We start from the raw sequence: 72089 nt of genomic DNA, 5'->3' as shown, positions 1-72089 counted from the left end.
ATCCCGACCCTTAACCGGGTCAAAAACCACTTGAAACGGGGTAAAAACGGGTAAAATAGCCTTAAGGACCCAAAACAGAAACTTCAGGACCGAAGCCTCTCATCCGAGGCCTCGGATCCGAAGCCTCTCATCAGGACCGAAGCTGAAGCCTCTCAGGAGACCGAATCCGAAGCCATCAGACAGCAGCCTCGCATGCGAGGGTCCGAAGTCTCGGCCCCCATCCGAGAGGTCTCGCAGACGGCCCCTTTTTACCGGTTTTTCGACTACGACTTCGTTTTAACTCCGTTTTTCATTATTTTAACGTGGGATTTTCACCCAAAACTTTATTTTATAAACTAAGGCCCCAAAATATATAAATCTCCAGGGTTTTTATAAAAATATATTAAAAGAATTAGTGGTTGAACTAATTATTGAGGGAATATTTGCTTTTCCTTAATTTATGGCAAAAGCAAACCACCACCACCTCACTCTATGATTAGCCACTCTTTCCCACTACCCCTTGTCACCTTAGTGGACCTTTACACCCAATCTCCAGCTCTTCCCACGTTCTAAGAGCTGGAGAATTGGTCATCTCTCCTCATTCTCATTAGCTTCTTTCATTCTACACTTAGCAACCAAAGAACACTCTCCAAAATTCTCTCATCTTTTCTCTCAACTTCAAGAACTTCAAGGCTTTCTCCAGGGATTTCTTTCTTCAATTAGTAAGTATCTTCATCATTCATATAATTATTACACTCCATTCTACTCAAATCATTGATATCTTACACAAATTCCATCTTATTCGGTGTTAGATTCTCGAATCATCAAGACATCTTCTTAGTGTTCTTGGGTTGAACACTTCCTCTCTCTTACTTTCATCTACTGAAACCACATAGGGTGAGTTCATACCCCTACATTTACATGTTTTTCTTAAGTTTTAAGGGGGGAATACAAGTAAAATCATCAAGAACACAATTAAACTTTTTCTATCAGATTACATCAGAAAAGATGAACTTCGATCACAGACTGTTTTGGTCAACTTAAATATTTTAGTTTTCAAAACTGTTCCAGGTGCAAGTAGTTCAAACTCTTAGCTTTAAAATGGCTACTTGCACATCTCCATATGATTTTTCTACAAGTTATGGTGATTTTTACAAAACTGCCTATCATTTCAGAGGCAAACCCGGACCAGTCTGTGATTATGAACATTTTCACCTCTGTTAGAGATCACTAAAAATCATGATAAAATTTGCGAACAAACTAGACTCGTATTCTAAACTCTCAGAATTTGCGGATTTGGATTTAGAGCTTTGATGATTTTTCTATAAATTTTCTAAGAACAGTAACAGAAACTGTATACAACAAAAAGTTGCTGTCAATTTCATCTCACCTTGTAACATGTTGAGCAAGGTGTATATCTTTATGTGGATATATGTTATTGCAATATATGACATTTTATCTTAATATTTAGACACACATCAGTTTACAAATGGATTTGGACATATAAAATATAAATAATAACAAGTGATTATAATCAAAGTACAACCGATACATTCAAACGTTTAATAAACTATTTTGAATATAGTTTGCATACATTACTACGTACTACCCTTGGTTGATAAACTATAATAGGTATAGTTTATGATACATTACATAACACATACATTTAAAAAGGGTACATTTATACAAAGGATATTTTCATTAAGCAAGGTACGGCCATACGGTACCAAGTTTTCATAACACGTAATTCCGTTAATGACTTTTTGAAACATTACATAACACATACATTTAAAAAGGGTACATTTATACAAAGGATATTTTCTTTAAGCAAGGTACGGCCATACGGTACCAAGTTTTCATAACACGTAATTCCGTTAATGACTTTGTGAGACATTTACTTCAAATTACCATTAAGTCCTGTATTGTAACCAGAGTCTCCTTGAGGGAGAGCGTGATAGTTGTGTATAGATCTATATTGGGTTTGACAAACCCACACCTAAACTGCATGCAACAGTTAGACCGATAGGTCTGGGGTGACAAATGTCATAACATTTCCGACGCCTGAAGAACGTCGTTTCAGGCCAACTAGGTCATAGCATGGTTATAATAACTCACATGTGGTATTAACAAACATAGAATTTACGGGGATTTCACTAAAATCAAACGAGTTTATGTCGATTTAAACTTGCATTGTTTTACTATAAGGAACGAACACTACTTGTACATTTCGGTCTTTGGGTTTTAAGACTACATTTACACATTAAGGAAAATATTGGATTTTCTGGAACGAACACTACTTTTACAAGAAAAGGCTTTAATAAACTCACATAAAGTATTAATGAATATTGGAATTTACGGGAACTTCATTAAAATTAAATGAGTTTACGTCGATTTAAACTTACATTATTTATTATAAGTAAGAAAAGTTACTTATATATTTCGGTCTGTGGATTTAAGACTACATATACATTTTAAGGAAAATATTGGATTTTTCTAAAACAAATACTACTTTTACAAACGAAAGGCTTTTAATAATACCAAACAAAAGCTTATGAACTCACCAACCTTTGTGTTGACACTTTTTCAAACAACTTGTATTTTCAGGAAATCATTAAACAAGTAACCAAGTGCTTTTGAGGATGGGACTTTAAGGCGTCTACTATTTCATATTTTGTCAACATATTGTAATTGATTCGTAAACATGTAATTCATACAATGATGTAACTTTTTCAATTATATATATGTTGGTTGTGTTTGCTTGAATTACTATTACAATTGTTGTTATGATACTATACATGAAGTCCTCCACCCCCGGACATTTCCGCCATCCTTGGTTTGGGGGTGTGACAGATTGGTATCAGAGCACAGTTTATAGTGAATTAAGTATATCAAACCACATAAGATATACAAACTATAAACACAATTGGGACTAATAGTCTCTGATTTGTGCATTTTTCAAATAAATATACTTTTAGAAAATGAATGGTTTCTTATTAAAAGTATAAATACATGCATACATGCTCACATAGTGTCATAACTAGAAGAACATAAAGTAAAAGAAGAGGAGTTGTACATTATGGGTATGCCTTGGTATATGTAAATCAAGTCTGGGAAGGATATAGCCTGATCAACTATATCTGTCCGAGGAGTGACTTGCATATATTGGGGGATAGTCATAATGGGCAATAAATCTAACAACCTAACTACACCCTACAGGGAATACTTTAAGAATCGAATCTAAACACCTAAAAATACTATAGGAGTATTTGGTGATACTATAACCAACTTATGTGAAAACTAAAGACCTCTATTAGTAGGCCTATGATAACTGAGTGCATACGCCAAGGTTATACATAATTAAAGATATTATAGACTCAGAATCTATGACTATTGCTCTACTTCCTGTTCCTTGTTTGGTTGTGGACTTAGAGTAGAGTCATTTATTCGAAAGTCTATTCTATCTCAAATTATGTATAACTGATATGCACTACGTGATTATAGACGTAATTAATAAGGATCACCCCTATAAGTAATTATAGGATTAGGCGTCTATTAATTATCTCTTCTACCCCTATTCTCGCACGAGCAACATGATGTGTAAATTTTAACGCCCGTACAAAACCTACTTCTACCCACTACCATAACTCCGTCTCCAAGACGTTAACAGAAACACCAAGAATAGTTCACTAAAGTGCGAAATTATACATGTGTATATAAATTGTAAGGATATTTACTAAAAGGTTTATCAATGAAATAGGCATGCATTTTATTTCATTAAATCTCACTACTTGGTATTACAAACAATTTACAACTGGTAACTCTAAGATTCTTTAGGTGTACCTCGAAGTTATGTGTAATTAAGGAATGATTGACCTAGAAATGGTGAGTCCGCCTTAGGACCTGTTCCTTGTTTGGTTGTGGACTTAGGGTAGACTCATTAGGATCAACAGTCTAATAAAATTTTAATTACACATAACTGGGGGCATGTCAAGTGAATCTTAGGGGTGGATCAGACATGGAACAAATCACAAGATTATAATCAAGTTATTCCTACTAAATTCATAAGTCTATTTATATAGACCTCTGGTATAGAGTCGTCGGCGTAGTCGTGTCGGCAATCTAGAATATGGCTAAATACATAATACAAACTATAATACCCAAATTATACAAAATTTTCTGCATTAAAAATCAATAGACAAATACATAAAATGAAACTAAAAAGGGTATCAAACTATCAAGAGAAAAACACATACAATGTAGATTAAAATCCACTAATTATAACAAAATGGCTAAGGATTGTTAAGTCCTCTCTTCTTATAAATAGCTTTGAAGCAAGCTTGCCTAAGCTTCTTTGTTCTTTCTGTCAATTCCATACCTGACAATTTCTCCATCATCTTCTTGTGCCTTTCTAACGTCTCTATCTCCTCCTTTAATCCCAACTCCTATTTTTTTTTAAAAGGTAGATGCAATATATTTTTCATGTGAGTTCACAAAATTTACAATGAGTTAAGTTTATATAAATATAAATCAGGAAATCGTAGTAAATCAATTGATTTGATGTGGCATATGCCTAGGACCTATGTTTAGTTATAAAGAAACTAACAATTAAAATTTTAGAAAATACCAAAACTACTTTGGTTACCAAGTGCATGAGTAATGTATAGAAGGTTATTATCATAATTTACCTTGGCATTTTCAATGAGGGATTGAAGGCTCTTAAGTTTTCTATGAGGCCATCTGTTTATGTTTAGCTCTCTGCACCTTTTCTTCAACACTGTTAAACTTATCCCTAGTTCCTTTGCTGCTATGATTATCGGCATCTCAAAGTACTTCTCTATCTCTTCAAACTCCAATGGTCTCAATCTCTTTGCCACCTTCCGGCCACCGTGATCAGTGGTGGCAGCACTAGAACTACATGTAGCCTCACCACCGGATTTACAGTCTTCACTGAAACTAACCAATGGTAAATTACCATCCTCCCAACAATCCCATAAGCTTATATCTTCAATGGGATCAAGATCGTGAAACTCATTTCTAGAAATGATGTTTTGATCTTTGTTAAGTACTGTGGAAACGTTCTGATCGAGCACTTCATGCAATTTTTCCGACAACTCGTAATCATGATGGTTGAGCATGTCACCACTGCAAAAATCCAAAAAAACTCAAGATAATCAAATCCAACACGATGAAAGACTCTTTTTGATCACTACAAATCCAAACCATGTTTTGATCAATGTCGACAAAATCACTTTTCTGTGCGTAAGATGGTGTAATGAGTGACGTTTATATATACCTGAAAAGATCTTGATGATCAAAGTACTGAAACCAATCGAGGTCATCTATGGGGTTTTGATGATCTGCAGGTGGATCCATTTGTGAGGGAGAAGTTAAAAGTCGCGGTAAGAATGTGATGATTTATATAAGTAAAGTGGGAGAAGTAATTAATAGCAAATTGTTGGGAATGCAACAAAACAAGTTAAGCACTTCTGAAAAATTGATAAATGATTTCGGTAACACTCGCGGAATATAAACTAGTGAAAATTACAAATGAAATGGAATATATATAGTCTATGATGTTATGGTTATTGTGTATCTAACAAATGAAGAGAAAATGAATATATATATATATATATTCTTTGAGCCGTAACCTTCTTCTTCAATTCACACACATATACGGATATGTTGCTGCAAATTATGACTTGTGTGCCTCATGCATTTAATGCATCACATGCCTACTGCATATTCTTGACTTTGAAGCTACGTACCAGTTTCCAATTTCCCCAGTAGCACAGTTTTCATTAGAAAGTACTCCAAGTCTTCACACATGAACCAGTTAGAAAGTACTCCAAGTCTTCACACATGAACCAGTTAGAAAGTACTCCAAGTCTTCACACATGCAAATTATGACTTGTGTGTCGCTATAGGTATGTCCTTGGCTCTTGTTAAAAACCTATAGCGACAACAAGTCATCGTAATAGATTAAACCTGTGGTAACGACAAGTCGTCGCTATAGGTAACTAATAAAACTTTATTTTTTTTAACCCCGAGAATATGATTGACAAAATCTATCCGACGAGACCCTCGTGATACCTCTTGACGAAATTGAAATCAACGAGAGTCTCCACTTCGTGGAAGAACCGGTAGAAATCATGGATCGAGAGATCAAAAGAACAAAGCAAAGTCGTATTCCCATTGTGAAGGTCCGCTGGAACGCTAAACGAGGACCCGAATTCACCTGGGAACGCGAGGATCAGATGAAACAAAAGTATCCACATCTCTTCCCAAACTCTTGAAATCCCAGTCAAAATGAAAATTTCGGGACGAAATTCCTTCTAACGGAGGGATGATGTGACAACCGTCAAATTTCGGTCAAGTCAAAGTCAAACAAAGTCAACAAGTCAAACCGGTCAACTCCAATAACCCTTGTATGTTAGGGTTTACGTTATGTAATCATTATACAATTCGCTATTTTAATGAGAAATCATCATTTGGAAAGTTCATGTGTTTGATTTTCCTTAGCCTTAACAGTGCTAAACAACGAACCAAAATGATAAAACATTATTGCACACTCATCGGGAGTGTGTACGACACTAAAACACGGTTTAACGGGGTTTACGAACCTTGCGTTATGAAGCCGGACACTCAAATTAATCACAAACGAAACCTCTCTAAATTGTTTTCACTCTATCTCTTTCTATTTGAAATCTTTCCCAAATCTCTCCCAAATCTCTCTTAAAAGTTCCCATAACTTTTTGGAATCATTCGGGTCATCCCGACCCTTAACCGGGTCAAAAACCACTTGAAACGGGGTAAAAACGGGTAAAATAGCCTTAAGGACCCAAAACAGAAACTTCAGGACCGAAGCCTCTCATCCGAGGCCTCGGATCCGAAGCCTCTCATCAGGACCGAAGCTGAAGCCTCTCAGGAGACCGAATCCGAAGCCATCAGACAGCAGCCTCGCATGCGAGGGTCCGAAGTCTCGGCCCCCATCCGAGAGGTCTCGCAGACGGCCCCTTTTTACCGGTTTTTCGACTACGACTTCGTTTTAACTCCGTTTTTCATTATTTTAACGTCACCCAAAACTTTATTTTATAAACTAAGGCCCCAAAATATATAAATCTCCAGGGTTTTTATAAAAATATATTAAAAGAATTAGTGGTTGAACTAATTATTGAGGGAATATTTGCTTTTCCTTAATTTATGGCAAAAGCAAACCACCCCCACCTCACTCTATGATTAGCCACTCTTTCCCACTACCCCTTGTCACCTTAGTGGACCTTTACACCCAATCTCCAGCTCTTCCCACGTTCTAAGAGCTGGAGAATTGGTCATCTCTGCTCATTCTCATTAACTTCTTTCATTCTACACTTAGCAACCAAAGAACACTCTCCAAAATTCTCTCATCTTTTCTCTCAACTTCAAGAACTTCAAGGCTTTCTCCAGGGATTTCTTTCTTCAATTAGTAAGTATCTTCATCATTCATATAATTATTACACTCCATTCTACTCAAATCATTGATATCTTACACAAATTCCATCTTATTCGGTGTTAGATTCTCGAATCATCACGACATCTTCTTAGTGTTCTTGGGTTGAACACTTCCTCTCTCTTACTTTCATCTACTGAAACCACATAGGGTGAGTTCATACCCCTACATTTACATGTTTTTCTTAAGTTTTAAGGGGGGAATACAAGTAAAATCATCAAGAACACAATTAAACGTTTTCTATCAGATTACATCAGAAACGATGAACTTCGATCACGGACTGTTTTGGTCAACTTAAATATTTTAGTTTTCAAAACTGTTCCAGGTGCAAGTAGTTCAAACTCTTAGCTTTAAAATGGCTACTTGCACATCTCCATATGATTTTTCTACAAGTTATGGTGATTTTTACAAAACTGCCTATCATTTCAGAGGCAAACCCGGACCAGTCTGTGATTATGAACATTTTCACCTCTGTTAGAGATCACTAAAAATCATGATAAAATTTACGAACAAACTAGACTCGTATTCTAAACTCTCAGAATTTGCGGATTTGGATTTAGAGCTTTGATGATTTTTCTATAAATTTTCTAAGAACAGTAACAGAAACTGTATACAACAAAAAGTTGCTGTCAATTTCATCTCACCTTGTAACATGTTGAGCAAGGTGTATATCTTTATGTGGATATATGTTATTGCAATATATGACATTTTATCTTAATATTTAGACACACATCAGTTTACAAATGGATTTGGACATATAAAATATAAATAATAACAAGTGATTATAATCAAAGTACAACCGATACATTCAAACGTTTAATAAACTATTTTGAATATAGTTTGCATACATTACTACGTACTACCCTTGGTTGATAAACTATAATAGGTATAGTTTATGATACATTACATAACACATACATTTAAAAAGGGTACATTTATACAAAGGATATTTTCATTAAGCAAGGTACGGCCATACGGTACCAAGTTTTCATAACACGTAATTCCGTTAATGACTTTATGAAACATTACATAACACATACATTTAAAAAGGGTACATTTATACAAAGGATATTTTCTTTAAGCAAGGTACGGCCATACGGTACCAAGTTTTCATAACACGTAATTCCGTTAATGACTTTGTGAGACATTTACTTCAAATTACCATTAAGTCCTGTATTGTAACCAGAGTCTCCTTGAGGGAGAGCGTGATAGTTGTGTATAGATCTATATTGGGTTTGACAAACCCACACCTAAACTGCATGCAACAGTTAGACCGATAGGTCTGGGGTGACAAATGTCATAACATTTCCGACGCCTGAAGAACGTCGTTTCAGGCCAACTAGGTCATAGCATGGTTATAATAACTCACATGTGGTATTAACAAACATAGAATTTACGGGGATTTCACTAAAATCAAACGAGTTTATGTCGATTTAAACTTGCATTGTTTTACTATAAGGAACGAACACTACTTGTACATTTCGGTCTTTGGGTTTTAAGACTACATTTACACATTAAGGAAAATATAGGATTTTCTGGAACGAACACTACTTTTATAAGAAAAGGCTTTAATAAACTCACATAAAGTATTAATGAATATTGGAATTTACGGGAACTTCATTAAAATTTAATGAGTTTACGTCGATTTAAACTTACATTATTTATTATAAGTAAGAAAAGTTACTTATATATTTCGGTCTGTGGATTTAAGACTACATATACATTTTAAGGAAAATATTGGATTTTTCTAAAACAAATACTACTTTTACAAACGAAAGGCTTTTAATAATACCAAACAAAAGCTTATGAACTCACCAACCTTTGTGTTGACACTTTTTCAAACAACTTGTATTCTCAGGAAATCATTAAACAGGTAACCAAGTGCTTTTGAGGATGGGACGCTAAGGCGTCTACTATTTCATATTTTGTCAACATATTGTAATTGATTCGTAAACATGTAATTCATACAATGATGTAACTTTTTCAATTATATATATGTTGGTTGTGTTTGCTTGAATTACTATTACAATTGTTGTTATGATACTATACATGAAGTCCTCCACCCCCGGACATTTCCGCCATCCTTGGTTTGGGGGTGTGACATCATGGGACATGAATGTTGCTGTGATTAAGAAGACCAAGGATCTAAATCGCCTCACTCTTGCTGAAATCATGGCGATCATCAAAGCTTGTGATATTGATGACAAACAGAGAGAAATAAACCATGTGAACTCGTACTCTACTGCAAACCTTGGAATCTCATCCAACAATGCTTTATCATCAATCATGACTTCCTCAGGCCAAGTGTTTGCTGCTCAACAACCTCAGATTCAAACCTTTGTTGCCGCATCATCCATTCCACAAAGTCAGCCATTTATCACTCCACAAGTTGTTCCCTCTCCAAATGTGCCTGTTGTAGCCTCTTCATAAAAAACTAAAGACACTGATGAAAATCTGGCTCTAGCCACTGGGCTTGTTAACTGCTACAATGCCTTTGTAGCTGGAGAGCTTCCACCTCAGCTGTCATTTGCCGACCTGGATCAGATTCATCCTGAAGATGTGGAGGAGATGGACATTACCTGGCAGATTGATATGGCTGTTTTCAGGGCCAAGCAGTTTGCTAAGAAGACAGGGAAGAGCAACTGGGACATGAATGCTGACAAGAAGGTGGGTTTCAACAAGGGCATGCTGCGATGTTTCAACTGCCACGAGCCGGGTCATTTTTCTTGTGAGTGTCCAAAGCCAGATCGCAAGATAAACAACAACAGGACAATGGTTGCAGTGGGAAATAATCGTGCAGGTGCTGCGGTAAATGGTGAAACTGCTATGGTTCCTTTGACTAGGAGGACCAGATTCAGGCTTTGAATATCTCAGGGCTAGAAAATGCTCACCTAGCTCAGATCGATGATGCTTCCTTGAAGAATGATGCAGCTGATCCCGAAGCAGAAATTATGGAGCTGCAGTTTGCTCTAATGGTGTCTTCTACTTCCGAGCCCAGGAAAAATGAGGTAAATTTACCGTCTTGTTCTCAGGCTTGTAATGAATATGTTAAACTTCTTCATGATGAAATTCAATTATTACGTAGAGAAGTAGAGGACCTTAGATATGAGGGCTATCAGCTTAGGAAAGGACAGAAACCCCTTAAGGCCCAGTTAGAGACAAAAATAAAGGACTTTAAGAGAATTCAAACAGAATACAATGAAAAGTGTGAGCTTTATGATTATGTTACAAGACAAAACTATGCGCTAATTACCGAGCTTGATACATTAAAAAGACAATTTGAAACTGCAAATTTTGATTTTAGAAAATTTGATGGATCAAGCGAGGTAGTTGCCAACATGATCGATCACTGCATGCAGTTCAAACGAAATCAGTCAAAGGGTTTAGGATTTGATAGTGTACCTCCTCCTTATAATCATACATATCAGTATCAACCCTTATTCAAGGATGAGATTGCCAATGAACCGTTTATGGTTTATGGCAAGCCATCTGGTTTCGTTTCAGGAGGATTTATTAATGTTGAAAGTACTGACATTTCTACTTCCCCTGCAGATCAACCATTAGATCAGGCAAAGCTTGCAGTTGGAGAATTTGTTTCTGTTTCTGTTTCTAATTCTGATATTTCTGTTTCAAATGAAAATGTTTGTGGTTCCGATGTTAAAAATGATAATGTTTCATGTGATGTTTCCACATCTGCTACTGTTGAACTTAATTTCTTTGATATGTTTGATGAATTGTTTGGTAATTTTGATGCTTGTGATTCTCATGAAAACCCATCAATTCCACAAGTCACACCATTTGAGGCACCCTCACTTATATCACAACCTATTTCTCATGCATGTTCTTCTGAGAAGAGTAAGAGTGTCTGTCAAGAAAATGAATCTGAGAAATGTAGTACAAGTTCAAATAATAAACAGATTTATTTTAATTGTGGTGTTGGTGGTCATATAGCTAGGAATTGTCAAAATAGGATCTTTGTGAACTATATGTCACCAAGAGGAGAGAATGAATCTCGAGGAAGGTCTTTAATTAGAAAATCCTCAAGAACTCGTTCTCGAAATGATGATTGGAAAGATGATCGAAGCAGAAAAAGGGCTATTTTTCAAAAGAATAAAAAGGTTTTCACTAACAAAGCTCAAAATAGTTTGCCAAAACCGAACAAGGCTCCGCCAAGATCGGTTTCGTCAAAAAGCAATTCTAGATCTTCAACCACTTCGGGTAGAACATCCAGAGGCTCTGTGCAAACTCATAAGAAACCTATTTCAAAACCACCTGAGAATGTTGTAAAACCTAAATATCATTGGATGCCCAAATCAATTTTCAATCCATCATCTCCATCCTCTGAAGTGATTAGAAACGAGGATCCTAATTTGAAATCTTTAAAAGATAAATCAGAGAAAGCGAAAAGGAAACCCATGACAGTGATGACCTGGGTTCCCAAATCTAAATGATCCCGCTCATTTTGCAGGGACAGTTGCAGAGGAATATCGTCCGTCCTTGGTACGTCGACAACGGCTGCTCCCGACATATGACTGGAGACATCTCCCAATTGAACGACATTCAATCTTTTAATGGGGGGTATGTTTCCTTCGCGGGCGGAGATGGTGGCAAGATCACTCAAAGAGGAACTGTTACAAATGGAGTGCTAAGCTTTGAGAATGTCAACTTTCCTCCCGAGTTAAAGCACAACTTGTTGAGTGTTTCCCAAATTTGCGACAAAGGCTATTCTACCCATTTTACCGATAAAGAATGCATGATTCTCAAGCCAGGCATTGTCATCCCGGAAGAGTGGATTCTCGTCAAATCTAAGCAGGATGGGAATGATTACATTATTGACATGAACAGTAACATCCCTGAACAAGTCACTTGCCTATTTTCAAAAGTCTCCGAACAAAATGCAATGCTGTGGCACCGACGACTCGGTCATGCTAACGCGAAAAACCTGAATCGCCTTGCTAAGGATGAGATGGTCCGAGGCTTACCTGTTAGAGACTTTATTACATTTGAGAAGTGTGTGTCCTGTGCCCAAGGAAAGCATCATAGAAAACCACACCTGCCCAAGCAAGTCAACTCAATCAGTCAGGTGCTCCAACTATTGCATATGGACTTATTTGGTCCGGTCAACGTCCTGAGCATCAACAGAAGCTCGTACTGTCTAGTTGTGATCGATGATTTCTCTCGTTTCACGTGGGTCTTCTTCTTATCCAACAAAGCAGGGTTGCTGATCTGATAAAGAAGTTCATTGTGATGATTGAGAAACAAACCAACAACCAGGTGAAGGCGCTTCGTACTGACAATGGAACTGAGTTCAAGAATGCGGTTCTTGACCATTTTTGCGCAGAAAAGGGGATCGTGCGTCAATACAGCTCTGCTCACACGCCTCAACAAAATGGCGTTGCTGAAAGGAGAAATAGAACTTTAAAAGACGCTGCAAGGACAATGCTTTGTGATTCAAAATTACCTGTTTTCTTTTGGGCCGAGGCGATTAACACTGCTTGCTACGTGCAAAATCGTGTTCTAATCAACAAAGCACAGATGAAGACACCGTACGAGATTCTCTATGGACACAAGCCTTCAGTTAGCCATTTCCGTGTATTTGGCTGCCCTTGCACCCTTCTTCACTTGGAATCCAACCCTAAATTCAATGCCAAAGCCGATGATTGTTACTTTATAGGATATGCTGCGCGCACCGCGTATAGGGTGTACAACAAGAAGACTAAGCAGATTGTTGAATCCTATGACGTGCGCTGGTTGGAGGAGAATGAAACAGACGCTCGAGTGGGTCCTGACTGGTTATTTGATTACACATCGCTTTTCAAATCCTTAAATGTGTCTTCAGATGGCTCAAATGGATCCTCTTCTGGTTCGAAGATTGTTTCTGAAGACGAAGACGAAGACGAAGAAGTTGTTTACAGACCTCCAACGGTTGAGGGGGAGTCCTCTGCTCCATCTGAGGGGGAGTCCTCTGCTCCACCTGAGGGGGAGTCATCTGACCAACCTGATAGTCCAGAGTCTAAAGTTCAAGATGGAACTCTTGGTGCTGATGCTACACCTCTTACCCCTATTGAAAGAGAGTTCATGTCTAGAGATGCTTCCACTGTCAATCCAACTTTTATGGAACTACTCTTTCCTGAAGAAATTGCTAATGAGTTTGTAGCAGATCCATCTAATGTGGATCAATCAGCAAATGATGGAGGTTTCAACATTCACACTCTTCCTGTTTCACTCAATGATATCAGCCAAGACATTCCTTCAAGAATTCAACGCGATCATCCGATCGATAACGTCATTGGCCAGCTGGGTGACGGAATTAAAACTAGAAGTCAGAGTGGAGATGTCAATGCATGTCTCTATTCTTGCTTTATATCTCAAATAGAGCCCAAGAACGTTGACATGGCTTTGAATGAGCCCAGCTGGGTAGATGCGATGCATGAAGAGGTAAATCAGTTTGAAAAGCTCGGGGTTTGGAAGTTGGTTGAGTTACCGAAGGGCAAAAGGTCTCTTGACACGCATTGGGTCTATCGTAACAAGCTAGACGATTCTGGTGTAATAGTGCGCAATAAAGCAAGGTTGGTGGTTCGCGGGTTTCGACAAGTTGAGGGTCTTGACTATACTGAGGTTTATGCTCCCGTGGCTCGATTGGAGGCTATTCGTATCTTTCTCGCATATGCTTCCTACATGAACTTCACGGTCTACCAAATGGATGTCAAGACTGCCTTCTTGTATGGCAAGGTGAAGGTAGAAATTTATGTTGATCAACCCCCTGGGTTCGTTAACTCCAAGTTTCCTAATCATGTCTACAAGTTGGACAAGGCATTGTATGGGTTACATCAAGCTCCTCGAGCATGGTATGCGACTCTAACAAAGCATTTGCTCGAGCATGGATACTCTCGCGACACTATTGATCAAACTTTATTCATCAAGCATGTTGGTAATGATCAGATACTAGTCCAGATCTACGTTGACGACATTATCTTCGGGTCTACCAGTCCACAGCTTTGTAAAGAGTTTGAAGGCGTGATGAAAAAACGGTTTGAGATGAGTTCACTGGGTGAAATGACCATGTTTCTGGGGCTTCAGGTCAAACAAAATTCAACCGGAATCCTGCTACATCAAGCTAAGTATGTGGAGGATATTCTTGAGAAGTTCGGGTTTCAAGATGCGAAACCTGCATCGACACCAATGGCTGAAAGACCCTTGCTGAATCCAGATATTGATGGCGAATCCGTAGATCAGACACACTACAGATCGATGATCGGATCGTTGATGTATCTTACTGCAAGTCGTCCCGACATCATGTTTGCAGTTTGTCAATGTGCTCGCTATCAGGCTAATCCTAAACTCTCTCATCTTATTGCTGTCAAAAGAATTTTTCGGTATATCAAAGGCAGCCCAAAATTGGGTCTTTGGTATCCGAAGAATTTTGAATTTGATTTATATGCTTTTGCTGACAGTAATTATGGAGGCTGTGAGCTTGACAGGAAATCAACATCAGGAGGGTGCCAATTCCTTGGCGATAGGCTGGTGTCGTGGCAATGCAAGAAACAGCATACCGTCTCTACCTCAACAGCAGAAGCGGAATACGTTGCTGCATCTGCCTGCTGTTCTCAAGTTATATGGATCCAACATCAGCTGTTGGACTACAGTTTGAATTATCTAGAAACCCTAATTCACTGTGATAATGAGGCCGCAATTCAAATAACTAAAAATCCTGTCCAACACTCCAAAACCAAGCACATTGATATCAAAATTCACTTTATCAGAGATTGTTATGAGCGCTCGCTCATTAGGCTAGAACAGGTTCCCACTGCCAATAATGTGGCGGATCTGTTCACCAAGCCTTTTAACAAAGCTCGATTCGATGTGCTTGTGGGATTTTTAAAAATGATTCGTTTTGAGGATTAAATTTTTGTTATTCATTAGGTTAGTTTAAATTTGCGCATTTTAGTGTTTTCATTCTCACCCATGCACAAATTTAGGGGGAGAAATAAACAAAAACCAAACAAAAATTAAAAAATTAAAAAAATCCAAAAACATTAAAAATTCAGAAAAATCAAATATATTGTCCCTTTCAGTTTTGCTTGTTGATATAGTATTGGGAAGTGATATTATCAAGTGATAACAGGCAATCTGAGTCTGCGTAACGTACCCAAAGTTGAAGGGTCTATGCTCTGGGTTCGATGCGCTGGTAGGCATGAAAGATTCTAAATGGACATGACTAGGCAGAGTTGAACTTAAGGAATTCATAGACTTGACAAATCTTGACCTAGTTAGATCCGTTTAGCCTGACAATACGACGCTTGGATAGGTTGAGCAGGGAGATATATATATGGGAATCTACTGGTCACATTAAAGAACCTGTACTTGGAACCGTGGATTAACTTTTCCTCGATGTGCGGATTCTGTCCTTAATTCCGGTATTGATGGGGTGACTGGTAAATTCCGATGAATTAGGTCTGTAGAAAATTGTTTTCTTTCTCTATCTATCTGTTAGTCATATGTTACCTCCTCTGCGTGACTCAAAATCCGACCTGGACTGTAACATATGCAATTCTATTTCTCTGCATCCTCTATCTATGCAATTCTTCATGTCTGTTAGTCATATGCTGTCTCCTTTGCGTGATTGAAATACATCCGACCTGGTACACAACATATGCACAATACTACTTCTCAATCCCTCTTGATCTGGTTAGTCATATGTTTCACCCTCTGCGAGATTGGAAGAGATCCGACCTGGGTGTATAGCATATGCATTCTAAATCTGACTTCTCTCTTAATAATTGTCTGCTCACCCGATGTAAGGAGTATTCTGGAAGTCCTTGATTACTGAAGCATATTAGGAAGCGGGAAACATGTTCTAGTACAATTAAAAATTGAACACTTACAGATTGTCTATAGATCTCGCTGCTAAATTTAGGTGGACAACAATATCCCTGGTCGTCGTCAGCTGAATGGTCCTTAAGATATAGTATCTAGGAACTTAGGATCACTTTGTCTAGTAACTAATAGTATGTCCTAAATCTGTCATAATTTTTCGTGTTTAAGTGGACCACAATACCGGCGATCAACCAGACAAAGACGTGAAGATTGACGGTACCGACAAGTGGAGTAAGGCTGTCTAACAACTTTGATCCCAGTATCGAAAGATAATTTTCAGTGAATTTTGAGATAAATTTTGTCTGTGTTTATTCTAATTTTATTTTTATTTTTATTTTATTTTAATTTTATTTTTATAATTGTCAAAAATTTAATTTTTAAATCTTTTACTTCTTAAATTTTAGAAATTAGTTTATTTTATTTTTAGTTTAATTTTAATTTTACTTTTATTTTAATATCCTCAAAAGTTTTATTTTTGAAAATTTAATCGGGATTTGGACTGTGCCTTACACTGTGTGGGAGACAGGTAAAATCAAGGGAGGTATAAAAGGTGGAGTTTACTGCTGTAAACCCTTTTCACCTTCCCCTCTCCCTTTACAGCCGCAAACTCTTTCTCTCTCTACTCTCTCTCATCCTCGAAATTTTTGTGAAGATTTTGCGAAATCAATTAGTCCACTTCAAAGGTATGCTAAAACAGACTGGGGAAAAGCTATTTGTTCATCGATTCGACTGAAACTGGAGGATTAATCGTCGGTTATGTGCTCGTCGGCGTTTACGGTTTGGGGAGGGTTTACGGTTTGGGGAGATTCAAGAACCGTAAACTGCTTTTGGGCTTACGACCGTAAACTCCTTTTGGGCTTACGACCGTAAACTCCTCTGAGTTTACGACCGTAAACTCAGTTTACGGTCAGGTGACCATTGCAATGGGTTTACGGCCGTAAACCCACTGTGGACCGTAAACTCTTGACCAATATTGACCGTAAACTCAATTTTTTTGATCAAATTTTTTTGAAGGCCAAAATAAAATTGTTTAATTAAGAAAACTTAAAGCTTTAATTGTTTAAATACTTTGTTTTCTTACTTGGCCTGGTTTAGTGCAGATCAATGGCGAGTCTAAGAGAATGCTGTCTGGCTTGTGCCATCACTGTGAACCCAACCATTTATTAGAACATTGTCAGGGAGTTCTGGCAGACGGCCAAGATGTCAAAAGACAATGGTGCGTTCGCTGTTAAAGCTGTGGTTAAAGGATGCAAGATCATAATCACTGAGCAGTATTTCAGAGAAACACTGCTGATCAATGATCAACCCGATTTTCCTACTGAAATTGGGATTGATGATGTTCAAAAGGTTCTCAAAAGGATGGGATATGAGGGCATCTACCCTCCCACGGTGAAGAAGCTTCTGCCTCCCTACTGGAGATTTTTGGCGCATGTGTTCGTGAGCTGTATCTCGGGAAGGAGATCAGGAGCTGATGAAATCTCTCTCAGGAACACAGGGGCTATCGTTTCACTGGCTGCTGGCATCAAATTCAACTTCTCGAAGTTCATTTTGGATGAGTTCTTGGTAAATATCAACGCTATAAGCCGGGAGACCAGAGATGCATTCTTGCTATATCCGAGATTTATTCAGACGTTCATCGACAACCAATTCCCAGAGATGATCAAAGATGGTGACAAGCTGGATATAAAGTCATTAGGCCCGCACACGATTGGTCTCATTAAGCAGAATCGAAAGGGCAAAGTCGTCTTCCAAGGCTTACATCCTCTCGTGAAATTCGGGAAATTTGCTGAAATAGATGAATCTTCCGAATCTCATGGAACGTCTGACAAGATGTCTTCTGAGCCCACTTCCTCCGAGAGAGTTGTTTCTGAAGATGTCATCACAGTTTCAGATCATGATGAAGAAGAAACTCCAGCTGCTAATGCTCAAGTAGCTGAGGAACACGAATTGACATCTGTTCAGGTACAAGGAGATTACAATAAGGGGTCTGGAACGGAGACTGATTTGTACGAAGGCCTCGACCTCACAGGATTTGATAACGATGAAATTCCTCTCAACTTCGGTAGCAATGAAGATTTCATGACCGGTGTAAACCTCAACACACTGCTTGAAAATATCGATGAAGTTGCTCATCCAGCAACGGAGATAAGGGAAAAAGAAGACATTCTCGAAGCCACGCCTCCTCCTACCAATCCAACGGCGGAAATAGCAATTCCTATGGTGACAGTATCAGGGATTCCTCCCCTTGATGTTGTTTTTCCTACTTCTGAGCCATTGGAAAGTGATCATACAACTACACAAGCCTCTCACCCTCCATAAAAAAGACGAAGACTTGACCCTAGACAGGGAATTCTTGATTCGAGTTCACTTCAAAGTTTTACAGCTCCACCAACAACAACTCCAATTATCATCTCATCTGAACCTATCAGTGAAGGTCCTAGTACCTTCTATGAAGCTGGTGGATCTTCATTCCTCACAGATTTCTCTCCTCCCAGGCCAGAGCATGATGCTGCCTCGGTTAAGTTAGCCAGGTTTTTGGCCAGAGAACAACTCACAACGCCTCCCTCACATGGCAAAGGAATTTCTATTGGGGGTGGCAGCTCAGGAGAAGAGAATCCTTCACTTCTTGGACTCCAGAAAGAGATCGATGCTCTGAATCAGAAAAATGTTGATTTAGATCAGAGAAATATTGAGCTGGATATCAAGGTCGCATACCTTCAGACTGAAAATACAAAGCTCAATATTCAAGTCGCTGAACTTATTGAAGACAAAGCTCTGAAGTCAAAGCAAATTACGGATCTTCAGACACATTTTGGCTTACTGACCGCCAGCTACTACGATCTAAAGAAGAAGCTGGAAGAAGAATTTGGCAAAAAATTCAAATCATCCGTTGACGAGCCAAAGATCTATCTTCCCGACCAAGATGCTCCCATAGCTCCACGACCTACAAGAACAACCACCGTTGTTGACCGTTTTGAAAAAGAACCGGCTCAGGCTCCAAGTGTAATGGCATTAAAACGCGCTAAATTGGCCAAGTCAGCTGAAAAGGGTCAACTTTTATTCAAAAGGAGCTCAGAACATAATGCCCCCTGGGATCAACAAAAGATCACCGTTACGGATCTGGGCGAACATCGTTTCAGAGACGTTTATGGTGATAGGTCAGGAATCATCTCGTGGGGATTCCATGACACTATGAATATGTTTATGGTGAGAAGAAAGAGCGGCAACACTGAATTATACAAAGATGCTCATGATTTTCATTCCTTTACTAGGATTGATCTTACGGAGCTGTCTAAAGCTCCTTTCTCAAATCCATCAAACAATCCCAGGGCGACTCAGTTTAAATCATTTTTGGAAGATCAAGTAGCTAAGGGTTTCCCTTCAATGAAGACTGCAGAGTCTATTATCAAGATTTATCCTAGCGTCATTGATCCCAAAACAAGTCAGCCACTTCGATCAGTGATGTGGCCCACTACTGCTCAAGTAAAGCAGGTTCCCGTTCTTCAAAATTATCCAGATGGATCTCTCGCATCCATGCAATACTGGGTGTTTGATGAATCTGCTGCTGCTGCTGTCATCAAGCTTAAAGACGATTGTATCCGCTTGTATGACAAGAGGGATTTGCTTCAATTTGGCAAGTGGGACATACATCAGCTCTCCATTCATCAGATCAAGGTGGATGAAGACATTTTTGAGCCCGTTGCAAAGGAATACACTTCAATGGTTGCTGAGATTATCGAGAAGGAGATGTGGAACGGAGCTATGGGAAAATCTGATGTGCTGGTGGTCGACAAAAGCTGAGTCCAAGCTAGTACCAAACCAAGGGGGAGATTGAAAGGTCCAGTTAATGTGGTTTGGTCTAGGCTTTCAATGTAATTGTTCAGTATGAGTCTGTAATACATTTTGAGAGTTGTTTAGGTGTTTACTGTTGGAAAGTGTGTTTACGACCGTAAACAGAGTTTACTGCCGTAAACCCAGTTTACGGTCGTAAACCCTGTTTGTGGTCCTGTCCAGTATAAATAGCGGATGTATAGGTTTATATGAAGTTGTTGATGCCATTACGTTTACAGAGTGTTTCATCGAGTTGTACCTGACGTTTTTCTGAATATAAACGTGTGCAAGCTCGATTTCTTTTCTTCTTCCTCTTCTATTGTGATTGTTTGTTGCTTGATCATTGGTAAAGATCCTTTTCAGGACCTTACAAATAGAACTTTTAGTAGACAAAACTAGAAACTTACCAGTAAAGGGTTTAATCCATTTTATTAAACCAGTATAACTTAAAGGACCTTAGGTGGTTAATTCTATAATACCTTAGTTAATACATCAGGGTTATATATAATTAATACCCGATAGGTAGTTGGATGTGTGCTTTCCGACTCATTTCTTGTTCCTTGTTTGGTTGTGGGCTTATGGCAGATTCACACAATTAACTATTTATTCGATATTAGATTATATATAGCTAATATAAACTAAGTGATTATAGAAGGAACCACTGTGGTTACCATTTTTACTAAAAGAAATAAGGGTTTTCTTAAAGAATGTTTTCATCAATATAAAGGAACTATTACAGTTAACTCCGTGAGTACCAAGTGAATACACCAGGGTTATATACATCAAAGATCTAACAACCAATGGGATGTGTGCCTTCCGCCTCATTTCCTGTTCCTTGTTTGGTTGTGGGCTTAGGGCAGATACACACAACCGATTGTTTATTTACTCTGAGTTTTATATAACTTGTATCCATTTAGTACCCATAGAAAGGATTGTAGAGTCATTTTTACTTATCTTTCATCAAAGCAGGAAATATAGGATTTTCTGGAGGAACATGCGAACTTTTCTAAAAAGAACTTACAACTTACTACAACTTTCTTACAACTTACTTACATCACTAAAATCTTATGAGCTCACCAGCTTAAATGTTGATCTACTCTTTCAAAATAACTTGTATTCTCAGGAGACTAGTAGTCAGGTACGCGCACTGGGATTCAGAAGATGGAGCAGTATAGCTTCATGTCTTATTTTGTTATTTGCTTTGTAGTCTATGTTATGTGAACACATACTTTGTAAACACTTTCTTTCTAATGAAATGGTTGTTTATTACTTTGATTACTATGATGCATGTCTTGTGATACTAAACATGACGTCCTCCACCCCCAAACGTTTCCGTCGTTCCGGTTTTGGGGTGTGACATAGTGCTCGGTGCGTAGCAACAGCGTCTATAGGAGCTGTTCGTCATCCGAGGTGAGTCTTCTCACTATACCTTACCATGAGTGGTATTTTCGTGTGACTGAGATGTCTTATGTGTTTATATTGAGTAATTGTGATGTCCTGCATTATGTTTATGTGATTTATGTTGTGTATTATTCTGAGCTTACTGAGTTAGGGCCGGAGGGTCCATCTGAGTTAGGACCGGAGGGTACACTCGAGTTGTGGGACCGGAGGGTCCCACTGAGACACATTGACCGGAGGGTCTTACTGAGTTATAGCCTCGAGTGGCTAATGAGCTGTGTATGGTATCTTGGGGAACTCACTAAGTTTTGTGCTTACAATGTTATGTGATATGTGTTTCAGGTTCTTTTCAAGATCGCAGGAAGGCGCCGGCTTGATTGTACACACCAGAGAAAGAGTTATGTTTTGAGGATCCTGAAGTTTTAATTAAACAATTATGGAGTTGCGATTTGTCAATTAAATAAATGAGATTTTTGTGAAATGTGTTATGAGAATTATATAATTTTAAATGAAAAATTTGTTTGAAAATTTACGGTGTTACAGAATACAAGTTAATACACCCAAAACTTAAGTAAATTCAAACAACAGCTTTCATCAGAAAAGTTGAGTCCTATTCACAGACTGTTTTGACCATCTTAGACTTAATATCTTTCAAAACTGTTTCATATGCAAGTATTTCAGGTTTATACCTTTCTAATGACTACTTGCACATCTCCATATGATTTTTCTACAATTTATGGTGATTTTTATAAAACTGTCTATCATTTCAGAAATGAATTCGGACCAGTCAGTAAATATGAACATTTTCACATAAGTTAGAAACTTCTAAAAATCATAATAAAAATTATGGATAAACTAGACACATTTACTAAACTCTCAGAGCTTACGGATTCAGTTTTCGACTTCGTATGATTTTTCTATGATTTTTCTAAAACAGTGCAGAAAGGTTAAAAACTAGTTCACAACTTACAACTTTCATAACACTTTGTAACATGTTGAGCAAAGTGTTTGTCTTTGATGACTTCATATTGTACATATGTTTTCTGTTAAGTTACATTTAAATAACATAAATTACTTCCTGAATTGTAAGAGTCCTTTAACATTACAAACATACAAGATGAAACGTAAGAAGCATAGTTATGCATTACTAAACATACTACACGTAAACTCGTTATCGTAAATTATGAGACACGTCTTCATTGTACTCTTAGAGTACGGGTTAAAATTCCTGTAAGTTATAACCAGAGTCTCTTGTAGGGAGAGCGTGATAATTGTGTATATATCTATATTGGGATTGACACCCCACACCTAGCTGCTAGCTACAGCGGGACCTGCAGGTCTACGGGTGACAAATGTCATAACAAATACTAAACGTCCGAAAAACGTTATAACAGGTCATCTAGTCGTATTATGGTTATAGCGACTCACATAGGGAGTTAACAACACTAAAAGTTTACGGGAAATTCTATTTTAAAAAGGGTTTTATCTATTTAAAACTGCATACTTCGTTAAAATTTCGAAACGCACTCATACATTCGGTCTTGGGATTTAAGACTACATAACATTTTATAAGGAAAATATTGTATTTTTCTGGTGTATGCAATACATTTACAAATGAGGGTTTTCCAATCACTACAACCAAAAGCTTATGAACTCGCCAACTTAATTGTTGACACTCTTTCAAAACTACTTGTATTCTCAGGAAACCAGTGAAACAGGTAACCAACTACTTTTGAGGATGGGACGCAAGACGTCAATTTATACATTTTTGGTCATCATAATGTAATTGATTTTGAAACATGTAAACTCATACTATGGTGTAACTTTTTCAATTATATTTATGATGGATGTATTTACTATGAGCACTATTATACTTGTTGTTGTGATACTATACATGAAGTCCGCCACCCCTGGACGTTTCCGCCATCCTTGGTTTGGGGGTGTGACAACCACGAGGGCCACCACGACCACTGTAGTTACCACCCCGACCTCGACCAGCAGAAACTGAGACAACAACCCCGAGGGGCGATGATTCAGCAGCAAAGTCGACATCGGGTGCAGAGTTTGCATGGATAGACTTCATGAAGAGCTCGTGACCTTCGGCTTGTGCAAGAAGGTCCCGAAAAGTGTGAGTAATACGAGAGGTCCGAACCCTAATGGAGAAAGTCTCAAAAGCACCACCAAGACCACATAAGAACCAATGATTTTTATCAGATTCGTTAACGGCTTGACTGATAGCCGCAAGTTGATCACTATTAGTGATTAGGGTTTAGGCTCAAGCCCTTTAGGGTTTAGGTATTCTCTATATATTCCTATGTAATTGTCTTTTGAATATCAATCAATCCATTATCTTTCATGGTATCAAAGCTCTAGGTTAAAACCCTGCTGCAACCACCGCCTTCCACCTCCGACGACCTTCTTCTACTAGTCGTCGGAGGTGCCTTCCACCTCCGACGATCTCCTCTACTAGTCATCGGAGGTGCCTTCATTATGTTTGATATTTTTTTTCACTTTCTTCTCTTTTGCACCTAAATAATAAAATAGCCGCCGACAACAATTCTTCTACTGCATCGTCTACTTCTGCCTCCTCTCCTCCTTGGCTGACAACTTCTTCAGATCTCTTTTCTAATTCAGCCTCTTCTGATATTGCTGCTGCTGCTGCCTCCCTCTAATGGCACTTCTCTTCTGGGCAACCTCTGATATGCATTCGTCTCTTTCTCTATCACCATTATAGTCGCCGATCTCACTGAAATTGGCTCTGTCCGCTGCAGCTCGAGCCCTCTTTCTTTATCGCTGCCTTTTTCCGGACTCCTCTGCCGCCAGATGCATTGTGACAACCCGATACTTTCTAGTCAACAAAAGTCAATTTCTGTTAAATAAAATTTCAAATTTTATTTATTTCGTTAAGTCTTTGTGGTGGGAAAACAATCTAAAATATATATTTTGAGGTTATATAACTTCTCGGAAACAAAAACACTCGAAAGATCCCGTTTTCCTTCGAAAAATCAACAAACTCGTTCCAGCCAAGTGTTTACGGCCGTAAACCCGTTTACAACCGTAAACTCTTGGACCGCAAACCGTTTACCGCCGGGGACCCACCTCCGACCGTAAACCCAACCGGTATATATATTTTTCCCAGAGAGATTCCTTATTTTTCATCTTTTTCACCCATAGACTCTCTCAAATCTCTCCCAATAACCTCCCAAGAACATTCATATCATCAAGATCGAATCTTCAAATCTTCAAGTTTTTCACCAAGAAAACCAAGAACAACCTTCAAATCTTCAAAGGCTGCAAACCGATCATGGCCGCAAACCCGTTCATGGCCGCAAACAGTTCACGGTCGCAAACAGTTCACGGCCGCAAACAGTCTTGAGTCGTGAACTTTGGCTGTAGACCTTCTTTTTCCACTTCAAACAAGTCTCGGTAACATTCCTAATCCGAAAACAAGTGTTTTCTAACACTATAATTAATGGTTTCGTTAATTTAAATACAATATTATGCTTAATTATCATTAGAAATCCATTAATTCCGCGTACTCCAACTCGAGGGTCATCTTTCCAGTTTCGTTGTCGAGCACGTACACATAATCAACGGTGAGTTCATACCCCTACACTTTTACTGTTTTTAACATTTTCAGGGGGAATACAAGCAAAACACAAAGGAATTTTATGTTCTTATATAAAGGATTTCAAAAGGGTTAAAACTTATGCAATTGATACAACCAAGAGATCACCACACTTTATAAAATATTTAGATATTATATCCCTTTTGTAACATGCTGAGCATGAGGGAAGTTTTTCAACCTACAACCATAATTGCAAAGTTTTCAGTACAATACATGAACCGAATACATAACATACATGCAAACTATAATAGGTATTGTTTGGGATTCAACACACGATTTTATCAAGTCCACAGCTTATACATTAACAAACATATTAACTATGTTAGATATAGTTTATGACATACATTACTACTTTCTGAGAACAAGAGTACAATACTAAATAATTATTTAAGTATAATTATTTTACTCTACAAGTATACATACGGTTTCAAGTACAAGAGAACATGACAATACTACACGTAAACTAGTTAATACAAGGTTGTGAGGCACTACTTCAATTGTACCCTCCGGGATACGGAACTAAATTCTAACACAGTATAACCAGAGTCTCCTGGAAGGAGAGCATGAGATTTGTGAATAGATCTATTCGGGACTGACACTCCTACACCTGAACTGCTAGCTACAGTTAGGCAGACATGCTTGGGGTGACAAATGTCATAACATCCGACGCCTGAAGAATGTCGTAGAGGTCACTAGGTCATATCAAGCATGGTTATACCAAACTCACAACAGTATAAACTAACCATTTGTTTACGGGATTTTCATTTCTTCAAATAGTTTTATTTTCATTAATAGAACTATCATACACTACAACTGGAGGATTCCAGGGGATACAAATACATGGTTTTATTTTAAGTAATAAAACTACTATACATACTGGTGGCAGCCATGGTTTTCATACAAAGGTTTTCTTACAGAACATACTATACATACTGGTGGTGGCAAAGGTTTTCATACAGAACATACTATACATACTGGTGATAGCCAGGGTTTTCATACATAACATACTATACATACTGGTGGTAGCCAGAATTTTCATACAGAACATACTATACATACTGGTGGTAGCCAGGGTTTTCATACAAAGATTTTCATACAGAATACAACATACAACACAACTGGTGGTAACCAAGCATACAGACTAACATTTTCATATACAACTACAACATACAGTAACGAACATACGTTTTGGTCTTAGGGTTTAAGACTACCTTTCATTACTATAGAAAATATTGGATTTTCTTGAGAACGTGCAAACATTTTACAGATTCACAGACAGGTTTTCAATACAAAAACATACTTATGAACTCACCAGCTTTAATGCTGATACTCTTTTAAAACCGCTTGTATTCTCAGGGAACCGGTAGACAGGTACACCCGCAGGCTTTTGAGAAGACGGAGCTTATAGTGTCTCGTCTTTTATACTTTTGGTTTTACATTTTGCTGTATACAAACTATGTATCAAACAGATGTAAATATTCTATATATTCAATGTAATAGTTGTGTTTACTTTGATTACTATGATGCAATTGTTGTGATACTGTACATGACGTCCTCCACCCCTGAACGTTTCTGCTGTTCCGGTTTGGGGGTGTGACATATTGGTATCAGAGCATTGTTTATAGTGAATTAAGTATATCAAACCTTACATGGTATAAACTATAAACACTAAGGGGCCGAAGCGCTCTGAACTAAAAATATACTTTTAAAATCTAAGTATTTTATAAAAAGTATACAAGTATACATACATACCAGAACCAGTATCACAAGAAGGACAAAACAAAAGTATTTAGATATTAGACACTACTGTTAAACCTGAGCCGTTATGTAATCATATCTGGGATAAATATAGCCTGATCAACTATATTTATTTGAGATACGAGCAACATGTGTTTGGGAGTGATGGTGGTGTTGCAGCAAGTCTAAAACTTACCAAACTCCATACAAAAGAGATCAATAAAACCGAACACACAACCTAAAATACTATAGGAGTATTTTATCTAGATCCAAAAAAATTGTAGACATTTCATTCCAAGTGTTGCTATTCATTATCTAGCGATTGTTTACTTGCATTAAGTAGACTTCCTTTGTAAATCGCTTGATATAACACTATAACTGTCAGAATAAGATATACACTGTTCAATATCACCTGACTTCTGACAACTATAGAGGACTTATCTTCGTTTTTCTCATAAATTATTTTAGAGAAAGATGCCTCCAAAGAAGAAGTCCAACCGAAAGAACAACAATCCTCCACCGCCGCAACCTCCTCAGTTTGATCCTGATGTGTTCCAAGCAGCAGTTACAGCCACTGTGGCTGCCGCAATGTCGCAGATCAATTCTAGCGGCACTAGCGGATCGGGAAGTGGTACACATCCCCTCAACCTCGATGGTGGCCAGGAACACCCGAAGGAGTGTTCCTACAAAGATTTCATGAACGCAAAGCCCAAATCCTTCGATGGAAATGGCGGTGTCATCGCCCTAACTCGTTGGTTCGAGAAGATCAAATCAATTTTCGAGAACTGTGCGTGCCCCGAGGTAAGCAAGGTGAAGTTTGCCGCCTGCACCTTCACAGATAGAGCATTAACTTGGTGGAATAGCCGAGTCAAATCCCTAACTCTGCCGGTGGCCAATGCCATGAGTTGGGAAAATCTGAAGGAACTGATGCTCACTGAGTACTGCCCACGGGGCGAGATGCAATAGCTGGAGTAAGAGCTCTGGAACTTGAAGATGAAAGGTTCCGACATTGCTGCGTACACTGCTAGGTTGAACGACGTGGCTCTTCTGTGTCCCGGGATGGTCACCCCGGAAAGCAAGAAAATTGGGAGGTACATATGAGGATTGACACCCCCAACTCTGGGGAACGTCTTGGCTGCTAAACCTCTCATATTTGACAGTGCCAAGTGCCTGGCGCAAACATTGATAGATCACGGGGACAGTCATGAACCCATAGCAGCCGCTCTCGAACCACCTAAGGAGGGTGGTGGAAAGAAAAAGTTTTGGAACGAACGCAAGGGCCAGTCTTCACAAGAGCCCTCCAAGAAGCAACAGATAGTGGCAGTCTACACTGCTACCATTCCTGCTGCTGTTCCTACTATTCAAGCACCTACCAGTAGATATGTTGGTACTCTCCCAAGGTGCGACAAGTGCAACTTTCATCATCACAGACCCTGTCGTGTTATGCAATGCAACAATTGTGGCAAAAAGGGGCACACAACTCGTTTTTGCAAGACTCCGGCACAAGTCCAACCAGCCAATCAGGCTCCTGGAGCAGGAGTAGGCCAAGCCTGCTATGGTTATGGAGAAACCGGGCACTTCAAGAGGAATTGCCCCAAAGAAACGACTGCTGGCAACACGGGGAAAGTGCTAGCAATGGGCCAGGAGGAGGCAGTTGTTGATCCTACTGTAGTTACGAGTACGTTTCTCCTCGACAACTCTTATGCATGTATTCTCTTTGATAGTGGTGTGGAGAGAAGCTTTGTCATTCATGCATTTAAACACTTACTCAAACACAAATCCCAACCTTTAACCGAAACGTTCACCGTCGAGATGGCTAACGAAAAGAAAGAGAGCACTAACGACGTATTCATAGGTTGTACCCTCACCCTAAACGATTATTCCTTTCCAATCGACCTTATGTCAATTTCCATAAAAAGATTCGATGTCATCATGGGCATGGATTGGTTGAGCCCCAATCGTGCTGAAATTATTTGTTATGACAAAGCAATTTGCCTCAATCTGCCATCTGGCGAAGCCCTCGTTATCTACGGTGACAAACTCAGCACGAACCTTCGTATCATTTCGTGCATCAAAGCCCAAAAATACCTACGAAAAGAGTGTCATGCATTCTTAGCCCATGTCATCAACGAGAAACAAGAAGTTAAAGACCTCGAGAGCATCCCCGAAGTCTGTAACTTTCCCGATATCTTTCCCGAGGATCTTCCCGGAGTTCTTCCCGAGCGTCAAGTCGAGTTCCGAATCGACTTAATTCCCAGAGCTACCCCCTGTAGCCAAGTCCCCTTACCGTCTAGCTCCAGTGGAAATGCAAGAATTATCCAGCCAACTTAACGAACTGCTCAGCAAGGGATTCATTAGACCAAGCTTCTCACCCTGGAGAGCAGCGGTCTTGTTCGTTAAGAAGAAGGATGGATCTTTCCGGATGTGCATAGATTATCGTGAGCTCAACAAACTCACTATCAAGAACCGCTAGCCTCTTCCCAGAATCGATGACCTCTTCGATCAACTTCAAGGAGCTAGCTACTTTTCAAAGATAGACCTGAGATCAGGGTACCATCAGCTACGAGTCCAGAAGAGTGATGTTCCGAAAACAGCTTTCCCAACTCGATATGGTCACTACGAGTTTGTAGTGATTCCCTTCGGTCTAACCAACGCACCCGCCGTATTCATGGACCTGATGAATAGGGTGTGCCGTCCATTCCTAGACAAGTTCGTGATGGTATTCATAGACGATATACTTATCTATTCACGAAGCGAGGAAGATCACAGCCAGCACTTAAGACAGGTTCTGGAAACACTGAGAGCAGAAAAAAAATTACGCGAAATTCTCTAAGTGCGAGTTTTGGATTAGAAATGTAACTTTCTTGGGTCACATGGTTAGCGAAGAAGGCATACATGTGGACCCTTCCAAAATTAAGGCAATAGAGAATTGGTCATCACGAAGACACCCATAGAAATCCATCAATTCTTGGGTCTTGCTGGCTACTATCGCAGATTCATCCAAAACTTCTCCAGAATTGCTAAGCCCATTACCGCCCTGACTCAGAAAGGTGTAACCTTTAGTTGGGGAAAACAACAAGACACTGCATTCCAGACTCTGAAGCAAGACCTATGTAGCGCACCTATCTTGTCTCTTCCTGAAGGGATAAAAGACTTTGTAGTTTACTGTGATGCATCCAATCAGGGGCTAGGATGTGTACTTATGCAGCGAGGAAAGGTTATTGCCTATGCCTCAAGACAACTAAAGACACACGAAGTCAATTACACTACTCACGATCTTGAGTTGGGAGCAGTGGTCTTTGCGCTGAAAATCTAGAGACATTACCTTTACGGTACCAAGTGCACTATCTTCACCGACCATAAAAGCCTGGAACATATTTTCGATCAAAAAGAACTTAACATGAGGCAACGACGATGGGTAGAGCCACTAAATGATTACGAGTGCGAAATTCGCTATCATCCTGGTAAAGCCAATGTAGTAGCGGATGCCCTTAGCCGGAAGGAATACTCAGGTCGTAAGGTGAAGGCACTAACCATGACAATCCATTCACAGCTGGCCACACAGATCAAAGAGTCTCAACTAGAAGCCTTGAAGCAAGATAATGTGGCAAATGAAGCCTTAAAAGGGATGGAATAGAACTTCGAAGTCAAGGGTGACGGGGTTCGTTATTTCATGGACCGGATCTGGACACCAAGGTTCGGTGGTTACAGAGAGGTTGTCATGAATGAAGCCCACAAAACTCGATATTCCGTTCACCCAGGTTCAGATAAGATGTATCTGGATCTCAAGAAACTATATTGGTGGCCAAACATGAAAGCAGAGATTGTTACCTACGTGGGCAAGTGCCTAACTTGCGCTAAAGTCAAGGTAGAATACCAAAAGCCCTCAGGTTTACTTCAACAGCCAGAAATACCTGAGTGAAAGTGGAGCGGATTACAATGGATTTCATTACCAAGTTACCCAAGACTCCGGGTGGTCATGACACCATTTGGGTAATCGTCGATAGATTAACCAAGTCCGCTCACTTCCTGCCAATCAAGGAAACATACAAAATGGAGAGACTGACTAGAACCTACATCCAAGAGATAGTACAACTGTATGGGGTTCCTGTATCCATTATCTCGGACATAGATGGCAGATTTACCTCGCGGTTTTGGCAGTCACTGCAGAAGGCTCTTGGAACTAAGCTGGACATGAGTACAACTTATCATCCTCAAACAGACGGGCAGAGTGAGAGAACCATTCAAACCCTTGAAGACATGCTGAGAGCGTGCATTATTGACTTTGGCAAGTCATGGGATACTTTGCCACTAGTTGAGTTTTCCTACAACAACAGCTATCACACTAGCATTAAGGCTGCTCCATTCAAAGCCCTCTATGGCCGTAAGTGCAGATCCCATCTGTGTTGGGCTGAGGTGGGTGACACACAGCTAGCTAGAGGTCAAGTCCCCGATAGCACTCTCACTGGCCCAGAAATCATCCGAGAAACCACAGAAAAGATTGTACAAATCCGGGAACGACTAAAAGCCTCGAGAGATAAACAAAAGAGCTACGCCAACAAAAGACGAAAACCAATGGAATTCCATGTTGGTGACCGTGTCCTATTGAAGGTCTCACCCTGGAAGGGCATGATACGCTTCGGAAAGCGTGGAAAGCTGAATCCAAGATACATCGGGCCATTCGAGATCTATGTTAGGTGTTGGATTAGTTTCTAAGCCCATAACTATAATTGGTATGTACTTGACCCGATTTGGCATGGTCCATTTGGGTTACATGGCATCGGAACAATGTCACACCCCAAAACCGGAACGGCGGAAACGTTCTGGGGTGGAGGACGTCATGTTTAGTATCACAAGACATGCATCATAGTAAGCAAAGTAATGAACAACCATTTCATTAGAAAGAAAGTGTTTACAAAGTGTGTGTTCACAAAACATAGAATACATAAGCAAATAACAAACAAGACTTGAAGCTATACTGCTCCATCTTCTGAATTCCCAGCACGAGTACCTGTCTACTAGGCTCCTAAGAATACAAGTTATTTGAAAGAGTTGATCATCAATTAAGCTGGTGAGGTCATAAGATTTTAGTGATGTAAGTTGCAAAACATTGTGGTAAAATGTTGTTAAAAATGTAGTTGAAAAATGTAGTAAGTTATAAGTTTTGTTTAGAAAAGTACGCCTGTTCCTCTTAGAAAATCCTATATTTTCTACTTTGATGAAAGATACATAAAAATGATTCTACAATCCTTTCTATGAGTACTAAATGGATACAAGTGATTTAAAACTCAGAGTAAACAAACAATCGGCTGTACGCATCTGCCCTAAGCTCACAACCAAACAAGGAACAGGAAGTAAGGCGGATAGCACACATCCCATTGTTTGTAAGATCATTGTTGTATATAACTTTGGCGTGTTCACTTGTTACTCATGAAGTTAATTGTAATGGTTCCTTTATATTTAATGAAAACATTCTTTAAGAAAACCCTTATTTCTTACAATAAAATGGTGACCACAGTGATTACTTCTATAATCACTTGGTTTATACTGGCTATATATGATCTAATATCGATTAGATAGTTAATTGGGTGAATCTGCCCTAAGCCCACAACCAAACAAGGAACATGAAGCAAGGCGGAAAGCACACATCCAACTACCTATTGGGTATTAATGATATATAACCGTGCTGTATAAACCTAAGTATTATAGAGTTAGTCACCTAAGATCCTTTAAGTTTATACTGGTTTAATAAAATGGATTAAACCCTTAACTGGTAAGTTTATAGTTTTGTATACCCAAAGTTCTGATTTGAAAAGTATGTTCTGTACTAGAAAACTGTGCATTGACTTTGTGTCCTATGACTTGACCCATACCTGGTACCCTTATGATGACTCAATGTATACTGGACATATATATCTAGAATCGAATAGATAATAGACTGGGTGAATCTGTTCCAAGCCCACAACCAAACAAGGAACATGAAATGAAGCGGAGAGCACACATCCTATTATCTGTCGGATCCTATTGATATATATGTATCTTTTGATGTATACATTAAGGGATCATAAGGTTAGCATTATGGTCCTTTCTACTAAACGTAGCCTTCTATCAAGGCCTCAAATGTTATGTATGTATGTTTCTTGAATGAGTGTGTATTTTTCCGAGTGAAACTATCATTAACAAAATATAGTTTATACATTAATGAATATGTGAGAAGATCACAAAGTAAATGTAATAGGGAAAATAATATTTTACCTCAGCAGTGACACTGCTGGCTATAAAGTAATAAAATACAGACTCCAGGTAGTATTAAATGTACAATACACCTCGGGGAGTCTAAAATAGTAAAATACAGACTCCAAGTAGTATTAAATGGACAATACACCTCGGGGAGTCGAAAGTAGCCTTTAATCCCAAATTGGTTAATTAAAGGTTTAAATATGAACTCGTATGTAACCATGCTGATTGACGACTGAATAAAAGATGACCCTCCGGTGTCATATGTAGTGAAGTAACATTTTGTCACCCCTTGGCCTTATCGGCTGGGACTGTAGCTAGCAGTCGGGGTGTGGGAGTGTCTGTCCCGTATAGATCTATACACAAGATGCCCGCTCTCCCTCCAGGAGACTCTGGTTACAATACGATACAACATTGTATTTTTGTATTCTTAAATAGTATGTCACATTAATTTATCGTATAACAATGTTTGTATAGTATGTCATAGTGTAGTAATGTTCTTTATGTACTAGTGCATAATATACTCTCTTGTATAGTGTATAGTGTGTACTGTTTCTCATAATAGTGTGTTCTGACTCATGTATGAACTGACTCTTTGTATGCTTCATTGTACTAGAAGTAATGAGTAGTGTCCTCCTAAACTATACCTATTATAGTTTACTAATGTTTTACTTGAACTATTATTGAAAAGACTCTTTTATCCGCTAAGTTATGCTTGTACTTTAAAAACGTAGTTTTGTAAAACTTATAAAGTAACATAACTTTAAAAGAGTTTTTGAAATGTTTTGATCACTTATAAAGGACATAAGCAATCTTTTTGAAAGATGTATATAGCAAACATTTACACAATTTTCATTGTGTTCAACTTGTATTCCCCCCCTTAAAACATTTAAAACAGTTAAAAGATTCTTTACGGGGTATGAACTCACCTGATGTGGGTGATTCAACGAATACGCGTGTAAGGATGAAAAGTTCCACGAATGAAGTCCTGAGATACAACAAGTCCTAAATGACATATATTGGCATATATTGACATAAATATAGTGCTTGGAAGCAACCAAATGCAAGGAAACACCTCACGGGACTAGGAAACACTTTGACCAAGTGTTGGAATCACATGTGATTCATCTAAAGAGTGTTTAAGGCCATAGTTTGGTGTTTACGACCATGTGTTTACAGCCAAGGGAGTTTACGACCGTAAAATCATGGTCAAAGATGCATATGAGGGTGTTTGAAGGCTAGGGAAGCTTGAGGGACTTTTGCTCTACTCAAGGATGAGAAAGACCAACTCAATGGAGAGTGTTGAGGTGTTTACGCCCAAGGGAGTTTACTCCTGGCCGTAAACTCTCTAAATGGTCACATTTAGGGTCTTAAAGGTAAGGAGTCTCAAGGGTTCAAGTGTTCTAAGGTTTAGCAAGGGTCTAGAAGTGTTTAAGGTCCAAGACTTGACCTTAATTGGAGTTTACGGCCAAGGGTGTTTACTCTTGGGCCGTAAACTCTCTAAATGATGAGTTTGGTGATGGTTCAAGGTCTTACAAAGCACATGGGAGTGTTCTAGCCTCAAATCCAAGCCTTAGGAAGAGTTTAGGGCTCAAATGGCACCTTTATAGGGGTTTACGGCCATGGGAGATGGCTTGGCCGTAAACTCCTTTTGGTCTTGTGTTTTTGATGTTTTCAAGGCTCTAAGCATGAGTCTTAACTAGATATCAAGTATAGGGAAGAGTACTTACGATATAGAGGCTTGAAATGGTTGATTTTGGCCAAGAACACTAGTGTGTGTTCTTGGTGAAACTTGAAGATCTAAGAAAAGTTGATTTCCATGGATGAAATCAAAGAGTGTAACTAGGACATGAAGTGTAACAACAAATCAAGGAAGAACACTTACCACTTTTGAAGATCTAGGATGAAAATCGGGATGATAGTTGAGAGAGAAATGGAAGTTCTTGAGTTTGGAAGTGAAAGAATGACTAGAAATGATCAAAGGCCATATATATGGACTTGAGTTTACGTCCACATGAGTTTACGGCCGTAAACTCATTGGCATTGTGGCTGTGAACTCCTTATGATGAGGTTAAGGCCCGAATGTTGCACAGTGTCTCTAGCAGGTACATTCTAACATTCATTCCTTAAGTGTACTAGGCTTAAAACTCCTTAGAATGACCTTTAACCAAGCTAGAACTCATTACCAATGAGTCTGACACTCAGTTGAGTTGACTGACTGAGCTTTAAAAACAAACAATTTTCGGGTTGTCACAAACAATTTGGATAGACTTTTGTGAGAAAAGGATATTTATGATTTGTTAATATATTATAAGTTCTAATATAGTAATATGAAATCATATTATTTAATTAGTATTGATCAATAATTAATTTGGAATTAATTTTGTGATCAAAAGGAGACTAATTAAATATATGAGGATTGATTGTGTAAATCATTCATTCTTATATATGTGGGCTTATGATCCATAGTTCTTCATGTTGGGCTAAACCCATGGATACTCCATGGAGGTTTTAACCCATGGAGCATGAAGAATATGGAAAGACATGAGTTACATGGTGTAACCCTAATAGCCACAATATATAAGGAACCCATGGCTCAAGAAACTGGCACTAGTGTGTACACATGAAGGCTAGCCGATTTGAGCATAGGAACCTTTTCTCTCAAGTTATTCCAAGCTGTTGGTGATGTTGTGTGAACCATTTGAGGTATCACATTTGAGGCACTAGGCTCTTAAGCTCCATGGAATCAAGCTACAACAAAGAGGTATGTAATTCTACTAGAATTTATATTATATGTACTTCATATTATGCTAGTTAGATCAATACCTTGGAAAATTGATATTTGCATGTATAATAGAGAAAACATAGATCCAAGGTATTTAGGGTTGCATGTACACCTTAGGAGTGTTAGAATGCTCAAAACCCATCATAGGTATCAGAGCTTAGGCTTGTTTTCAATTATACTTGATGCAACAGCTTAAAAATCAAAAATTTTGGCTTTCTAGGCACTGGACTCGCCGAGTCCATGAAGAAAATCATCCTACTAGTCGAGTAGGTTCATACACCCGACGAGTAGGACCCCCTGACAGCATATTTTCGAGTTTTAAGGCTGGAATTGGTCTAGAATCATTACCTTAAAACTGTTTTAGACTTATAAAACCTGTTTTTGATGTGGTAATGATTATGGTAAACCAATTTCAAGGTTGTTATCAAAATTTCAAGTTTTATGTAATTTTTGAAATTGTTGATATGATTGTTCATACACTTATGAGTTTTGGTAGATCATAGGCATTATTTGCAAAATTGTTTGTTAGTTAATTCTTGATCTAAATGTGTTTTAATGGAGTCCATAATTTGTCCTCAAGTTATGGATTGCCAAAAGTCATTTCTTTTAAAGATCCATTAAAATGCATAGGTTACAAAAATTGAAGAGTCTTTTTGTTTTATGAACTCCATAACTTGTCCTCAAGTTATGCATGTTCAAGAGTCTCTTCATTAAAGTTTTTAAAACCTTAATTAAACTCATAAGTTATGAAGATCTAAAAGTTTTTTGAATTGTTCAAAACTTTCCCTCAAGTTTTGGAATTTGTAAAGTCTCACACACACTTTAATTCCAAACCCTAGAGTTTTAAAAGTTAAAATTCAACCCTTATACTTTATAGTATTATACGTTAATAATATATATATGTATAAGAACAAAGTCAATCTTACCGTTAGTAGGCCTCATTCATGAATCCGGTCTATAAGGGGGTATAAGGTTGTTGCCTATAAAATGGCAGCTTAATGGGTGTCCACTCTCACCTACCGCTTCCTTGACTGGTGGAGGGTCGTTAGCCGAACGGGTAGGACAAGGACTATAATTTTCATTATAATTATAATGATAAATATAAAGTAACTAAATTATACTTCATTTCAATTCTAAAAGCTTAGATTGAGATTTTAATCATCTTTAGTCAAGAATATATATGAATTTTATGTTGGAATGGTTCAACATAAGGAAATTCTATATATGGGTCCATTATTTGCGTTCTAAAATTCGATTATGATTACGACATCCCTTTTCATAATCTGAATTATGAGAACTTGACAAATAGAAATAGAAATATTATAGCAAAAAGATTGGTCTAGTATCATGTCTTTATGTGAGACATCATGAATCGTATCCCATATGCTTCGGATATAGGATCGATTGCATGTGCTATAATATTCATCCTTTCTAAATTTTCCAAATGCTCAGGGCATTAAGAGGGGAAAAGTCTAGAATTGGATATGACCAAAATGATTAAGCAATTGTCGAGGAAAATCTAAGGTTTACCAAAGATTGGTTGCTCATGGACAGTTGGAAGTATATTGTTAATATTGGAAGGACCATATTGACATATTCTGAAAAGAGGCAACTCTTGTTCAGAAGTGATAGTCAAAATGGGAATATGGAAATGTTTTCAATAGGTGGAAGTTATTCAATCTGTGTAAGATTAGAAAACTTAATGCAAGAAGGATGTTCAAAGCAATGTACTTTGAATATGAGACTTCGTTTCCATAGAGTTGATCTCCATTGGAATACTCTGTAATGACTATTGACAAGTCTTTGTGACTTTGTCCATAATCATTACAAGAGGATCAATGCATATAAGTTTAAAATCTAACAGATTTCGGTAAATAGTAGGAATTTGGAATTCTTACATTTACGAAAAGGATTTGAGATTGTGAAATGAGAATCATTGGAATTATGTTCAATTGATCTATATTACAAAGTAAAAGATCATAGACAAACTTAGTGTGCATACTTGTTGTATGGCATAACTAATGTTTGGACAAACATAGTGTGCATATTTGGTGTATGGCATGACTAGTGTTTGGATAAACATAGTGTGCATGCTTGGAGCATGGCATGACTATTGTTTTAATTCAAGTATAAAGTTGATAGTTTGAAACAGTATGCAATGAATAATGTGTGATCAATATGGTGATAAATAAAAGGTGTTCTATTTATATTCATAAGTTCTGAGACCATATTGGATTCGATTATTCTTGTGTTTCACTTTGCATGTTTTGACTTCCAGAATAACTAGGTCGTTCTTCCCGAATGACTAAGTTATTCAAACCATCCACAGTCGATAATACGTTGGAAGTAGGTATTAAGGCAAGACTGTCATGAAGTTAGTTTGTAGATGTCTAAGGTATTGGACATAGCAAGAGTTGCTACAACATTCATGAGTGCTCATAAGTTCTAAGTATTGGATTAAACCCACGCTCATTTGAATCACTTCATGGATTTTATCACGAGTGATCATGAGACGATAATATCTTATATTCTTCAAACCTAGAGATATGAGTTGTTGACTATGAGTTGGTTATACATTGATTGCACAAAAACGCATTGGTGACTCGATGTTATAAAACGTGCCTTTATGTATGATTCAACAAGTAGTAAAACAAGCATATGAGTCGAAGTTTATCCATTCCTTTTACCCTTAAAGGGATAAAAGCGATATCTGTGGGCCCCTCGATGATTTAGTGATGACACCCCGAAGTGCTTGGCCAAGCCTGGACTGATTTGATTTGTTCAATTAGTCGATCGTCATAAATCGAAAATCGGGAAACAACAAATGGACAGAGAGAATGATTATAATCCATGTCTCAGTCCATATGATCCGTAGTTCTTCATGTTGGGCTAAACCCATGGAGTAACCCATGGATACTCCATGGAGGTTTTAACCCATGGAGCATGAAGAATATGGAAAGACATGAGTTACATGGTGTAACCCTAATAGCCACAATATATAAGGACCCCATGGCTCAAGAAACTGGCACTAGTGTGTACACATGAGGGCTAGCCGATTTGAGCATAGGAACCTTTTCTCTCAAGTTATTCCAAGATGTTGGTGATGTTGTGTGAACCATTTGAGGTGTCACATTTGAGGCACTAGGCTCTTAAGCTCCATGGAATCAAGCTACAACAAATAGGTATGTAATTCTACTAGAATTTATATTATATGTACTTCATATTATGCTAGTTAGATCAATACCTTGGAAAATGGATATTTGCATGTATAATAGAGAAAACATAGATCCAAGGTATTTAGGGTTGCATGTACACCTTAGGAGTGTCAGAATGCTCAAAAACTATCACTAGGATCGGTCCCGTAGCTTACAAACTCCGGTTACCCCAAGAACTTAGCAACATTCATCCCGTCTTCCACGTGTCAAATCTTAAAAAGTGTCTATCTGACGAGACTCTTGTGATTCCACTCAACGAAATCGAGATCAACGAGAGTATCAACTTCGTGGAAGAGCCAGTAGAAATCATGGATAGGGAAGTCAAACGAACGAAACAAAGTCGCATCCCGATAGTGAAGGTTCGCCGGAATGCCAAGCGGGGACCCGAATTCACTTGGGAGCGAGAAGACCAGATGCAACAAAAGTATTCGCATCTCTTTCCCTAGTCCATTATTGTATTCATTTTAGAAAGAATTTCGGGACGAAATTCCCTCTAACGGGGGGATGATGTGACAATCCGATACTTTCTAGTCAACAAAAGTCAATTTCCGTTAAATAAAATTTCAAATTTTATTTATTTTGTTAAGTCTTTGTCGTGGGAAAACAATCTAAAATATATATTTTGAGGTTATCTAACTTCTCGGAAACAAAAACACTCGAAAGATCCCGTTTTCCTTTGAAAAATCAACAAACTCGTTCCAGCCAAGTGTTTACAGCCGTAAACCCGTTTACAGCCGTAAACTCTTGGACCGCAAACCGTTTACCGTCGGGGACCCACCTCCGACCGTAAACCCAACCAGTATATATATTTTTCCCGGAGAGATTCCTCATTTTTCATCTTTTTCACCCACAAACTCTCTCAAATCTCTCCCAAGAACCTCCCAAGAACATTCATATCATCAAGATCGAATCTTCAAATCTTCAAGTTTTTCACCAAGAACACCAAGAACAGCCTTCAAATATTCAAAGGCTGCAAACCGATCACAGTCGCAAACCCGTTCACGGCCGCAAACAGTCTTGAGCCGTAAACTTTGGTTGTAGACCTTCTTTTTCCACTTCAAACAAGTCTTGGTAACATTCCTAGTCCAAAAACAAGTGTTTTCTAACACTATAATTAATGGTTTCGCTAATTTAAATACAATATTGTGTTTAATTATCATTAGGATACCATTAAATTCGCGTCTCTAACTCGAGGGTCATCTTTCCAGTTTCGTTATCGAGCACGTACACATAATCAACGGTGAGTTCATACCCCTACACTTTTACTGTTTTTAACGTTTTCAAGGGGGAATACAAGCAAAACAGAAAGGAATTTTGTGTTCTTATATAATGGATTTCAAAAGGGTTAAAACTTATGAAATTGATACAACCAAGAGATCACCACACTTTATAAAATATTTAGATATTTTATCCCTTTTGTAACATGCTGAGCATGAGGGAAGTTTTTCAACCTACAACCATAATTGCAAAGTTTTCAGTACAATACATGAACCGAATACATAACATACATACAAACTATAATAGGTATAGTTTGGGATTTAACACATGATTTTATCTTGTCCAGAGCTTATACATTAACAAACATATAAACTATGTTAGATATAGTTTATGACATACATTACTACTTTCTGAGAACAAGAGTACAATACTAAATAATTATTTAAGTATAATTATTTTACTATACAAGTATACATACAGTTTCAAGTACAAGAGAACATGACAATACTACACGTAAACTAGTTAATACAGGGTTGTGAGGCACTGCTTCAATTGTACCCTCCAGGATACGGAACTAAATCCTAACACGTTATAACCAGAGTCTCCTGGAGGGAGAGCGTGACATTTGTGAATAGATCTATTCGGGACTGACAATCCCACACCTGAACTGCTAGCTACAGTTAGACAGTCATGCCTTCATAACATCCGACGCCTGAAGAACGTCGTAGAGGTCACTAGGTCATATCAAGCATGGTTATACCAAATTCACAACAATATAAACTAACCATTTGTTTACGGGATTTTCATTTCTTCAAATAGTTTTATTTTCATTAATAGAACTATCATACACTACAACTGGAGGATTCCTGGGGATACAAATACATTGTTTTATTTTAAGTAATAAAACTACTATACATACTGGTGGCAGCCAGGGTTTTCATACAAAGGTTTTCTTACAAAACATACTATACATACTGGTGGTAGCCAGGGTTTTCATACAGAACATACTATACATACTGGTGATAGCCAGGGTTTTCATACAGAACAAACTATACATACTGGTGGTAGCCAGAGTTTTCTTACAGAACATACTATACATACTGTTGGTAGCCAGGGTTTTCATACAAAGATTTTCGTACATAATACAACATACAACACAACTTGTGGTAACCAGGCATACAGACTTACATTTTCATATACAACTACAACATACAGTAACGAACATATATTTTGGTCTTAGGGTTTAAGACTACTTTTCATTACTATAGAAAATATTGGATTTTCTTGAGAACGTGCAAGCATTTTACAAATTCACAGACATGTATTCAATACAAAAACATACTTATAAACTCACTAGCTTTAATGCTGATACTCTTTCAAAACCACTTGTATTCTCAGGGAACCGGTAGACATGTACACCCGCAGGCTTTTGAGAAGACGGAGCTTATAGTGTCTCGTCTTTTATACTTTTGGTTATACATTTTGCTGTATACAAACGAAGTATCAAACATATGTAAATATTCTATATATTCAATGTAATAGTTGTGTTTACTTTGATTATTATGATGCAATTACTGTGATACTATACATGACGTCCTCCACCCCCGAACGTTTCCGTCGTTCCGGTTTGGGGGTGTGACATGCATTATCATCTTTGTCTTCACTCTTCTCTTCTTCTAAAACAGATTCGTCTCTAGCCGCCGCTTTAGCTCGTGACCTTCGGCTTGTGCAAGAAGGTCCCGAAAAGTGTGATTAATATGAGAGGTCTGAACCCCAATGGAGAAAGTCTCAAAAGCACCGCCAAGACCACATAAGAACCAATGATTTTTATCAGATTCGTTAACGGCTTGACCGATAGCCGCAAGTTGATCACTGTTAGTGATTAGGGTTTAGGCCCAAGCCCTTTAGGGTTTAGGTATTCTCTATATATTCCTATGTAATTGTCTTTTGAATATCAATCAATCCATTATCTTTCATGGTATCAGAGCTCTAGGTTAAAACCCTGCTGTAACCACCGCCTTCCACCTCCGACGACCTTCTTCTACTAGTCGTCGGAGGTGCCTTCCACCTCTGACGACCTTCTCTACTAGTCGTCGGAGGTGCCTTCATTATGTTTGATATTTTTTTCTCTTTCTTATCTTTTGCACCTAAATAATAAAATAGCCGCCGAAAACAATTCTTCTACTGCATCGTCTACTTCTGCCTCCTCTCCTCCTTGGCTGACAACTTCTTCAGATCTCTTTTCTAATTCAGCCTCTTCTGATATTGTTGCTGCTGTTGCCTCCCTCTAATGGCACTTCTCTGTCGGGCAGCCTCTGATATGCAGTCGTCTCTTTCTCTATCACCATTATAGTCGCCAATCTCGGTGAAATTGGCTCTGTCCGCTGCAGCTCGAACCCTCTTTCTTTCTCGCTGCCTTTCTCTAGACTCCTCTGCCGCCAGGTGCATGATCGTCGTCTTCTTCACTCTTCTCTTCTTCTAAAACAGATTCGTCTCTAGCTGTCGCTTCTTCTCTCTTCTTCTACGACAAACAATCGATGTAAGCCACCATCGTCAGAGACCTACCACCGTTGCCGCTATCTTCATCTAGCTTTTATTTTTTTATTTTTTATTTTTTCAGTTTAATCGTCCCCTCCCGATCAAACTGTGGGGGGATGTTAGTGATTAGGGTTTAGGCCCAATCCCTTTATGGTTTAGGTATTCTCTATATATTCCTATGTAACTGTCTTTTGAATATCAATTAATCCATTATCTTTCAATCAGAAATCGCCTTAAATTTCCATCCATATTCGGAGACGGTGGAGGTGCCTTTAGAGAGAAGTCGAAGTTGATCCTGAAGAGTTTGTACCTGCTCCATGGAAGACTTCCCATAGGCGGATTCAAGAGCGGTCCATATAGCACGAGCGGAGGAGAGTCCCATAACCTCAGAAAATGTTTCTTCCGTGAGGGAGACTTGAAGAAGGATGACAGCCCTCTGATATGCAACCTGCCATTCCGTAAAGGCGGGGTTTGCAACTAATTTTTACTCAACCAAGTGGTGGGATGGAGGGGCTTCAGAGGAGCCATCAATGTGAGCATAGAGATGTTGATAGGTAAGGAGGGGAGTCATTTGGTTCACCCACAATAGATAATTGGCGGAGGAGACGCGGATGGGGATGAGATGTAGGAGAGTGTTCATGGAGGGTAGCATCTTTGGAGGAGCCTGCCATGGAGACAAGAAAAAACCGAGAAAAAGAAGAGAAGATCGGTTATGAGGAGGGAGAGGAAGGGAGGGGTTGATGGTTATGATACCATGTGATAATGATTAATGAGTTTTCCACACCAAGAGGCATGGGGGTTATCTCATATATATAGTCAATAAAGATACATATACACCCCTCAAGTATACAGCAAAGAATAAATGACTATACAAATAAATAGCTAGACTAATGAAGAAGAACATACCTTATGATGGGTGACGTGTGGCCAACAGTTATGAGGTCGTAGAAATTGAGAGAAGAGATCGAGCAAATGGCAAGCTGTAGCAGATCGAAAGAACGATGGCAGTAGTTGTAAGAACGATAGCGTTGGTGGATGGTGCGATGTAGCAGATGGAGTTGGCCTCGGGTGGGAGTTGTAGTATGAAGATAATGGTATGGTGACTGGTTTGAAGTCGTGAAAATAGGCATGAGATGGTGGGTAGGGATGAGAATTTGGCCCGAAAACCCGAACTGAAACCCGAACCGAACCAAACCGAATTAGGCCCGAATAAACAATTCAATTCGGTTTTCGGGTATCTATATGAGGCTTATTCGGTTTTCAGGTTATTCGGTCTGGGTTACCCGAATAAGGGCTTATTCGGGCCAAAAGGACCAAACTAAAATTGAAAAGTCACATTTTCCCCCTCGCACGATTGCTTATTCGGTCCTTGTGTTCTATCGATCGTTACCCAAAATATCCACGTAACCTGGAAACAAAAAAATCAACGAAATCGATATTCGATCATCCAATAGCGTAATACACCAAAATACCAAATCGACGACATGAATCTTTGATCGATTGAGTGTTTTTCTCATCCTTGCGAGTTGCGTCTGCTGCCCTTGCGTAACCTAGAATCTTTGATCGATCATCAGTAGTTCAAAGTTCAAAGTCCATTCATGATAAGAAAAAAATCGGCCTTGCGTCTGGAAAAAAAACCGTCTCCTCATCCTCATTTTCTAGTTTCTATTGTGATCAAACTCTCCATTCAAGTCATGGAAAATTGGGTTCCAAATCAAGAAACTCAAGTAAGTATTTGTATCTTAATCTACTACTCAATCTTTCAATGTGTTATTATGTATGTTACTCATTGAAATTTGAATGTGTTAATCTACTACTTAATCTTTCAATGTGTTATTATGTATGTTATCAATTGAAATTTGAATGTGTTATGTTAACATTTAACATTTTCTCTATAATTCCAAGCAATGGGGACTTTGACCTTGAATGAGAGAATTTAATGGAGAAAACAACCATATTTGTTCTTTTACTTGTTTCATTCCATATTGATGAATCCATTTAAATGTTAAAGAACCTATATTGCTATTCTATTATATTAAAATGATTTTGTTATTGTGCTTTAGATTGATGATGAAGATGTGTTTGTTGATAACACTCAAGTTGAAGGAACAAGTCAAGCAACAAAGCCGAAGAAAAGGAAATATGTCCAAAGGGCGGCTTTTTGGGCCGATTATGATGTAGTTCATATTGACAAAGTTAGACATAGCAAATGCAAAAAATGTGGAACTTTGCTCAAAACCGAATCCGGCGGAAATGGTACTTCTAGTATGATTAGACATATGGAAGGATGTAAAATGAACCCAAAAAATTTAGAAAAAAAAAACTAGAAAACCAAACCACTTTAAATTTCAAAAAAATGAAAACGGGGAGAATAGTATTGGGACTTGGAAGCATGATGAGAAAAGAATAAAAAAAAGCTTTGTTAAACTTATTTGTAGTTGGAGAATTACCGTTCAAGTTTGTAGAGAACGAATCATTTATTGAGTATACAAATGCATTGAACGGGAAAGTAGTTTTGCCATGTAGAACCACAATTTCAAATAGAGCCACCGATTACTTTCTTGAAGAAAAGAATAAGTTGTTTAAGTTCTTTAGTAATCCCCTAAGTAATGTGCATTTGACCACCGATTGTTGGACAAGCTCATGTCAAAGGTTGAGCTATATGGTGGTCACTGCCCACTTTATTGATGAAGATTGGGTCATGCACAAAAGAATTATCAACTTTAAATCTCTAGATATTCATAAGGGAGAAGACATTGGGCGCACGTTGTTGACTTGTCTTCAAGAGTGGGGTATCAATAACGTAATGACCATAACCATAGACATTGTCAGTGTGAATGATAAAACAATCGAAATTCTAATTATAAAACTACCAAACTTCTACGATGGGGGGAAACAATTACACGTAAGGTGTATGGCCCACATCCTTAACCTTATTGTTAGGGATGGGTTTGATCAACATTAATCTAGTATCAAGTGCATGCAAAAGGCCGTTAAATACATTAGGAATTCTACACAACGGGTTCAAAGGTTCAAAGAATGCATGAAAGAACTAAATGTGGAATCCAAGAAGTTTTTGTGTAATGATAGCCCAACCCGATGAAACTCCAAACGAGTTGTTGAAGATTGCGGTGGAGTTGGAGAAGGTTTTTGGCATGTTTGAAGTCAAAGGTAATTTCATATTCCATTCCATTTTTTTTATAATTTCAGCATGTTTGCAAAATTTTAGCCAACTTTGAAATGTCATAACGTCTTCGTTATTTGTCCGATTAGTCTAATTTTTTTTCCAGCTTGTAGTTCACAATTTATACTACAATTTACACTATTTAAATGCATTATTTGGTTGTGTATTGATTGAGATACATGCCTCTAAACATAGGGTATTAAAGCTGAGTTTTCTGTTTCAGCATGTTTGCAATTTTTTAGCCAACTTTAAAGTGTCATAACGTCTTCGTTATTTGTCCGATTAGCCCAAATTGTTTTTCCATATTGTAGTTCACAATTTAAACTACAGTTTACACTATGTAAATGTGTTATTTGGTTTTATATTCATTGATATACAAACCTCTAAACATGGGGTATTAAAGCTGAGTTTTTTTGTTTCAGCATGTTTACAAATTTTTAGCCAACTTTGAAGTGTCAAAACGTCTTTGTTATTTGTCCGATTAGCCCAATTTTTTTTCCAGCTTGTAGTTCACAAATTTAAACTATAGTTTACACTATTTAAATGTGTTATTTGGTTGTATATTCAGTGAGATACAGGCTCCTAAATAAGGGGTAGTAAAGCTGTTTTTTTTTTTACAAAAAAAAAAAAATACTAACATTTACTTTATTATAAATGATCCTACATATGTTCGAGATGTTTTGACCCCCGCAAAAGAAGATTTCAACATCTGTAGAGCTATGGTTGGATTTCTTGAGAAATTCAAGGTGAAAACCGACATAGTATCGACGTCAACAAAACTGATGACACATCGTTTTTTTGGAGAAATATGTGATGTGTACAAACACATTAAGGAATGGGCGGCTAGTCCCCAATTTTGTTTGATCGGGAAGGACATGATTGAAAAATACGATAAGTATTAGGGTGACCTTGAAAAATTAAACGATTGTTTGTATTTTGCGGTCATATTAGATCCACGGTTGAAGTTTGATTTTTTTTCAACAAGCTTTTGAGAAGTTGATTAAGTTGAAGAATACACAAAAAGATCCAATGCTCAACTCGGAAGTCATTTTGAAGGCTAAGGCCTTAATACGAGGTCTTCAACAAAGATTTGAGAATATTTTTTATTTCTACAAATTAAAGTTTGACAATACCGACTCTTCTCAAAATCAAACACATGGTCATGGAGATGTAGTTATGATTGATGACGAGAACGACTTCATGGGTGATTTAATAGTAAAAACTGATTACCCATCGGCATCAATGGAAACGGAGTTGATACGATACCTAAACCAGCATTTAGTTAAATACAATAAAGATTTTGACATTCTACTTTGGTGGAAATAAATTGCATCTCGTTACCCTATTGTATCACGTATGGCGAAATGTATAACTTTATTATTTGTATACTTTTTTTATAATTATATTTTAACATTTTCTATGTTTATGTTGATAGATATTTTGGGACTGCAAATCACTACCATGGCGTCAGAGGCGACGTTTAGTACAAGCAGGCAGATATTGGATCCATATCGAACAAATTTGTCTGCAAATATAGTAGAGGCTTTGGTTTGCACCCAAGATTGGGTAAGGAAATCAAGAAAGCCAATTGTGGACAACATTGATGAAATTTTGAAAGACGATGAGGTCGCGAAAGCTTTAGAAGAGGCGATAAACAATGGACATGGAAAGGGAAAACAACCAATTAATATTCCCGAATAGTTAAGTCGTGTTTGAAAAATGTTATTTTGGATATGGTTAAAAACTTAAGATTCATATTTTAATTTGGGTGTGGAATGTTTAATGTTTAACTTATATAAATATATATAGATTTTTGGGTGTTTTGGATGTTTAATGTTTAGTGTTTAATATGTTGCTTCATAACTATATCTTAAGATTTTGGTGTTTGGATTTTACATTTTAATCAAGAATAATTAACCCGTGTTATCCGTGTTTATATTCTTAGTACACAAATTCTAACTCTTTTTACACATTTGAAACAATTATATATACTTTGTATTATTTTTAATTAACAAATTTGTTTCTTTAAAAGATTTGTTATGAAATCATAAGCTACAAAAGTCATACAAAATACAATATTTATAATCACATTGTAAATGTTATTTGGGTTATTCGGGTTATACAATCATAATAGGTTATTAATCATCTTCTACATGTTATTTGGGTTATTCGGGCCGAAACTGAACCGAACTGAATAAAACCCGAACCGAACCGAACCCGTATTGCTTATTTGGTTTGGTTTTTGGTTCAAACAATTACCCTTATTCGGTTCTCGGTTTATTCGGGTTCGGGTTGGTTCGGTTCGGTTTCGGCCCGAATAACATCCCTAATGGTGGGAAACAGGGAAGGAAGGAAACTGGAGAAAAGTCAAAGCAAAACATTGTGGTACACACTGTAGCAAACACTGGAGCTTGATGTGCGCTTATGTATAATAGAATAACATTTGTCAAATGTTAGAGTTTATAATCTCTCTTCTAATAAAAGAGTATACATTTGTCCACGTGTTATTTTCTCCTAATTTACAATTTTTTTACATAAATTCTAAAAATTACACGCGTCATCTATTATATCAATTCCCGCTCAGAAAATTGAATTAAAGAAATTTGATGTATGACAACCCTATGATATCTCGCATAATATTTTGAATTTATATTTGAGCAACAAACCAGGGATTGCTTATCAAAAAATGATTACAACTAATTTGAAAACCCTATCTTCTCCTGTTCACGGTGTTGTAGAAAGATGGAAACAATTCACACTCTCCAAAATCATGCCAAGAAATCAGGTTTCAAATGACCGGGATTTTCGTCTTGATTACAAGATCACCCTATTGTTAATCTCTCCATTTATAGTTTGCCTTACCCATTGATTTTAACCTTCAATTTTTCTTCTTTGTATTCGCTGTTGACCTAGAAGAATTGAAGACTTTCACTTTGAAGTTGTTAATCGTGATTTTAAGTTAGTAATCTTCCTCTTTAGCTTTTTTAATTCATTATTTTAATTAAGGTTTCTTAACATAGAGACTCCAAACGTGTAACTGCTTTAAAATCTTACCAAAATGCTTTATGCCATCTCCTGCTATGTAGTCGCATCATGATTTGTCGGCTTTTGGTAACGAATTTGAACCTTTATTGATTGTTTGCTCTAATAGCTTTCTTTTTGGATGAATTAAAGGATAATGAATTTTAATTTTGATTGAGAATAGGAGATTCATGTTTCTTTCTCATTGATTATATTTCATAACTGATTTTTTTTGCATTGTATATATAGGCTTGATGATAGTTTAATGTTTTGACAGTTCTGTTTTAAAGACATCAACAAGCTTTATTGGTTTTGGTTTAATAAGAGCTGAAGATGGTTAAAGTAATCATAAGGATTCTCAAAAGCTTCTACTTATTCTTTTATTCTTTCCAGGGTTTGGAACATTTTCAAATTCAGTGCCATCAGTTTGATTTCGGTTTTTTTCTTTTCAATATCTACATTTAATTAGTTGATTTTCATTTCAATTGGATTGCTTATCAGTTTGTGTATAAATGCTACTGGAGATTGAAACTAGATCTTCTTAGTTTTTATCACTAGCATCCAAAACAAATAAATGTGGTAGCCAAAACAATCCTTCATCAATGAGTAATGAGGAAGTATTCCTACAAATGAGTTAATTTTTCTGAAAAATTACCATAGTACCCTTTTGCTGTAAAATGCATTAGAATTTGATTTCCTGACTTTGATTTTCTATGATTTTGTTGCAGATCTCGCATATTTACGTTTTTGCACTTTTAATCATTTTTTCCGACTATATTTGGGATTTAACCTTGCCATTCAGTTTCTCCTATTTGAATGACAAATAATGATCATTATAAAAAATGACCATGTTGTCGTTTCAGCAAAGTGGTTCTCCCAATTTAATGACAAAACCTGACCATCGTACCCTTTATTTGGGTTTTGGAGCTAATGTTAAATACGAGAGAAATTAAATATCCTCCTACTTTTCTTCCTACATATCCTCCTACCCATTTGAAATGATGACAAGTGTACTAAATTAATGATAATCTTATCCAAATATGACATATGTCACCATTTTACATGGGTAGGAACATAAGTAGGAAGAAAATGTAGGAGGATATTTAATTTCTCTAAATACAAATAACCATTATAATGGATAATGTGGTCTTAAAATCAGAAAAAGACAAAGGTCGGTCCACTGTTGTATTTGTATTTAGAATACATATATATTGCTGAGTTTTGGATAATCTGTCATTTTTTGTGAATTAGCAATTAACCCTAAACTACTTTGTGATGTAAACTCTAATATTTAATATATATTTTTGAGCTTTGATATTTTTTTTGTATTAGAAATTAACCATAAAATAAAAAATGTAATTTGAAAGGACATTGCATGATGTAAAAAGAGGACAGTCACAAAATGGGACAAACTCAAACCTATTCTAAATTAAAAAAAAGGTCATTTATTTTAATTTTATTAAAGAATTTTAATTTTGTTATATTTCTATTTAACAATATATGAAGGTAGCCAAAAATATAGCTTATATTGTTGTTTATTTTAAAAGAAATGCAAGTATGATGCCAATATTGTAAAATAAACTATAGTACAATGTTATTTCATGTTGTGTGTGTATTTAAGTGTTTACTGCTTCATATTTTGTTATGAATTGAAATTTCGGATTATGGTCAGCTCAAGCATATTACACCTTGCAAAATGAGCTAGAAAACGTAATAGAGTGCAAAATCGTAAAGAGTTTTTGAAAATTGCAAATTTTCTCAAAACAATACTCATGAAAAAGGCTTTGGAAATCAATGTGCAATACAGCTAAACACCATACATAAATCAACTACTTATATATGTTTGATAATTACCTAAGCAATGTCCATTGGTAGAGGTCTCATCGGAAGTAATACCTCGGCCTTGTGATTTAGAAATCGAACAACTTTTTTTGCAGCCGTAGGAACAAATGCCTATGTCCAAGATACGCATACCTCATTTAGGGTTAGACTCATTAAAGGGTAAAATTGTAATATGCAAGCATGGGCGGAGCCACCTTAGGACCAGGGTAGGCCCAGGCCCACCCTCAAACTTTCATATTTATTATTATTATTATTATTATTATTATTATTATTATTATTATTATTATTATTATTATTATTATTATTTGCATTTAGAAATAAGAGATATTTTGGTGCCAGATATTTAAAAACCATTTGTAGTTCACTTGGCAAGGAGTTATACCTCTTTCCCATACATTACGAGTTCGATACCGTTTCCTTACATATCGCGTGTTAATTTTCAAATAATTCATTTTTAAAGTTACACTTTGGCCATTCATATTTAGAAGTTAAATTATTTTAGTAATTTAGTTTTCAAAATTTACATATTTCACACCTAAAATTTTATAAATTTGCATAATTCCATTTTTATCTAATTTAATTTAGTTTTTAGTTTTTCTTTTTTAAATTTATTCTATATAAAAGAATTGTATTCGGGGTTTCATTTTCACTTTTCGCATAGGGCCTTCAAAATCAACGGACCGGTCTTATATATATATATATATATATATATATATATATATATATATATATATATATATATATTTCAAATATTTTATAAGGAACACCCTAAAAATTTTTTTGGCTCCGCCCTGTACGCAGTGGGTAATAATTGATTATGAATTAACCTATACATTTTTTCAATTAAATTTTATTATGCCTAGGAACAAATGTATTTTTTTTAATTATAAAACCAATCAAAAATTTTTCTTAACATTAACATGCACATTTTTTCAATCTATAAAATTTGAAATTAAAAAAAATCACCATTATAAAATAACTAAATTACTTAAAGTGTTATTTAATTAATTAGCATTTTCAATAAATAAATAATTTTATGGTTCGATAGGTTTTCTACTCCACGACTATAAATACTTAATAAATATGTTTTTTAATAAAATCATGTAAATACTTAGTTGTGATTTTTTTTGCATGACAATACGTTGTGATTTTTTTTTGCAGTTATTTTTTTCTATATATAAATTTTAATCATATCAACCGTGGTTTCCACGGGTTATAACTTAGTTGGTATAATATATGTCTTTCAAGTGAGAAAGAAAAAATCATTGCATATTATTATAGCCAAGCTGAAAAAATCAATGTTGTCAATATCATGATCGTATTTAATATCGTTTTACATTTTACATGATCATGATCGTAAGATCATAAGATCTTATCAAAATGAACTAGTATGTAAAATTGATTGCAAAGTCTTGTTTGTATAATACACATTAAACTTGTTGTTAATGATAGAATCAACTTTAACTTTTTAATCACAAACAATAATGTTGCAAATTGCAAAAATTATGAAGAAAACATCTTAAATAGAAAATGAAACAAGATCATTGTGAGTATATACAACTGAAAGCATAATATAATAAAGGGAATAATATGAATGTCATGATGCTCTACCTAATTCGAGATAAATGAATGAAATGGTAATGATCCATCAGACTTCTTACAACATACGATAATCGATTCAAGTTGAATTGACAGAATTTTAAGACTCAACTATATATACTAAAAATCAAAGAAATGTGATCCTAATATGATAATGATCATTTCTTGTTTGTAACTTATAATTGTAAGATCCTAATTTTAACAACCATAAGAAAAACCAATGTACAAAATAGAAAAATATTACCATCTAAACAAACATTTAAATCCTAAAGAAAATATGGTAATAATTTATTTTGAACCGAGGATATTTCTGAATAGCTTACTAATACCGGGTAAAAATATGAAAATACATAAACATAGAAGGGTATCTACGCAAATATCCCGCCAATAAAATGCCGGCTCTCTTCTCCCTCATTCTATACCAAAAGATTGATACCCCCAAAATCAGACACCAGTTAAAAATCAATTGACGTCGTTGAAATCGTAGTCGGATTCGACGTTGTACTCACTCCAATCAGGTCAGTTCTTCGAGTAAAAACGTCATTCCATTTTTCAATTCTCATCCTCGTTACTTGTCGCGAGTACTCAAATGTATATACGAGAGGGAAATGTTTGAGTTTCTGTGTTCGACTATCTTGAACGTTTATCTAGTGAACGCAAACATGCATAGAAGAAACGAGTTGCGAATATGTTAGGGAACGACTTTGGCAATTTGACATTTTCGAAGTTTTGATATGTGTTGTTTGAAACCCTATACTTTGAGGTTTGTGACTGATTTCAGTATGCACACATTTTATCTGGTGTTTATGTTTGATTCATAGCCGTAATTCTTGGACTGTTTGGGTTTAAAAGAAAATAGGGACATGGCCTTTTCTTGTTTCTTGTGATAGCCAAATGGTGATGTCTTACCTTTCATTTGCGTAAAGATGTAGGGTTGACTTTGCTGATACTCATTCCCATTAGAAGAGTTTTCTCTTTTTGTTTAACTAATGCACCTTTCATTAGCATTATGCCTTTGTGTATGCGTGTCTTTTCATGGGGATATACATTTTAAGCCAAAAGGAATGCATAATCTTCCCAGCTTCTCAAAACCTTGAAGATTTTGGTGTTGTAACCCCACACTTAAATAGATTGGCACCTTTGGTAGGGTTTCAAATTTGTTTTTCTTGGCATATATCTATCTTTAATTTCGGCAACAGGAAACAGTTTGTTGACTTTTCATATTATATATTTTAACATGAAGTAACACACAGTGGAGATTAACATCCACTATGTCTGACCTAATGATCAATTCAGATTGCATTAATGCAGTTGGATTGTAACTTTATGAAATCGATTTAACAAGCATTTAACTACAAACATTTGCATTTTCAATCTTTATTTACACATGTATATTTATCTACATGTAATAAACTATAAGTTCAAAAATCACCATATAATGAAATTGTATGATACTATGAATAATACCATGTGTTGTTGAATGTTTATGACATGAAACATTTGATATTTTACATTCTTCTGAGGACATTTTTACTGATGATTTCATTCTTAATGAAGGAATGATTGTGTTGGAAGGTGGTCATACTGACCACAAAGCAATATCAAATACTATACCAATCAACCACTTATCAAATAGGGAGCCAGAGATTAACATTCATGATCCAAATGATCAAAATCTCATACAGGGCTTCAATGGAGACATGAGTCTTCAAGATATGTATAATAAAGAAGGTGATTTTGATGATGAAGATGACAGTGACTGGGAGCCTTTAGAGAAACATTTAACAATTGTTAAATGGTTTTGTGTTAATTGCACTATGGTTAACGGTGATGGAGCTTTCTATTGCCATGTATGAGATATGATCATGTCATGTCAACTCCTTTCATCATCCATAATTTTCCTTTTTATATATTTAACTAGTGGTTGCTTGTGAATAATTTGCAAAACTTTTTATATGCAGATGTGTGGAGAGCATAAAGATTCTGGGATCCTTAGGCATGGATTTCTTGCATCATCTTCAGAAGATGCAGATTCTATTCAGAATGCATCACTGAAACAAAATGGGAAATCAGAAGGTCTAAAGAGAAAACAACTTTGGCCCCACATAAGTTTATAAAGATTGATTTTTTCATTTAAATTGTTTTCATTTCCTTGATCTTTTTTTTTTCAATCAATGTAGCTTCTTGCTCAAAAACTTTGGCCCCACATAAATCGACAGCAGTGGGGTTTGATGACAGAATGTTGCTTCACTCTGAAGTAAGAATTCTTCCTGATATTTCAATTTTCATTTTTTAAAAAAATTATTTTAATAGTCTTGATGCTTGTATAAATAAATAACTTTGATTTCATCATTCTTTGATTTTTATAATTTGTAGGTTGAAAGGAAGTCTCTTCCTCATCCAGAAAGACCAGATCGTCTTCGAGCAATTGCTGCCAGCCTGGCAACTGCAGGTGTGTGACTAGGATTCCTTGTCTTTCTTTTTTTAATTATTTTTTTTTTTGATTCTGCAAATTGTCATTTCTGTAAATTTTAGGTATATTTCCTGGAAGATGTCAACCGATTTCAGCAAGAGAAATTACACGTGAAGAACTTCAGATGGTAAACATTTCATTCATTAGTTTAAAGTCAACTTGCAATCTTGACTTTCCACTTTCATCAGTATTGGCTATAAAATAAGCTGATTGTGATATACCCTAAACTTTAAGGTAGTGTTTGGTATGAGGGAATCAGGGAGGGAATGGAATGGAATGGCTCATTCCATTGGAATGAAAAAAGCTGTTTGTTTTGTTTGATGGAATGGAATGCACCATTCTTGAAGGAATGTGATTCCTTCTCTTTTGTAAATTCTCATTTTGAAGGAATGGAATGAAAATTTGCAATATAACCCATTTTTATTTATGTAATTTGTAATGACAACTCTTTTTTCTTAATCTATGATTTTATTAGAAAACAGTTATTTGGATTCTACTGAGCTTTTATGTTTAATCTTTTAGTTTTGCAAATTAAATTTTTATAAATTTGAACTGAATAACATATAAAGTAGAGTTAAAACTTAACACTATACAATGTATCTTAATATAATAAAAAATTGATTCCATTCTTACACACTAACCAAAGATGATTCTGGAATGTAATGACTGATTCCATTCCATTCTATTGTTTTCAGATCCACTCTCATGAGAATATTGAATCTGTTGAACTCACAAGCCAACATGTTGCTAGGTACATTAAATATCAATTACTTATATACCCTCTTAACATTTTAGTATTTCTCCATTATATTTAGGGTTTATCTCAAAAAAGACCTTATATTTTGTGTTTTTTCCGAAAAAGCCCCTGACTTTGTATTTTTTTTTTTCCGAAAAAGCCCTCAACCTCCTAAATACTTCCAAACAAACCCTCAACTTTTTTAGTTTTTCTCAAAAAAACCCCTCACATTTTACAATTTTTTTGGCAAATAATGACTAAAAGTGCCAGATCAGAAAAAATGAAAAAAATACAAGGTAAAAAAATAAATTTGAGATTTAATCCGGAAAAAACACAAAATATAAAGTCTTTTTTTGAGATTAATCCTTGTATTTATTAGCAACAATTGTTTGTCCAACAGTTATTTCACTCCTGATACATACGCAAACAAAGATTCAGCACTTGCTGCCAAGCTGGCAGCAGGGTTATGTGCTGACCTGGCATCAGCTATATACTCAGGGCGTGCTAAAAACGGGTTTGCACTGGTAAAAAGAAGTTTCTACCTATAATTCTTCACCTCTCTATTTATTCCATTAATCTTTATGTTTGATGGGTCGTGGGTCGTGGGTCATGGGTCATGGGTCAGGTGCGTCCTCCAGGTCATCATGCTGGAGTGAGACAAGCAATGGGATTCTGTCTGCATAACAATGCAGCCATTGCTGCATCAGCAGCACAAGCTGCAGGAGCAAAAAAAGTCTTGATTGTTGATTGGGTAATAATGTTTGTAATTTTATTTATTTATTTAAATTGTAGTAAAAAACTATGACTTGTAATTATCTTATCTAACCTTATTTATTTGCAGGATGTACACCATGGAAATGGAACTCAAGAAATATTTGAGCAGAACAAAACAGTAAATTCTTTATTCTTGCAATATTTGATACCACTTTCTTCAACCTGTTAATGATATTATATGATTAACTCCATATTCTGTAATTTATTTTTTGCTTAACCACAAAGTGTTTGTTATATTTAAAAAAAACACTATAAGTATTTCCTGGTAATAAATTGCAGGAAGCCATGTAAAATTAACAATCATTCATTATTCTCCTATAAAAAATGAAACTCAACACAATTATAAAACAATATAGTTGATTAATTTATTTTAATTCATAAATAACATCATCAATCTTAACATAGATTACTGATGATACTGGTTTTAATTATTATAGGTGTTGTATATATCTTTACATAGACATGAAGGTGGAAAATTCTACCCTGGTACAGGTGCTGCCCATGAGGTAAACATAACCCTAATTTTTTTCTCTCTCATTTTTTACATCAAGAAGGGTAAAATGGTCATTTTACTCATATGTTATCAGGTGGGGTCCATGGGTGGAGAAGGGTACTGTGTAAATGTTCCATGGAGTCGTGGAGGAGTTGGGGACAATGATTATATCTTTGCATTTCAACACATTGTGCTTCCAATTGGTTATTATTATTATTATTATTATTTTTCACCTAGTTTGCTTTTTATCTTCATGTTCTTACTTTTAAAAACTCACTTAATTTCAGCGGACGCATTTGCCCCTGATATCACAATCATTTCAGCTGGATTTGATGCTGCAAGAGGCGACCCCCTTGGATGCTGTGATGTAAGCAAGCTTTTCATACATCTTTCAATTTTCTTAATATCTTGTGTGTGTATGCAAAAGACATAAATGCCCTTGCTAACATGAGAGCTTATATCTTTCAGGTTACCCCTGCTGGTTATGCACAAATGACCAAAATGCTGTCTTCTTTATCTAATGGAAAATTGCTTGTTATTCTCGAAGGCGGGTCTGTTTTCCACATTTTTTTTAATAATTTATTATTATTATTATTATATTTGTAAAAGTTCATTTTATGATATATAATATATGTTTTTTTCAGCTACAATCTTCGCTCAATATCATCATCAGCTACATCAGTAATCAAGGTTAATCTATATTCTATGATTAATCATTCAGGGTTTAGGGTTTAGTGAATAAATAACACAACACAGTTGTTTTTTGTTTTAGGTATTGCTTGGTGAAAAGCCTGAAAACATGTTGGAGAATGTTGTGCCTTCAAGATCTGGACTGCAGACTGTTCTAGAAGTTTTGAGTATCCAGAGCAATTTTTGGCCAAATGTGGGCCCCATATTTTCCGAATTGCAATCGCGATGGGGATCATATATTTTCCAAGAAATAAGTGAGTTCATTATTTTACTTATCTATTAAATAATTAAAATATCTATATAACCAACCAATATGAAATAAAAGATTTTTACATAAAAAAACGTAGCATGATATTCTTGAAAGTGAGTTGATGTATCTTTTTGGTGTTATGTGGAAAGGAAAAGGACCACTTCAAAGTCCGTCTTTTCAAGCTCCTAATTAAAATATCGACCTCAATAAATTGAAAATTTTAAATTCTCTAGTATTTCCCTTGAAAATCCATGTTCATACTATATAATTCTAGCCACTTAGTTTTCATTTCATTGTTTATTTCATCCTGCTTTCAATTTATATTTCTTGACAATTTATTTTTTAATAAACAATTTAATGAAAGTAGGTTGCTATTTCTTGACAATTGGTTTTCTAATTTTCATGTTGTAGAAAAAAGGAAAAGAAGCCGATTTGTGGTGCCTGTATGGTGGAAAATGGGACGAAAGAAGTTTTTACATCACATCCTCACAGAGCAACAACTTCGATTTAACTCAAAAAGGCGTAAAAAAATATTATGGTTATAAAATTTCCATTAGTCACCCTCATTTTGTACTACCTTAATTTCTGGCTAAATAGTTTTTTTGTGAGGGGAATTATGACTAAAGTTTTTAGTTTTAAAAAGATATTATCATGATGTTTTTTGTTATCTTTTTGACATCAACAGACAATGATGTTTGACAGCTTAACTTCATCTCTGTGTCACATTTTGGACCTCAGAAAGTTGGAAGAGAAACACCACCATTAGATTGCTTTTCTATATCTCCCCTGTCCCCCTCCCAACGTACAACCATCATAGCATGAGGTACACCTTTCATTACATGACGTACAACTCATCATTATTCTTCAAGAGAAAAAAAAATGTACAAACAGTTGGTGAAAATTCTTTAAACCAACAGAGAAATTCATCATTGAAAAAAGTTGCTGTGGTCCTACTTTTTTGTCAAATTCTAGCACTATGACTAGGAAGAGTTATTCCATCAAATTCAAAAAAAAAAAAAAAAGAAAAAAGAAAAAAATAAAAAAACTCGCCGGATTTCAATCCTATTGATGCATAGCCGGAGGTGGAGCCATGGGGTACGCAACCGGCATAACATACGGCGGATGGTGGTGGTGGCTGTGCGGCATCATCACCGGAGTTCCAACTGCCGACGGCATATGGCCGGGAGCGGCAGCGACAGGGTGGCCCATCGGTGCCCCATACATCCCCATCCCTGGCGGCACTGGGTGGTGCGGTCTGTGTTTCATGGGTGCACCGACGGTTGGGCCGCTAGACGGGTTGGTGCTTCCCGTGATTGGGATTTGATGCGATGATGACACGTCACCATTGTTGACACTTGTGATGTCGTGAATACTCGTTCGCCTTCTGTCTCTATTCATGGAGTTTAATCTTATGAAGTATTTTTGTGCATGACTTGCTACTTGTGTTGGTGTTCTTGATATCACATAGTTTCTTGAAATACTTCTCCAATCTCCTTTCCCAAATTTGTCCAATCCCAATAAAAATAACCTACATTTGTACCATATGCATTAGAACTTGTACCAATCCCAAATATAAGATGTAAATCATGTATACAACATAATAGACTGTTATCGGTGTTGTCATAATAACAATATGAGATGTAAAACAGATATACAACAGACTGTCTGACTCGACATAATAGACTGTTATTGGTGTTGTCATAATAATGTAAAGCATCTAACTCGATTATTCTTGCTAGTATATTGTATTCGAACCAACTGAGAGTCTGACTTCGACTATTCGTGCTAGTATATTGTAGTGGAACAACTGTGATACGTTCTAGGGCTAAGCTGTGGTTTATTGTACATTATGCAACATGAGTTGTACAAGGATATTGCAACAATAATTGGTTTTTTCTGACAATTGCGTTTTCCAATGGTCAATCAATCAACCACAAGTGGTACTGTCTATATACATAAATTCTGTAATGATTTCGTAATCAGGAAACGTACTTTTAAGTAATAAAGAATTAATGAATCCTTCATCGATACTGAAAATGGAAACGATTCCTTCATTGTAATTGAATAACAGAAAGGTGGACAGTTATGGTGGCGACATACCTATGCTCTTCTTCGGTCCATGGAATTCCTTTCCGACGTTCTTGTTCTGCCCTGGAATTCGCTTTTCCGCTGCTTTGTCCGGCGGAATTGGAATCATGACCGAACCCGGAAAACCCGTTGGTGTAATTGCAAGAGGACCGGCGATTGGAAGTCGACCCGTGGTGGTTGTTTTCTTTGGTGGAAGAGGAAGAGGATTCCTCTCCGAGGTACTTCGGAATCGGAATCACTCCAGCTTCAATGTCATCAACATCTTCGACGAGTAATCGATAGTGTTGTTTCAACTCTGGAATGGTTTTGGTGGGGATAAGTGTAGCAATTGTATCCCATTGTTCTTTGGAATCGTGAGTCCAGTGGTTGGCAATGGCATTCTCGAATGCCTTATCTTCTTCTTTGCTCCATGCTTTTGATGATGACATGGTTGTACCTGTTGCTTTAATTGTTGTACCTGAGAGTTGTTGGTTGATGGTTTTTGGAGAGGTGAAGAGAAGGGAAAGAGAGAAGAGGGTGTGTGGAATAAGCAGAGGAAAAGTGAGAGGGGTAGTGAAGGATAAGAATTGGGTATCAATTGTATTAATGGAATAGGACCACTTTGGTGTTGAAGGGATGGGCTTTTTTGTCATTTTCCTCCCAAATAATACTTCAACATTGGCTACTCCTTTTCCGGTTTCCACTCTCAAAATTCATAAATTCTGAGTAGTCCATAATTTTAGATACTCCATATCTTTTATTTTAAATGTTACAAAAAAAAATATTATTATTATTCTTATATAAACTTAAATACGTTGTTTTAGTTTAAATACAATAATTTTTGTTTTTATTGATTTGTTTATTATATTATAATTAATAGAGTTAATAAAGATAGTTTAATACATATCGATGGAAGACAAACGGACAACAAGCTGCGCCGCTAGCCCTAAAAATATACTTAATTATATCAATGTTATCTAAGAACTATAAATAGTTTCTAATAATTAAGTTTAGTTCTAAAATATTATATATTGATAAGAAAAAAAAATGGTGTATACTTTCTCAATTATAATGCCACGAGAAGAAAATTTTGAAAATACTATTCTATACAAATGAAAAGAAAGTAAAATATGAGTATGTTTGCCAAAAATAAAAAATAGGTGACGGTGATTTTAGTTATAGTGGTTATTTTGTGTAATTGGAATTAATAAGAGTGCCAAATGGAGATTTTAAACTATGATCTAATACTTTTTTTTTTTTTTTGCTATAAATTTTTTAATCCATAAAAATTTAGACTTAATTATAATAGTTTAATACATATCGATTGAAGGCAAACGGGCAACAAGCTGCGCCGCTAACCTTTTCTGGATGGCAAAACCAATTCTTTTGAAAACAATATTTGTAGATCTAGGAGATATGACATTAAAATGCATGACCCGTTGGACTCTATTTAGTACAAATTAAATGTACGAAATACAAACTTGTATATAAGACAAATTTGATCCCAAGATGAATTTCTTAGCAACCCAGACATCAATACGAAAAGTGACCATATACGACATGTAAGATATCTAAATTCATTGATTGCGAAACCTCAGGTTTCAGACTCCGATTTCTAACAATAGATCAGAGTTTGTTGCTGATAGCTAGAACATGTAACTTATATTCGCGAGAAAATTTGGAAAACTAATTGCAAACTTTTAAAATGTGTAAAATTAAACCACCACCTTCGTGGCCTAGTGGTGCAAAGGCTTGGGAAATCACCCCAAAGGGGGAGTGATCCGGGTTTAATCCTCGGTTTCAATTTAGGGGCCATGATTTTAGAATAAGAGGGATTTATATAGTAATTAAGGAGTAGATTATTATTCAATATGATTGTCCCTAGTTTTTAAGTATTCATTAAAGGTAGTTTTTGAGGTAGTTATTAATTATTATTCAGGACTATTGTCCCTAGTTTCTCGTTTGAAATTTAACGGTTTTTCACTTCTCATAGCTAATACCTTATTTGAGTTTTTAATAAGGTAAATAGAAAAAAAACACTAAGTTTATACTAAAATTCTAATTTGACACTGTGTTTTTCAATTTTTTACAATTCTGACCACTTGACCGGTCAACCCCGTTACTTGCTGACGTGACATGATGACATGTCAATTTTGATGACGTGGCATGCTGATGTGTCAAAATTGATTTTTTTCCCACAAAAGACATTAAGTTTTCACTTTTTTCGATTTTGACACTAAGTTTAATTTTTTTTTTTAATTTTGATACTCAATTTTTTTGTTCCAAATCGAACATCATTTTTTTCAATTCTGTTCAATGTTGACCATTTTCCATTTGAAACCGTATAAAATATAAATATATATTTTTATTACATTTTAAATCGTATAAATACATTTTATTTTTTTACATTCAAAGCATAATGTTATGCATAAATATGCATTAGTTATATCATGAGAACCAAACTAACCATAAGTTTCAAATAAAATGTAAAAATTTCATAGGTTGCAAACCTGACATCTGGGCCTTGATCGACTATACGTCTCCAAACCTCCAAACTTATTTTAAAGTTGCGTACTTAATATAAAATACGGTTTTTATATAACTAATACATATTTATACATAAAATTATGGTTTGAATGTAAAAAAACATTGTATTTATACAAAAATATGGTTTTTAAATGAAAAATGTATTTATACGGTTTAAAATGTATTAAAAAATATTTATACGGTTTCAAATGGAAAATGATCCACATTGAACAAAATTGGAAAAAATGATGTTCGATTTGAAACAAAAAAACAGAGTGTCAAAATTGAAAGAAAAAAATAAACTTAGTGTCAAAATCGAAAAAAGTTAAAATTTAGTGTCTTTTGTGGGAAAAAAAATTCAATTTTAACACGTCAGCATGCCACGTCATCAAAAACTGACACGTCATCATGCCACGTCAGCAGGTAACCGGGTTGACCAGTCAAGTGGTCAGAATTGTAAAAAATTGAAAAACACAGTTGTCAAATTTGAGACAAAAAAAAACACAGTGTCAAATTAAAATTTTAAGATAAACTTAATATATTTTGTGCTATTTACCTTTTTAATAGATTAGATGGTAACATTAAAAGTCAAGATTTTGAAGAGAAAAAAATTATCTTATGAAATAATGGGGCGATTCATATAATTAAAATTAAAAGTAACCCTAAAATTAATAAAATATATTTTATAGACATGTTAAAAAATAATAAAGTAAAATATTCAAATCTTCCAAAACAAATGGAATTAAATAAAATTAAAACATAAATACTAATTACACCTATTTTTACGTGAATCGAAACGTATATAATAGTGCATAAACTAAAGTCAAAGAATTTTAAGGGTGCTCAACATAATGCATAATGAATTGAACTATAAATATAAGGGATAACGATTTTAAAGTGTAACATATATATTTTTTTAATTTGCATACATTTAATCATTGAGTTTTTTTTTTTTTTCATTTTTCCATTAAACTTGTTAGACTGTTCAAAAAACATCCTTATGACCTGTTATCAGAGGTTTAACCAGTTTCCAACATATTTGACAGTTCCGGCGACGCTCTAGTCAATTTCTCCGGCAAGGCTCCAGTCATCTTTTCCGGCCAACAATGTTTTTTTTCCGATAAGTTGTAACACACACAAACAAGGTTTCGATTTTCAGATCTAGAATACACATCACACTCATATTTTGATTTTCAGATTAAAAACACATCTAGATTTTTGAAATCTATTACAGCTTCAAATATGAGACAAAGAATTGTGATGAAAATCAGAACTCGATTCATGTTATATCATGTAACGCCCGGGTTTCGGGGCTAAACATTTTTAGACGATGTAATAGTCTAGGTCAACTATTGTAACTCTTTTTGAAGTAATAAAAAGGAATTATTTGAGTACTATGTGAATTATGTGTATTTATATGCTTATTACTTATTTATAAATGTGTAATAAACAAAGAATAAAAATAAGCGTCAAAATTAAAGTGTGAGATAAGCCCGATATCTTTACATAAAGTTGTAGTGGTCGAAACAAGGATTCCGGAGATATAAAGAACGCCGAAATCCGAGTTATAACGAAGAAGTTATGACACGTCGAAGTTTCGCGACGGAACCGACACGATACCGGGAAGCGTAAATAGTAAATTTACGATAGAGCGAGTTTTAGCCTTAGCGATCTAAATGAAAGTCGTAGAATACGTTAAACCGAGAGCGTCCATAAAAAGAACGCCCAAATCTGACTTCGTATGAGGAAGTTATGATTTTTCGAAGTTTCGGCTTAGCAGTGTACAGCCCGAAGTTCGAATATTAGATCGAGCGGTTTTTAGCCGACACAACCTAAACGAGAATCGAAGATCTCGTTAATAATAGCGTAACGATAAAAAGACAAACGAAAACGGACATCGGATGAAGAAGTTATGAATTTTAACGGACCAATCCTGTCCCGGCCTGTTAAAAATATAACTTTTAAAATAAAGTCAAAATTAACGTACGGAGTCTAAACGAAAGTTGTAGAGTACGTTCCCGCCTACGCGTCGATATAAAGAACGTCGAAAACGGAGCTCATATGTGAAAGTTACGAATTTTTAAAGTTTGGAATCGGATTTGCGAAGCCTGATGCGGGATTGACGACGTGGCAACATCTGGGCCGTCCGATGATGATCAAGGCTCGCTTCGGATGAGTGATACGCCACCCCTCGCTACGCCCCGCGTCCGAAGTAGGTTACGCCCCGCGTACAGCTGGTCTTCTCGGTCCAGCTTCGGCCACGTTGCACCACCGAGACGTCGCCACATGGAGCTCTTATCCGAAGAACGCCCAGCGTAGCCAAGGAGTACGCCTAACGTACGTCCGAGGCTGGGGCTATAAATAAAGGCCGAAGGCAGCCTCTTCTCTTCACAAATTCACCACTCCTTCTCTTACTACTTTCTCTCTCTAAAGCCCCAAACCCCCCTAAACCCTAGGGAACCCCCTAGCACCCGAAGGAAGCCCCGAGGCTCCCGGAGTCCCGAGAAAAAGGGTCTTTCGGTTTAGAAACGCTGCTCCAAGCGAAGCCCGATTTTTAACAAAACCCGCTGTAAGTGAGCTACGCCTACGCTATTTTTAATATAGCTTTTATTTAATTATAGTAATGTTATTAGGTCCTTAAAATAATTATTTGAGCTATTATTATGAGTTATATAGAGTGTTTTTTAACGCTTATATAATAATAATAATAGCTAGACTATTAATTAGTCGCGGTTAACGTTAGACTAAACCCTAGTGGTATTGATACTAGGTTTTGTCAAGGGAAAACTTATTTTGAGTTAACGAAGCGCTGTTCAAGTGTAGAGTCACCACCTTTCAGGTGAGTGCATAGTTACTTTCAGCTTACACATAGATATGAAGTATTTTATATAAATTACGTGCTGTGTGTGCATATTATCTGTATACTTGCTATCTATGCTGGATGAACGATTTTATACATGTTTTAAATGATTTAAACTGTATATGTATTTTATATCTACAAAATGTGTTGGGTAAAACATGGGTAGATGTAATAGTTGCTGTGTGACAAAATAAAATAATGAGAGGCGTCGTTATAGATGTTATTGATGATCCAATCATCTAGCGGAGTATAGATGACGACCACGGACTATTCTAGACAGTCCAGTGGAACGCTAGCAGGCTCGCAACCTGTAGGTGTTTATTTGAACTGTGTGTTTACCAGCAGTACTCCATCCCCCACATGGTTCCCTTATTTGACATGAATTGCTGAGGAATCCCCGAAGCATGTGTTGTCACCCCGATGAGAGTCCTTAGACTAGGTCCCTTGAGTTAGATGTTTTAGGGACGTAAAGTGAGGATAACGGGAACGGGTAATCGGGTTTGTTTGGTTTGATAAAGTTAATAAACTTATTTATTGTGGGTTGAAAACCCTATGTGCTCACCAGGATCCCAAGCCTAACCCACTCAGTTTCTTGTATTACAAGTAGTGGCGCATGAGCATAGATGTTTGGATGAGAGATAAGGGATTATAGGCTTGTAAATACGAAATAATGTAGTAAGGCTTATATTGTACTGTTTATGCTTTTGATCTGTATCGAACATGACATCCCGAGTCTTTTAATGAAATACATTTCTTCGGAAATGCTTTTGATAAATCTTTATCATATTTTGTTTTGGGACAAATTCCGCAACACTTTTATTTAAAATGTTACTCTGATTTTCAAACAAGCATAAACAAAATCGGTCTTTTCTGGCCGTGAAATTGGGGATGTCACAGTTGGTATCAGAGCATTAGTTTAAGCGAACTAGGAATTTGTAGGATTTCTAGACTTAAACTTAGAATGCTAAGCGATGATTGTGAGGTATGAGCACTAGCTTATTTTAGGAATTGTGCCTAAAATGCTTTTATGTGCTAAATGCTTTGTGCCTGATATGCTGTTATTTGTTCGGATCTATGGTCTGTTGCCGACCGGATCTGGAAACCTTATGTGTTTAGGATTCTAAACGTACGACTACGATATTAGAACTAACATGTAAACGTTTCGGAGCAATAAGGATGATTTGAACGCCAGTCCTAAATAAAGATCTAAATTCACCTTATTCGGTGTATAGATCAAGATGGAAAGGACCCGTAGCAGAAACGTGAATGCAAATGGGAACCAAGATCAACCCCCAGTGATACAGCAAATACCAGTCGTAGTCACCTGAGCCAATCACCATGGCTGGAGTACAAGCCATGATGCGGGCTATGTTAGCTGAACAAAGGGAAGAAATGAGGCAAATGATACAAGAGAATAGGGACGAAGCCACCGTGCCCATTGTGCAACAAGAGCCGATTCCCGAACAATCGGAGGAAGGAAACTACAGTAGGTCAGTGGGCCAAGCTGATCCGCCAGTAAATAGAAGAAACGGTCAAGATGATGGAGTCGAGAGAAACGGATGCAAGTACAAAGATTTTCTGACTTGCAAGCCATCGACTTTCACTGGAAAGGAAGATCCGATCGGAGTCATGGATTGGATCTCAGAAATGGAGTTAGCTTTTATGACATGCGGTTGCAGAGGCAAGCTGGAAACCACTTTTGCAGTACGCCAGTTCCGAGGAGGAGCAGTACGCTGGTGGAACACCCTGGGGAAGACCTTGAGCCCCAAGGAGCCCCTGCAACTGACATGGGCCGAGTTTTTGGTGAAATTCAAACGAAAGTACTGCTCAGCCCAAAACTTGCTCGAGCTAGAGAACTAGTTTCTGACCCTGAAGAAGGGAAGCATGTCAATCGATGAATACACAAACAACTTCACAGAGAAAATGGAGTTTGCCTTGCGTCTTGTCCTGGATGAGCTAACAAAAATCGACAAGTACGCCAAGGGACTCCCATGGGAGTATGCGGTGGCAGTACATCAGGCACATACCCTAGAGGTAGCTATCTGGGCTGCCAAATCTGTGGAGGATATGATTAAAGGAAGGGCTGCCAGCAAGGTTGAGGTTGGCGAGAAGAGAAAATTTGAAGGGTCTGCTAAACCCAACAATAAGAAGAGTAAGTTCAGTTCCAAGAAGTTTGGAGGAGGAGGGAACGAAGCAAAATGGTGCGAGAAGTGCAAGAAGAAGCACTCGGGAAAATGTAGCGAGGAAGTGACCTGCTACAAGTGTGGGAAAACGGGGCACTATGCCAATGAGTGCACCATCAACAAGAGGGTGTGCTGCGAGTGCCGTGAAGAAGGGCATATTGCTAAGGATTGCCCGAAGAAGAAAGACGCGGCAAGGCCCAACATTCCACCGAAGCCGAAGGCGAGAGCCTTCCAGATGTCGCTCGAGGCTGCGAAGGAGGCAGCAGACGTCGCTTCAGGTACCTTTCTTGTAAATGGTTTGCCTGCCAATATACTATTTGATTCCGGAGCCAACTACTCCTTTGTGTCGCATAAATTTGGTGGGAAATTAGCATTGCCTGTAGCAAAACTTGATAATGCCCTAATTGTGGAAGTTGCCAGTGGCAAGTTCGTACCTGTTAGTAACCGTATTAGGAACATCGTCATCGACCTAAACGGAAACAAATTCCACGAAGAGCTATTACCCATAGAGTTGAACGATTTCGATATCGTTTTGGGTATGGATTGGCTTAGCGCCAACGATGCTCAGATTCAATGCCGAAAGAAGATAGTAAGGGTAAACCCACCCGGAAAAGAGTCATTTATGGTGTACGGGGACAAACGCCGAGTAAATTCTGGAATCATCTCCCTGATGAAAGCCAGAAAATGTTTGTCCAAGGGATGTGCATCATACTTGGCATTCGTAATCGATGCTAAGAAGGAAAAGAAAGAGGTGCATAATATACCGGTCGTGTGTGATTATCCGGAAGCTCTGTAAGGTCCTGAAACGGATCTTTACCAATGACCAAGCAATAAACAATCAATAGAAATCACAATAGAAGTAGAAGAAGAAAAGAAATCAAGCTTGCACACGTTTATTGCATAAAACGTCTGGTACAACTCGACAGAATGAACCGTGAACACTATGGCATCAACAACCGGACAAATACCTACAACTCCTCTATATATACTTGAATTGGGCCACAAACTGGGTTTACGGCCATAAACAGGTTTACGGCCGTAAACTCACTCTTGGGCCTTAAATAGCTAAACAACACCAAAAACACACTAAAGACTCATAATGAACTATTACAATGAAAGCCTAGACCAAACCATTAACTGGACCCTTCTCCCCCTTGGTTTGGTGCTAGCTTGGACTCAGTCTTTGTCAATTACCAGCACATCAGATTTTCCCATAGCTCCATTCCACATCTCCTTCTGAATAATCTCAGCAACCATCGAAGTGTACTCCTTAGCAGCGGACTCAAAAAGGTCTTCAGCCACCTTGATCTGATGAATAGAGAGCTGATGTATATCCCACCTACCAAACTGAAGCAGATCCCTCTTGTCATACAAGAGGATACAATCCTCTTTAAGCTTGATGACAGCAGAAGCTGTAGTTTCATCAAACACCCAGTATTCCATGGATTTGAGAGATCCATCTGGATGATTTTGAAGGACGGGAATCTGCTTTACTTGAGCAGTAGCGGGCCACATCACTGACCGAAGTGGCTGATTTGTTTTGGGATCAATGATGCTAGGGTAAATCTTGATGATAGACTCTGCAGTCTTCATTGAGGGAAAGCCCTTAGCCACTTGATCTTCAAAAAATGTCTTGAACTGAGTCGCCTTGGGGTTATTTGATGGATTTGAGAAAGGAGCATTAGACAACTCCGTAAGATCAATCCTAGTCAAAGAGTGAAAATCGTGAGCATCTTTATACAGTTCAATATTGCCACTCTTTCTTCTCACGATCCACATGTTCATAGTGTCATGGAATCCCCACGAAATGATTCCTGACCTATCACCATAAACGTGTCTGAAACGATTTTCTCCCAGATCCGTAAAGGTGATCTTTGATTGATCCCAGGGAGCATTTTGATCTGAGCTCATTTTGAATAGAAATTGACCCTTTTCAGCTGACTTGGCCAATTTAGCACGTTTCAATGCCACTACATTCGGAGCCTGCGCCGGTTCCTTGTCAAAACGATCAACAACGGTGGTTGTTCTTGTAGGTGGCGGAACTATGGGATCATCTTGATTAGGAAGATAGATCTTTGGCTCATCGACAGATGACTTGAATTTGTCGCCAAAATCTTCTTCCAGCTTCTTCTTTAGATCGTAGTAGCTGGCGGTCAATAAGCCAAAATGCGTCTGAAGATCAGTAATCTGCTTCGTCTTCTGAGCTTTATCTTCAATAAGTTCGGCAACTTGAATATTGAGCTTTGCATTTTCAGTCTGAAGGTCTGCAACCTTGATATCCAGCTCAATATTTTTCTGATCTAAATCAATATTTTTCTGATTCAGTGCATCGATCTCCTTCTGAAGTCCAAGTATTGAAGGATTCTCTTCTCCTGAGCTGCCACCCCCAATAGAAATTCCTTTGCCACGTGAAGGAGGCGTTATGAATTGTTCTTCGGCCAAAAACCTGGCTAGCTTCACAGAAGCAGCATCATGGTCTGGCCTGGGAGGAGAGAAACCTGTGGGGAAGGAAGAGCCACCAGCTTCATAGAAGGTGCTAGGACCTTCACTGACGGGTTCAGATGAAACAATGGCAGGAGTAGTTGTTGGTGGAGTTGTAAAGCTTTGAAATACACCCGAATCAGGAATTCCCTGTCTAGGGTCAAGTCTTCGTCTTTTTATTGGAGGTTGAGAGGCCTGTGTAGTTGTGCGATCACTTTCCAATGGCTCAGATGTAGGTGGAACAACATCAAGGGGAGGAGTCCCTGACACTGTCACCATAGGAATTGCTATTTCCGCCATTGGATTGGTAAGAGGAGGCGTGGCTTCGAGAACGTCTTCATTTTCCCTTATCTCTGTTGCTGGATGAGCAACTTCATCGATATTGTCAAGTAGCGTGTTGAGGTTTTCACCGGTCATGAAGTCTTCATTACTACCAAAATTTAAAGGAATTTCATCCTTATCAAACCCAGTGAGATCGAGGTCTTCATACAAATCAGTCTCCGTTCCGCTTTTTGAAGACCCCTCATTATAATCACTTTGGACCTAGACAGATGTCGGTTCATGTTCCTCAGCTACTTGTGCATTAGGAGCTGGAGTTTCTTCTTCTTCAGCACGATCTGACACTGTAATAACATCATCTTCCGAAATGACTCTCTCAGAAGAAGTGGGCTCAGATGACATTTTGTCTGACGTTCCATGAGATTCGGAGGATTCATTTATCTCAACAAATTTTTCGAATTTCACAAGAGGATGTAATCCTTGGAAAACGACCTTGCCCTTGCGATTCTGCTTAATAAGACCAACAGTATGGGGGCCTAACGACTTCATATCTAGTGTGTCTCCCTCTTTGACCATCTCCGGAAATTGGGTGTCAATGAACAACTAAATGAACCTAGGATACAGCAAGAAAGAATCTCTGGTCTCCCGGTTTATAACATTGATGTTTACTATGAACTCATCCAATATGAACTTTGAGAAGTTGAAGTTGATTCCTGCAGCTAGTGAAGCAATTGCCCCTGTGTTCCTGAGCGAGATTTCATCAGCACCTGATCTTCTGCCCGAGATACAGCTCACAAACACATGAGCCAAGAATCTCAAGTAGGGTGGCAGAAGCTTTTTCACAATGGGAGGATAGATGCCTTCATACCCCATCTTCTTGAGAATCTTTTGCACATCTTCAATCCCGATTTCAGTAGGAAAATCAGGTTGATCATTAATCAGCAATGTTTCTCTGATGTACTGCTCAGTGATCATAATCTTGCATCCTTTCACAATAGCTTCAACGGTAATTGCTCCATTGTCTCTTGTCATCTTAGCAGTCTGCCAGAACTCCCTGACAACTTTCTGATAGATGACTGGGTTCACAGTAATGGCAAAGGCTAGGCAGCATTCTCTCAGCCTGTAGATCATCGACCTGAAATCTCCATGAGCAGCAGGAGGATCATCCAGTATAATAGCCAAGTTATGCATGTCAGCAAACTTCAAACTTGCCATTGATCTGCACTAAACCAGGCCAAGTAAGAAAACAAAATATTTGAGCATTTAAAGCTTTAAGTTTTCTTAATTTAATCAATTTCATTTTGGCCTTAAAAAGAAATGTTTTGATCAAAAATTTTGAGTTTACGGTCAAACATGGTCAAAATTGGGTTTACGGTCTAGATTGGGTTTACGGTAAAAAATGGTCAAAATAGGGTTTACGGCCCAGATTGGGTTTACGGCCGTAAACCCATTGCAGTGATCTCCTGACTGTAAACGGAGTTTACGGTCGTAAGCTCCAAAAGGAGTTTACGGTCGTAAGCTTCCAGGCCGTAATCTCAGACTTTTTACGGTCGTAAGCCCTCCCTAAACCGTAAACGCCGACGAACTGAAAAACCTCGATTAATCCCCCAGTATCAGTCGAATCGATGAACAAACACCATTTCCTCAGTCGGTTTTAGCATACCTTTGATGTGGACTAAACGATTTTGCAAAAACACACAAA

At 37.1% G+C, this 72089-nt stretch overlaps 2 protein-coding genes across 2 annotated transcripts; one reads left to right on the top strand and one right to left on the bottom strand.

Moving 5' to 3' along the window:
* Nucleotides 1-52956: 52956 nt before the first annotated feature.
* Nucleotides 52957-58698, top strand: LOC145108313 (histone deacetylase 15-like). Its single transcript, XM_079045332.1, has 17 exons — nt 52957-53093; nt 54133-54425; nt 54537-54651; nt 54756-54832; nt 54952-55027; nt 55111-55175; nt 55744-55799; nt 56185-56308; nt 56410-56535; nt 56626-56676; nt 56996-57064; nt 57146-57254; nt 57339-57418; nt 57520-57602; nt 57696-57741; nt 57824-57995; nt 58403-58698. The coding sequence occupies exons 2-17, from the start codon at nt 54135-54137 to the stop codon at nt 58534-58536; spliced, it is 1674 nt and encodes a 557-aa protein (XP_078901458.1). The 5' UTR covers nt 52957-53093; nt 54133-54134; the 3' UTR covers nt 58537-58698.
* Nucleotides 58699-58871: 173 nt separating this feature from the next.
* LOC145108314 (Duplicated homeodomain-like superfamily protein) lies at nt 58872-60644 on the bottom strand. Its single transcript, XM_079045333.1, has 2 exons — nt 60092-60644; nt 58872-59519 (listed from the first exon to the last, which is right to left on the bottom strand). Exons 1-2 carry the CDS (start codon nt 60505-60507, stop codon nt 59054-59056), a joined length of 882 nt encoding a protein of 293 aa, XP_078901459.1. The 5' UTR covers nt 60508-60644; the 3' UTR covers nt 58872-59053.
* Nucleotides 60645-72089: the final 11445 nt, after the last annotated feature.

Source organism: Lactuca virosa, chromosome 4 (assembly GCF_052849685.1).
Source record: "Lactuca virosa cultivar CGN04683 chromosome 4, Lactuca_virosa_CGN04683_v6, whole genome shotgun sequence".
Taxonomy (NCBI): Eukaryota; Viridiplantae; Streptophyta; class Magnoliopsida; order Asterales; family Asteraceae; genus Lactuca; species Lactuca virosa.
This window is presented reverse-complemented; position numbering and strand designations above follow the sequence as displayed.

Excerpts from the sequence above, each read along its gene's own strand:
- LOC145108313 (XM_079045332.1), top strand. The coding sequence starts at position 54,135 with ATGATTGTGTTGGAAGGTGGTCATACTGACCACAAAGCAATATCAAAT. Across the intron at positions 56,677-56,995 it reads TATTTGAGCAGAACAAAACA|GTGTTGTATATATCTTTACA; the intron begins GTAAATTCTTTA and ends TAATTATTATAG. Across the intron at positions 57,255-57,338 it reads ACACATTGTGCTTCCAATTG|CGGACGCATTTGCCCCTGAT; the intron begins GTTATTATTATT and ends ACTTAATTTCAG.
- LOC145108314 (XM_079045333.1), bottom strand. The coding sequence starts at position 60,507 with ATGTCATCATCAAAAGCATGGAGCAAAGAAGAAGATAAGGCATTCGAG. Across the intron at positions 59,520-60,091 it reads TGGACCGAAGAAGAGCATAG|GTTATTTTTATTGGGATTGG; the intron begins GTATGTCGCCAC and ends GTACAAATGTAG.